Source organism: Pinus tabuliformis, chromosome 6 (genome assembly GCF_031772625.1).
Source record: "Pinus tabuliformis cultivar Carrire ecotype Pingquan chromosome 6, CPIR1, whole genome shotgun sequence".
In the NCBI taxonomy this organism is placed as follows: Eukaryota; Viridiplantae; Streptophyta; class Pinopsida; order Pinales; family Pinaceae; genus Pinus; species Pinus tabuliformis.
The window spans coordinates 1,496,643,462-1,496,715,550 of NC_142292.1; the positions used below are offsets into that span (position 1 = coordinate 1,496,643,462).

At 38.2% G+C, this 72,089-nt stretch overlaps 1 pseudogene; it reads right to left on the reverse strand.

Annotated features, from left to right (window-relative positions):
- Nucleotides 1-4,247: 4,247 nt before the first annotated feature.
- On the reverse strand, nt 4,248-37,182 carry LOC149264331 (uncharacterized; annotated as a pseudogene).
- Nucleotides 37,183-72,089: the final 34,907 nt, after the last annotated feature.

Sequence of the window (72,089 nt, forward strand, 5' to 3'; positions counted from 1 at the left end):
TGCTTTCGATGAGAGTTTCAAGAGGTAAGTTTTGTTCTGATTAAGGTTTCAAGTCCTTCTGTTATTTGGTAACTAAGTACAATTTTATGTTTCCTTTATTCACCTGCTCGTGTCTCATATAACCTTAGGTTCTAAACATGTATGATTCAGTTCAGTCTACTTGCTTCTTTCTTTCGGCAGTTCATGCTCAAGGGTTTGGACGTTAACATCTTGGGGTTCTTCTCGTGTAACATGTTCTTCGATATTCTCACCTTCCTTGAGACAGTTTAAGAATTTTAAGTTACAACTAGGGTTCAATGCCTGGCAGAGATGTAAATGTAATATTTTTTTCCTTGGATTTACATTATTCCTCCAAGGAGGGTTTTCTATTCATTTTGAGGACTATTTAACGAGGTCGTTTAAGATTCAACTATGTAAAATGGTTTTGTTTTGTTTTCTATATTATTCTTTAAGAAGAGAAGGGTTTTCCCTTCTCAATAGAACTATATAATATCTTCTTTGTCCACCCAGTTACATGGGTTATTTTCATGCTCAAGAAATATTTATTATAATGGAAGTTCTATGAATGTTTTTTCACCTTATTTTCTTTACAATTGTGTCACTGGAATAATGATCGCTTATATATTATTGTGTCCTTAAATTTCTGGTACCATTACCAATATAGGTTGTCATTGCTATCAGCTTTGTTCATTCTTTAAGCACGTTGTATTGTAAAGTTTGGTTACACATTATTTTGTTCATGGTAGTTTTCAATAGTATGCGGTTCTGTTTATTTTTTCTGTTTGGGTACTTTAGGAATTATTGTTTTTGCTATACCTCTTATCCTTATAGTAATTGAAAGTGTGCCAGCAAGAAATGAAATCCGATCCTAGGTTCTGTTCAAATGCTCTCAGTACTAATATTTTGTTTAAACGAAGAGGATTTTTTTCTTGGGGCTCAAGCTCGAAAGAAAAACTAACCTGCTTCTAGAACTTTTCATTTCCATGAACCCTTCTTGTTCCTATTTCTTGGATTAATTCACAGTAGCCCTGTCAAAGAAATTTTGCTCATCGAGTCTCAGTTTTACCTATTCATTTCGCTCTTGGGATAGTTGGTGAGAGTTAGCCACACCTACCCAATTCTACTTTAAAATACAAAAATAGTCTTCTATCATACTCTGTTCACAGAACCATTTTATTTTTCGCATACAGCAGAATTGCATCTAACCCAACTAATGCAAGACAAATGTAACAACCATCTTTCCTTAACAATATGCATTCCCAATTTCCCCTTCACACTTCAATATCTGCTTACTTACTAGGAGTTTAAGCTAGAAGAATAAGAAATGAAAATCTCTGAGACATCTAATCAATTTTTCGAATTCAAAAGGAATTACCAAATATTTAGTTCTTTGTTTTTGTTTAAAGACAATAATCATCTAAAGAGCAAGTACCAATATTTAGTTATGTTCAAGAAATATCCATTTCCAGTTTGGTCTAAAGAAAAAACTACCAAACATTTCTTATCCATATTTGTTCAAGAAAATATCAATTTTTAGTTTCTTCTAAAGACCAAAGTACCAAACATTTCTTATCGAGTTTTGTTCAAGAAATTAATACTTATCTATTTCACTCAACTTTGCTAGAGAGATTGACCAAAAAAGATTCCTTTAACCACCCAACGTGTGAGATTGCCAATTATCTCTAGGTCTCCCCTCGAGCCTCCTAGCTTCCACAGTAGTTAAAGACAAGAGTCATTTTAAGACCTCAAGTCTCCCAATCCTGTCCAAAATGTTTTGTTTTAGGGTTTCCACTTGCTGTGACCAGCTTAAGAAAAACCTTCAACAGTGCAACTACTTTTCTAGACAATGTCTTGTCAGAAACTTGTTCTTTGTTCCACACTCACTTCCTTTCTCAGCCACTAGAGATTTTGTTTTAATCCTTCCAAGTAAGGAAGTAACTGCCTAACTACCTGAAAACTCAAGATTTTCCTTTTTAAGTTTTTCCCGTCATTTCTCTAACTAAGCATCATTTTTTTAGCAAATAAAATAATAACCTCAACATTTTATTTCGAAGTTCCTTTACGAGCCTCTAACGAAGCGAATTACCAAGGTTTGCATGGGTGTTACAATATATATCTTAAAATAGTTTGTGTTTTGTTAAGAATTTATCTGTTTTGAATTGTAAGGAAATATGTTAACGGTCCAAAACTCAGAGATATCTATTATGGTTTTCCTGTGATGGGTCAACTTGCATTTACAGATAGTAGCCAGTTATGACTATCCCCACTATATATATATATATATATATATATATATATATATATATATATATATATATATATATGATTTCATTAAAATTAAAAATTATGAAATAATAATAAAATGCATTATTTCAATCATTTTTTTTACATTTAAGAAACAAAAAAAACTAGCCACTACTGCAAAAAAAAATGAACATAAATGCATCTATTGACAATTGAATAAACTAGAAAACTACATCACACAACAAAACTACTAAAAATAAACATATATTATTGCAAATAGAACAAATAAATAGAATGTACTAGAATTCAAATTCCCTTTTTCATTAATATAGACAAAATTTACATAATATGCAACCCTCCCCTTTTTCATTAATATAAACAAAATTTACATAATATGCAACCCTCCTTACCATGGGGACAGGGAGGCTGCGTTGCCTCCCACACTCTTCTCTCACTCAAAGACTCTACATAACACTAAGAGAGACAGACCCAAAACTATCATTACCTTCTTTACAAAACTCCTAACCCTAATATTTTTTTTATTGCATAGAGGGAATATTTTAATATTTTAATAAAAATACCTCATAATTGTTTTTCAGTCCATCACAAATTTACATTTCAGGTCATTTTCATTTCATTACATTTGCATTTACATTCTATATTTAATTATGGTTACATTCAGCTTACAACAGACCCCCCGACACAAATCCTAGCTCGTCCTAAGCCAAGTACATTCGGTCATTCGTGCATGCTTGTGCTACTACTGTGTGATTCCAATCCACCTCTAAATGTTGAACTACAGGCTATGCACTAACAGGCTACTCTGCACTCCCTCTTGGCACACCTCTTCCTCTGTTTATGGGCTCCCAATCCTCATGGTCACAAGACCCCATCTCTCTTCTCCTTTCATGGGCATCCAAGCCTTTGGTCGTAAGATCCCACTCTCTTCTTCTCTACTCTATCTATTACAGCTTGCAATTATCTCTTTGTTTCTCTCCCTTCTTCCACTATCCGTGTTTGTTGTACCTGTGCGGACTCTTTGCTCTTTGTTACTTGCCATTGTTTTTGGAATTCTATGTTTTTGTTGGGTTGGAGTCTTCAACTGCCAATCTCTATCTCTCTTCTTGTACCTTCTGCTAGTCTGGGGAATCTGAAAAATGAAAGGTTCCAGCTCGTTTGCACAATACCAACTAGCGACACTGGTGGGGGTCTTAATAAAAACTGCCCATATTTAATTTCTATGATGCATGGGTTTTATATGAGATGAAAAAAATAAACAACAAAAATAACATGAAATAAAATGGTCTGCAACCAAAATTAAAATTATGGGCTCTTCACATTATGAGTTCTGGCTCCCCAAAAAATCGTCGCCAAATTTATGAATCATGTAATTAAGGTAAATAATCTAACAACGCTCTTCATTTTTCAAAAGAAATGTAGTCATATGTAGTAGCACTGGGCTGGTTCTACAGTTTTCTAAGAGCACTAATAAGTGACCAGATTTGGCGCATGTGTGACAATTGAAATCATTGAAACATTGGCTCACAACATGACCAAGCTCCCCATAATTTGAACACAATAATTTCATGGTGCACTCCACCGCAACATGCCCAAGAAGTCAGTGGACTATCCCCGTCCATACTGACCTGGTTTCAAACACCCCAAGCTTCTTCAACCACACTAACAAACTGGGGGTGGCTTTGTTGCATCCCCTAGCTTCTGATTTCAATTCTCCATGCAAGACTCGAAACTGAGCACGCAGAGGGCCTTGCGCCTACCCTCATGGCACTACACAACCATATCCCACTGCACAATGGTCAAACACTACATTGACTGTTAATTCCTAAAGAACACTGACCACCTGTCAAAATGATTGTTAAGAGGGAAAAACACATCAGACTAGTTTTCACTTCCTCTACTAGGTTGGTGTATATAAGATTAACAAACTTAGCTTGTGCGACTTTAAAAATTTGTTGCACGGTATCATATGAAAATATTTCACCTTACAATTGCCACCTTTTGTCTTGCATAATTGCATCACCACCATCATCTATCCCATGACACCGAGAATTGTTTCCTTAAGTGTCATGGAAGACATTAGGCACAATCTCTCAACTACTCTCCTGGCTTGAGGATGCTGGGATGTTGTTGTGGATGATCTTCAGGGCCAGATATGAGAAAAGTGTGACTTTCTACCTAAAGAAGAGGTGTCATTTCGACCTCAACTATGCATCAAATCATATTCTGGATCATATGTAGGCATCTCATATTGACATACCAGGAAAAAATTATACTGCACAAGCCATGGAAGAATGTAGTTGGTGTGATACATATTACTCTACAAGTCATCATTTTACATATAATTACAGAGCATCCACTTTGGTAAAATTTTATGTTTCTTTCCCAGAGGTGGCTTTATTACTACTCTCGATTTTGTTTAAAGGGCAGTCTCTGAAGAGGTGCCCATGTTCATGGAATTTGCGGCATCTGAAAGGAACATGCTCGTAGTCCACCGTCTACACCCATTCTTCATCATATACTTCTAGAATTATCTCATCCGGTAGAGCTCCAGAAAGGTCCATTTCTACGCAAATATGGGCAAAGGAGGTGTATTTTCCTCGCAATGTGGCCTCTGATATTTAAAAAAAGAACCCTAGTTTATTGCCTATGGCTTTTAATGATTCTAGCTGCCAATAATCTAGAGGTAGGGAATAGAGTCTTATCCATACTGGAACCAAAGTGAACGTCTCTCGTTCCGGAAAAAAATTTATCACCCGTGGCCGCATATAAAGGCTTGCATCAGCATAGAAGTATGGTCCTCCTTCAAACACCCTGTCTTTATCCTCTAGGTTTGTAAAAACAACTGTGAAGAAACCCTTGGATCCAAGGTGCAGATCTATTTCTCCCTTGGGTTTCCAGTGATTCTTTATCCATGCATTTAAAGCTTTCTTTGTAGGCCATAACCCCATGAATTTACATATCACAGCATAAGTTGCCATGTGTTCCCTATGCGCCTGTAGCGCTGGATCACTTAACACCACTCTGGGTGTGATGGTCGCCCTAGGTTTACATGGTCCTGTCTGACTTCTGTGAACAGCTTTTTGACTGTCTCCCTCTATTCGCTTCTCTTTTCTACCTTCTTCCTGCTTATCTTCTTGCTCCTATGAGCTTCTATTTTCCTGTTTCCCCTTTCCTGAAATCTCGTTTCAGCTTCCAGTGGCTTCTTGAAGCGATTAGAGACTGCCTGCCTATAGGAGGGAGTGGAACTCCCCCCGTCTCGTCCCTCCATGGTGCCCAACACTGATCTTCTTCTGCAAACCCTAGCTTTGCGCATATTTTCTCCAGCCTCCTTCCCTAAGTATTCCTACTTTCAAAGCGAAACTAAAGATATTTGTTCAAGACAATAATCATCTAAAGAGCAAGTACCAATATTTGGTTATGTTCAAGAAAATATCCATTTCCTATTTCGTCTAAAGAAAAAACTACCAAACATTTCTTATCCATATTTGTTCAAGAAAATATCAATTTTCAGTTTCTTCTAAAGACCAAAGTACCAAACATTTCTTATCCAGTTTTATTCAAGAAATTAATACTTATCTACTTCACTCAACTTTGTTAGAGAGATTGACCAAAAAAAGATTCCTTTAACCACCCAACCTGTGAGATTGCCAATTATGTCCAGGTCTCCCCTCCAGCCTCCTAGCTTCCAGAGTAGTTAAAGACAATAGTCATTTTAGGACCTCAAATCTCCCAATCGAGTCCATAATGTTTTGTTTTAGGGTTTCCACTGGCTGTGACCATCTCAAGAAGAACATTCAACAATGCAACTACTTTTCTAAACAGTGTCCTGTCAGAAACTTGTTCTTTGTTCCACACTCACTTCCTTTCTTAGCCACTCATGGCTTTTCCCAAGTGAGAGATTTTCTTTTAATCCCTCAAGGGAAGGAAGTAATTGCCTAAGTACCTGAAAACTCAAGATTTTCCTTTTTAAGTCTTTCTTGTCATTTCTCTAACTAAGCATCATTTTTTTAGCAAATAAAATAATAACCTCAACATTTTATTTCTAAGTTCTTTTACCAGCCTCTAACGAAGTGAATTACCAAGGTTTTCAGTAAAAAAATGCCAATTGTTTATATGCTTAGGGGTGTTACAATGTATATCTTAAAATAGTTTGTGTTTTGTTAAGAGTTTATCTGTTTTGAATTGTAAGGAAATATGTTAACATTCCAAAACTCAGAGGTATATATATATATATATATATATATATATATATATATATATATATATAGATGGTTTCATTAAAATTAAAAATTATAAAATAATAATAAAATGCATTATTTCAATAAAAAAATTTACATTTAAGAGACAAAAAAAAATCACCACTACTACAAAAACTAAGCATAAATGCATCTATTGACAGTTGAATAAACTAGAAAACTACATCACACAACAAAAATACTAAAAATAAACATATATTGTTGCAAATAGAACACATAACTAGAATGTACTAGAATTCAAATTCTCTTTTTTCATTAATACAAACAAAATTTACATAATATGCCACCCTCCTTGCCATAATATGCAACCCTCCCTGCCATGGCGACAAGGACGCTGAGTTGCCTCCCACACTCTTCTCTCACTCAAAGACTCCACATAGCACTAAGAGAGACAGACCCAAAACTCTCATTACCTTCTTTACAAAACTCCTAACTGTAATATTTTTTTATTGCATGGAGGGAATATTTTAATATTTTAATAAAAATACCTCATAATTGTTTTTCCCTCCATCACAAATTTAAATTTTAGGTCATTTTCATTTCATTACATTTGCATTTACATTCTATGTTTAATTATGGTTACATTCAACCTCCAACAAACCCCGACACAAATCGTGGCTCGCCCTAAGCCAGGTGTAGTCGGGCATTCATGCATGCTTGTGTTTCTAATGTGTGATTCCAATCCACCTCTAAATGTTGAACTGTAGGCTATGCACTAACAAGCTACTCTATACTCCTTGGCACACCTCTTCCTATGTTTATGGGCTCCCAAGCCTCATGCTCACAAGACCCCATCTCTCTTCTCCTTTCGTGGGCATCTAAGCCTTTGGTCACAAGATCCCACTCTCTTCTTCTCTACTCTATCTATTACAGCATGCAATTAGCTCTTTGTTTCTATCCCTTCTTCCACTCCCCATGTCTGTTGTACCTGTGCGAACTCTTTTCTCTTTGTTACTTGCGAGTTTTTTTTGGAGTTCTCTATTTTTTTTGGGTTAGAGTCTTCAACTACCAATATTTGTCTCTCTTCTTGTACCTTCTCTTAGTATGGGGAATCTGAAAAATGCAAGGTTCCAAATCGTTTGCACAATACCAACTAGCTCTTTGTTTCTCTCCCTTCTTCCACTCCCCGTGTCTGTTGTACCTGTGTGAACTCTTTTCTCTTTGTTACTTGCGAGTTTTTTTTGGAGTTCTCTGTTTTTGTTGGGTTAGAGTCTTCAACCGCCAATCTTTGTCTCTCTTCTTGTACCTTCTCCTAGTATGGGGAATCTGAAAAATGCAAGATTCCAAATCGTTTGCACAATACCAACTAGCGACACTGGTGGGGGTCTTAATAAAAACTTCCCATATGTTTTGCCCATATTTTATTTCTGTGATGCATGGGTTTTATATGAGTTGAAAAAAATAAACAACAAAAATAACATGAAATAAAATTGTCTGCAACCAAAATTAAAATTATGGGCTCTTCACATTATGAGTTGTGGCTCCCTCGGAAAAAGTTCGGAGCCAAATTTCTGAATCATGCAATTAAGGTAAATGCTCTAACAACACTTCATTTTTCAAAACAAATGTAGTCATATGTAGTAGCATTGGGTTGGTTCTACAATTTTCTAAGAGCACTAATAAGTTACCAGATTTTGCGCATGTGTGACAATTGAAATCATTGAAAAATTGGCTCACGACATGACCAGGCTCCCCATAATTTCAACACAATAATTTCATGGTGCACTCCACCGCAACATGCCCAAGAAGTCAGTGGCTATCCCCGTCCACACTGACCTGGTTTCAAACACCCCAAGCTTCTTCAACCACATTAACAAATTGCGAGTGGCTTCGTCACATCCCCTAGCTTTTGATCTCAATTCTCCACGCAAGACTTGAAATTGAGCATGCAGAGGGCCTTGCGCCTACCCTCCTGACACTACGCAACCATATCCCACTGCGCAATGGTCAAACACTGCATTTACTGTTAATTCCTAAAGAACACTGACCACCTATCAAAATGATTGTTGAGAGGGAAAAAACACATCAGACTAGTTTTCACTTCCTCTACTAGGCTAGTGTATATAATATTAACAAACTTAGCTTGTGCAACTATAAAAATTTGTTGCACGGTATAATATGAAAATAGTTCACCTTAAAATTGCCCCCTTTTGTCTTACATAAGTGCATCACCACCATCATCTATCCCAGGACACCGAGAAGTGTCATGGAAGACATTAGGCACAATCTCTCAACTACTCTCCTGGCCTGAGCACGCTGGGATGTTGTCGTGGATGATCTTCAGGGCCAGATATGAGAAAAGTGTGACTTTCTACCTAAAGAAGAGGTGTCATTTCGACCTCGACCGTGCATCAAATCATATTTTGGATCATATGTAGGCATTTCATATTGACATATCGGGCAAAAATTATATTGCGCAAACCATGGAAGAATGTAATTGGTGCGATACATATTACTCTGCAAGTCGGCGTGATACATATAATTACAGGGCATCCACTTTGCATATTTCTCCAGTTCAAACTCATCCTCACAAACAATGCACTATGTCGCCACATCGTTGTTGCTGACCTCCACCTCCTCTAGAGCTTCCACTAATGCTTTCGACGTCAAAAGCGGGCCCCTTCTCCTAGGTTCCAATGCTGCAACAACTGCTCTAGCCCGTGACCCTGAGGAGATTGATGTGAGGGAATCTGGGGGATTTTATCCCTGCAAATGAGCAAAAACTTTCGCAAGCACAAAAGTAGCCAAGGAGCCAACCACCATTAAGAGTTCAGGAAGCCACAAAGAGCCCAAAAGAAACCCAAAAAATTTTGAGCGAAGAAATTGTTGATTTTTCACTTTTTGAAGTTGCAGACTAGCTAGGACCATATCCTCCATCTGACCACAAGTTCAACCACTTGGGCTTCTCTCGACCATTTCTTCCACCCGACTGAAGAAGTGAACTAGGATTTTTTTGGCTGTTGTAATTTTTTGGTGGCCCTCTGGCTTGGAGGGTCGACAAAAAGAAAATAAAAACAAAAAAACTCATTATTTCTACAAAAACTGAACATAAATGCATCTATTGAAAGCTAAATAAACCACAAAACTACATTACACAAAAAAATACTAAAAATCAACGTATACTGCTACAAATAGCACACATAAAACTAGAATTCACTAGAATTCGAATTCCCTTTTTCATTAACATAGACATAATTTACATAATATGCAACCCTGTCTTCCATGCCGAAAGGGAGGTTGCGTTATGTCCCACACTCTCCTCTCACTCAGACTCTTTTCAACATGAAAAAAGCTATATTTTCTATTATGAAAAACATATAGAGATGATAGTACATAATAAAGATGATGGAGATATACATGTTTGCACCTGTTTATCTGAATACAGGCCAAAATCTGGGGAGAACAAAAAAGCAGAACAATAGGAAACAACTGATTGTTCATCATGTTCAGAGAATATAGATAAGATATGAGGACTGTATAGTCAAAATGTAGGATATAGATAATAACAGAGGTCATCCATGATGGAAAAGCAAAAAGAAAGGTCAAAGGTACATACCGGATCTGAGGTCATGAGAAAGGAGAGTTATATACCCGGCATGAGAAAATCCTGAATCTGGTAGGAAATGTTTTCCACTGTGATGCACATCGACCATATGCCATGCTGAGAAAGGAGACCTTTCTTCGATAAAGCATCCGTAACTGAGTTTTTACCCCTATCAATATGATCAACGGAGAAGTCCGGCCTATTGTTCCATATTGTTTCAATCCTTTCCAGCCATCCTGATAAATTATAGTTCCTAATGACATGTTTGGATCGAACATGGTCAATGATCATCTTAGAGTCTCCATATATTTTCAGCCCTTGCAAATTGAGAAAATCACATAAGGAAAGAAGTCCAGCAAGAGCCATAATCTCCGCCTTATTGTTAGTACCAGTCCCTCCATTCCAATAAATTTCAAATTGTTGCCCAACAGTAGGGATGATAAATACACCGCAGGCACAAATACCCTATTGTGTTGCCCCATCAAAGTAGGCACGTGGGAATCCCGATGGATCCATGGAAGAAACCTTCCTCAAATCTCTGAAACGGGATTGTTTTTGGCATGCATAGGGAATAGTGCATATGCAAAATAGAATCAAAAACTGATAGATGGCATTCCATTTTAGATTCAAAAATACATGCATTCTGCCACTTCCAGATTGCCCAAATGACCAGTAATGGAATGGGTCTCATGTCACTATTCATGTCACTCCACCAACCAAATGCATCAGCAATAGAGGGGAAGGAGATTCTGTTTAGCCCAAAATGTGCTACCACAAGCTGCCAAATCGACTGAGATTTCCGACAGAGAATGAACAAATGGAGATTGTTTTCAATGTTTTCCCTACATAGGGGACACATGGCCAGCCCACACCACTGTCTCTTCTAGAGATTTTCCCAAGTAAGGTTCCTGTTATGAAAAACCAACCAAGCAAATAGAATGATCTTAAGGGAACATCCTGATTTCCAGAAAGAAACAGGGAAGATGGGATTCCACTGATCAGTTCCTGATTGTATAAGAAGCTGGTATATGTGCTTAACATATATATTAGTACTGCCGCCAAGCCCCTTCCATATTAAGAAATCCTCTTCCATAGCTCGATAGATGCCTCTATCCCGCATGTTTAATATGATCATGTTCCATTGATGAGCCAATGTATTTCTAAGTCCCAAGTCATCAGCAGATTTCCAAATTGGAATGGCTCCCTCCCATCTGTGTATGACCTTATCCCAAAAAACGATTCCCCTATTGTGCAAAGCCCCAATCAGTTGTGGGGAGAAATGGATCCTATCATCCCCCCCCAACAAAATCATCCAAACCAATAATAATGTTTTTTCCAGATTGAAATTTCCAGATCAGATTTTTTAAGAAAAATTGTTGAATTTTCCTGAAACTCCTCCATATGGCCGAACCACGAGGGGATCCAATGTAACCCATTCGGAACCAAAATGAAATTTCTTTGTTCTCCATATACTTCGATCTAATAGTATTACTCCATATAGAGTCCCCCATGACAACTTTCCACATGGATTTACATAACAGTGCCTTTCGAAACAGATTTAAGTCCATTATGCCCCATCCCCCCATCTTTTTTGGGCGTGCCAGCATCTCAAGTTTTACTAAATGGTATTTTTTTTGGTCTTTGAGGCCACCCCAAATAAAGTTGGCAGTCATCCTGTTGAGCCTGCTGATAATGGATGATGGAATGAGGAAGAGATGTGCCCAATATACCATAATCTGAACCAGCACCGCCTGGGTCAATATCACCCGACCACCAATGGACAGGCATTTGAATTGCCATCCTGAAATTTTCTTATAAAAGCGCTCAGGTAACCAAGACCAATCATTAGCTGAATATCCAACAAATTTCAAGCTAAAGCCAAGGTATTTCAATCCTTGATTGATAGGATAAACTTTAATCTTGAAAAGTTGAGAAAGAAAATTAATAATTTCCCCGTGTATATTCTCAACATGAAATGATGATTTATCTTCATTTACAGACATCCCGGAAGCATTTTGAAACTGTTCCAAAATTTCATGTATGCAAATCCATGTCGCCCTACAAAGCATAGCCGAGAAAAGTATGTCATCAACAAAAAAGCTATGGGAAATGGAAATACCTCTGCAAATAGGGAGAGGCCTTCATCTATTTTGTTGAATCGCTCCTTTTATATGAAGGCTCAATGAATCCATGACTAGAATAAAGAGAAGAGGAGACAAAGAGCATCCTTGCCGCAAGCCCCTAGCCGCCTTGAAAAAAGGAGAGGGTATGCCATTAACGAGGACAACAAAATTTACGTCAACCACACATGCCATAATCCAATTTGTACATTGGCCATCAAGACCGATCTTATATAGAAGGCATCTTAAGAAGCCCCAGTCGACACAATCATAAGCTTTTTTAAGGTCGATTTTTAATAATGTTGCCTCAGTCTTTTTTATATGCATGGAATGAAGGCATTCTTGTGTGAGAGCCACCGCCTCCAATATGTTGTGATCTTTTAGGAATCCATGTTGCTCAGGGGATAAGTGAATGGATAAAGTATTCCTCAGCCTAACAGCAATAATCTTGGAGATGATCTTATACAGAACATTGCACTGTTGGAAATAATACTGAGAGGGGGGGGGTGAATCAGTATTATCAGAACTATAAAACTTTTTCAATGCTCAGAAATATATACGCTACTTCAGTTAAGCTAACCCGCGTGTACACGCTACTGTGTCTAAAGAAACTTGCGTATATCCAGAAATCTTATGATTCAGTTAGCTTAGTCTTCAGTAAATACATCAGATCATTATTAAGCATATTAACAGTAACCAGGTGCAGAATAACAGAACAGAGCATCACACAAGAGCCACACACATGAACACAAAGATATAAGGTGGAAACCCAATGTGGGTGAAAACCACCTGCTGCAAGTCATCTCAATCTTCTTCTTAATAAGAAAATCCTTTTACAATATTTGTACTGGTGCAGTCTTATACCAGTACGGGAGCTACAACCCCCTTTGCTCTTGTACTAGCCGATCCATTTACTAGTATGCAGGCTACTACCTGCTATAATGCTCCAAAGATCTCCCTTAGCTTTTGTACTAGCTTAGATACTAGTACGTAGGTGCTTGCCTACAATCTTCTCACCTTCAGGTACCACGTTTCATCAATTTTCAGAATGGATACACTGAAGCAGAACACATAATCTGTAAGGCCACTTTTCATCCAATTTTCATACTGGACCCATAACTATCATTGAAGCTCAAAACAATCATCAAACCCTGAATCACTGAAACCCTGTTAACAACAGTCACCAGAACACAGAGCAGACACAGAACTCTGTAATAACCATCAGATCCATCTGCAACTTCAAATATCAAGCTTTACAATGTATACGCTACTTCGATGAATCAAACCCGCGTGTATACGCGCTTTTTACAAAGACAACCCGCGTACAGATCTAAAAATAATTTCTCATAACTTGCAGCTGTACCAAACATCAGTCATACTCATAACACTTATAGAATAATACATGCGTCAGTATGTAGATCTAGAATAAGCATCATAAAGATAGTTCATTTCAAACCATTTGATCCCGATCTCTCCTTAGATCTAGTTCTCCATCAACCGGTGAGATCTCTCCTTAGCTCAGATCAAGCAATGCATCATCAACCCATAACCCTGCATACTGGATCTAATGCTTCATCATATATTCAAGACATTTCAGATACGTTTGCCTAATGATTTCCTTCTCCTTATATAGCCTTAGGCCTTGTTCAATACCAAGGGCCACAACCATAGAAATCCAATACCATCAACTTCAAAACTAGGGATCAACACGTCCGTCGAGACACCAAGGTCCAAAACCATAGGCACAACTTCCAAGGAATAACCGCCGTGGACCAAAGATAAGTTTTCCATATACACGCTCTTTTACTGAAGCCAACCTGCGTGTACACGCGACTTGGGCTTAATGAACCTGCGTGTATGAACTTTCTCTTCTTCTTATAGTCTGATCATCAATTCCTTGTTGTTGTCCTTCTGCACTAAGATTTCTCATCAGTGTGGTTTGCCATCAAGGACAACACTTGTCTCATAATGCCAACAATCTCCCCCTTTGGACTTGATGGCAAAGCTAACTTGTCACACTTATAACTATCATCTGATTCCTTTGAGCTGTCCTCCATCAGTCACATCTGATATCTCTTCTGAAGATTCATCCAGTTATACATAAGTGAGATATTCTTCTATGAGAGGGTTGCCATCAAGTATAACACATGCATCATAATGCCAACAATCTCCCCCTTTGGACTTGATGGCAACAACACCAAATCACTTTCCCCCTTTGACATCAAGGGCAAAGGGTGGACCAAGATATTCTCTTCCTTTGCTGAATCATTCCACTGTCCATACTCCCCCTGAGTACCTGCTGAAATCTCTGAATAATCTCCCCCTTTGTATATGCCAAGGTGTACCAATCTATCCATGCTCCCTCTGAGTACATGCTGAATCTCTGTACCGCTGAAGTGTGCTGTTCATGCTCTTCCTGACTGTAGGCAAGATCTGCAAAAGATGTTCTTCAAGAAGAACATGACTCTATACATCATAAAAGACCTTCCTATCATCAAAGACTCATACATACATCCATCTCTCAACTAAGTGAGGATATACAAAAATTGACTCATCCACCCAACCAAGTGGGGATACATCAAAAGTTTACATATGACAACCAATCATATTGCATCAATCATCCCAGGCATAGTGGGGAAACCAAAATAGGTCGTTACATGACCTTGACACCATGAAAGAGATACCACAAAAGAGATATATGACATAGAAACGAAAGAACTAGACCAAGACTTATGAAAGTCACCAATAATCGCCAGCATCTTGTCAATCACCATTCAGATCAGCAACCAAGAGATCCTTTTGTTCTCCCTCTGACTTTGTTTCACCTGAAATCAACAACAAATGTGAACCAGAACCAAAGGCTTTAAGATAATGCCAACAATGCATCATTGGAAGATTATCTGCTCCCCCTGAACCTGTGCCAGATGATCTCTGTCAGACCCATATCAGACTTTCTGCAACCAACATCTGTCCCTGCTGATTTCCTTCAAAAATCAATATACGCGTCTGTATCCACATAAACAAGCGTATATACGCGGATAGGCCTTATGCAACTCGCGTATACCAATTTCCATATCAGCAACCTGTAAATGTCCTGTAGAGAATAAGTCATCAACCTATAACAAGGTATGTCTGCATCAATTCATCCCTTTGAACAGGATTCAGAGTCATTCACTTGTGTGAAACCACCATAGCCATTTCATCAAGCTCTACATGATCCAAGTATCAATACTTGGGAACATCTGCATCAACATATGTAAGTATCAACCTATCATCATATAGATATGAACTCATCATCATGTCTCCAACAAAGCAACTTTGAGTAGTCATCCATGTATCAGCACTATGTATCTTGAGCTCAAGCTCATTTGAAGCAACAATTCTTATCCACAAGAGTGCCTGCATCATAACTGTGTGATCTTTATGCATATGACAACAGCAGTATATAAGTGACTCATCATCAAGTGAGGAAGATGTGTATTCAAGCTTTGTACTTCTCCTTGTCCTTATGAAGATCACCATGTAAGCACCATATATGCATTATCAAGCAATCAACCATAAATCTGATCTGATCATTAACTATGTAGCCCCAAGAGTCACATCATAGCAAGATATATCATTTGGCCATATAAGAATCATCACCAAGGATTATTAACCATAATGCCAACAATGAATTACTAAAGGCATATGCTCCCCCACAACCAGTGCCATCTGTTAGATCTGATCATGCATATATCAGCAATAAGCATCAAAACATCATCATCCTCAAGTTAGGATCAAAACACTTCTAGACATCTTACAAGTATCAAAGCATTTTCACACATCCTCAGCCGACTGTAATTAATAGAGCAAATAACAGACTGAATCATATCAGATCCTTTTTCTGATCCTGTCCCCACTGCTTTTCCTCAGACTGACATATACGCGACTTTGCAGTGTCTAACTCGCGTATATACGCGACTTCCCTTTAAGTAACTTGCGTATGAGATTCAGAACACTGAAGTTTTACACTTTCAGCTCCCCCTGAGTCTGATATGTCTGTGTTGTGCTGTGTCTCAGTACATTGTGCTGACTGTACTTCCTTCTTCCTCCATATCTTCAAGTGTGATGAGGTTTTCTCCTTTCGGTGTGATGTCCATCCTTTGTTCCTGCATTCCTTTGCTATATGTCCAAGCTTGTTACATGCATAACATCTAACTTGTTTCATGTTCCTCCTGTAGCAATCAGCAGCTTTGTGACCATACATATTGCAAGAAAAGCAATATCCATTAAAGTACCTTGATTGAGATGACCTGTCCGCATAATAGTCTTGAACTCTTCTTCTTCTACATCTAGCTGCAACATGTCCAAGATTATGACATACATAACATTCAATATTATTCATAGGAGGAGTAAAAGATTTTCTTTGAAGACTTTCTTTCCTTGGTTGATGATGAGATTGACCTTTCATCTCCTTGTTGATCATTTTGGATTTCTCTTTAGAGTTCCTTGCCTCACCTTGTGAACTAGATTCACCTTCAACAGATTCATGGAAACCAAGACCAGTCTTGATAGCAGGAGACCTTTGACTACTAAGAATATCATCCAAAGCTTTAGTACTATCTTGAAATCTCAAAAGTTTATCCTTTTCTTCTAATTTACCTTTCAAGATATTTACCTCAACTTGAAGTTGTTCCTCCTTTTCCAGACATTGCTTCTTCATGTCTTCTCCATCTTTCCTTCCTTCTTCCAACTGATGCCTTAGTTTGAGAATCTCCTTTTCTTGTTCTTCATTCAGATCCTGCTGCATTTGACGAACTTGGAAGGCACATTCTAGTTGAGATTTTAAGCTGGTGACTTCGTTTTCTTGTTTTGCAATAGCTTGGAGTAGATCTGTATTCTGCTTCTTTGATTCTTCAAGATCTCCTTTTAGTGAGGGGATTGTAGCTTCAAGATTTTCATAGTAGCTGGATCTATCTTTGAGTTTCTTGATGGTTGTGCTTCTTTCGCTGACTTCTTTTCTTAATGATGTCACTTCATGCTGCAATTTTTGACATTGGTCTTCCTTGTCCTTGAGTAGCTATCTTACCTTGTTTCCTTCTTCTAGTTGGGCCTTTAGTTTGGTAACTTCTTCTTTGAAAGCACATTCCCTTTTGTTCAATAGATCTTGTTGATCTTTAACTTTGTCTGCAAGCCTTCTAAATACTGCCTCTGTTTGACACTTTTCTTGCTCACCCATACAAGCATGTTCAGTAGTTTCACTATCACTTCCATCTCTTTCACAAGGAAATATAGCTGGAACATCAGAGGATAACACATTCATACCTGATAATGATTCTGAATCTGAAGAGCTTCTTATACCTAATCCCCAATCGACTCTCCCACTGTCATAGATCTTCTGAGATGTCTTCTTCTTCTTATGAGCTTTCCTCTTAAGCTTCTTTCCCATTGTTCCACGGATCTCCTTCAAGCGATCAAGCTTCTACCAAAGGACCTGGCTCTGATACCAATTGTTGGAAATAATACTGAGAGGGGGGGGTGAATCAGTGTTATCAGAACTATAAAACTTTTTCAATGCTCAGAAATATATACGCTACTTCAGTTAAGTAACCCGTGTGTACACGCTACTGTGTCTAAAGAAACTTGCGTATATCCAGAAATCTTATGATTCAGTTAGCTTAGTCTTCAGTAAATACATCAGATCATTATTAAGCATATTAACAGTAACCAGGTGCAGAATAACAGAACAGAGCATCACACAAGAGCCACACACATGAACACAAAGATATAAGGTGGAAACCCAATGTGGGTGAAAACCACCTGCTGCAAGTCATCTCAATCTTCTTCTTAATAAGAAAATCCTTTTACAATATTTGTACTGGTGCAGTCTTATACCAGTACGGGAGCTACAACCCCCTTTGCTCTTGTACTAGCCGATCCATTTACTAGTACGCAGGCTACTACCTGCTATAATGCTCCAAAGATCTCCCTTAGCTTTTGTACTAGCTTAGATACTAGTACGTAGGTGCTTGCCTACAATCTTCTCACCTTCAGGTACCACGTTTCATCAATTTTCAGACTGGATACACTGAAGCACAACACATAATCTGTAAGGCCACTTTTCATCCAATTTTCATACTGGACCCATAACTATCATTGAAGCTCAAAACAATCATCAAACCCTGAATCACTGAAACCTTGTTAACAACAGTCACCAGAACACAGAGCAGACACAGAACTCTGTAATAACCATCAGATCCATCTGCAACTTCAAATATCAAGCTTTACAATGTATACGCTACTTCAATGAATCAAACTCGCGTGTATACGCGCTTTTTACAAAGACAACCCGCGTACAGATCTAAAAATAATTTCTCATAACTTGCAGCTGTACCAAACATCAGTCATACTCATAACACTTATAGAATAATACATGCGTCAGTATGTAGATCTAGAATAAGCATCATAAAGATAGTTCATTTCAAACCATTTGATCCCGATCTCTCCTTAGATCTAGTTCTCCATCAACCGGTGAGATCTCTCCTTAGCTCAGATCAAACAATGCATCATCAACCCATAACCCTGCATACTGGATCTAATGCTTCATCAGATATTCAAGACATTTCAGATACGTTTGCCTAATGATTTCCTTCTCCTTATATAGCCTTAGGCCTTGTTCAATACCAAGGGCCACAACCATAGAAATCCAATACCATCAACTTCAAAACTAGGGATCAACACGTCCGTCGAGACACCAAGGTCCAAAACCATAGGCACAACTTCCAAGGAATAACTGCCGTGGACCAAAGATAAGTTTTCCATATACACGCTCTTTTACTGAAGCCAACCTGCGTGTACACGCGACTTGGGCTTAATGAACCTGCGTGTATGAACTTTCTCTTCTTCTTATAGTCTGATCATCAATTCCTTGTTGCTGTCCTTCTGCACTATGATTTCTCATCAGTGTGGTTTGCCATCAAGGACAACACTTGTCTCATAATGCCAACAATCTCCCCCTTTGGACTTGATGGCAAAGCTAACTTGTCACACTTATAACTATCATCTGATTCCTTTGAGCTGTCCTCCATCAGTCACATCTGATATCTCTTCTGAAGATTCATCCAGTTATACATAAGTGAGATATTCTTCTATGAGAGGGTTGCCATCAAGTACAACACATGCATCATAATGCCAACAATCTCCCCCTTTGGACTTGATGGCAACAACACCAAATCACTTTCCCCCTTTGACATCAAGGGCAAAGGGTGGACCAAGATATTCTCTTCCTTTGCTGAATCATTCCACTGTCCATACTCCCCCTGAGTACCTGCTGAAATCTCTGAATAATCTCCCCCTTTGTATATGCCAAGGTGTACCAATCTGTCCATGCTCCCTCTGAGTACATGCTGAATCTCTGTACCGCTGAAGTGTGCTGTTCATGCTCTTCATGACTGTAGGCAAGATCTGCAAAAGATGTTCTTCAAGAAGAACATGACTCTATACATCATAAAAGACCTTCCTATCATCAAAGACTCATACATACATCCATCTCTCAACTAAGTGAGGATATACAAAAATTGACTCATCCACCCAACCAAGTGGGGATACATCAAAAGTTTACATATGACAACCAATCATATTGCATCAATCATCCCAGGCATAGTGGGGAAACCAAAATAGGCCGTTACATGACCTTGACACCATGAAAGAGATACCACAAAAGAGATATATGACATAGAAACGAAAGAACTAGACCAAGACTTATGAAAGTCACCAATAATCGCCAGCATCTTGTCAATCACCATTCAGATCAGCAACCAAGAGATCCTTTTGTTCTCCCTCTGACTTTGTTTCACCTGAAATCAACAACAAATGTGAACCAGAACCAAAGGCTTTAAGATAATGCCAACAATGCATCATTGGAAGATTATCTGCTCCCCCTGAACCTGTGCCAGATGATCTCTGTCAGACCCATATCAGACTTTCTGCAACCAACATCTGTCCCTGCTGATTTCCTTCAAAAATCAATATACGCGTCTGTATCCACATAAACAAGCGTATATACGCGGATAGGCCTTATGCAACTCGCGTATACCAATTTCCATATCAGCAACCTGTAAATGTCCTGTAGAGAATAAGTCATCAACCTATAACAAGGTATGTCTGCATCAATTCATCCCTTTGAACAGGATTCAGAGTCATTCACTTGTGTGAAACCACCATAGCCATTTCATCAAGCTCTACATGATCCAAGTATCAATACTTGGGAACATCTGCATCAACATATGTAAGTATCAACCTATCATCATATAGATATGAACTCATCATCATGTCTCCAACAAAGCAACTTTGAGTAGTCATCCATGTATCAGCACTATGTATCTTGAGCTCAAGCTCATTTGAAGCAACAATCCTTATCCACAAGAGTGCCTGCATCATAACTGTATGATCTTTATGCATATGACAACAGCAGTATATAAGTGACTCATCATCAAGTGAGGAAGATGTGTATTCAAGCTTTGTACTTCTCCTTGTCCTTATGAAGATCACCATGTAAGCACCATATATGCATTATCAAAGAATCAACCATAAATCTGATCTGAACATTAACTATGTAGCCCCAAGAGTCACATCATAGCAAGATATATCATTTGGCCATATAAGAATCATCACCAAGGATTATTAACCATAATGCCAACAATGAATTACTAAAGGCATATGCTCCCCCTCAACCAGTGCCATCTGTTAGATCTGATCATGCATATATCAGCAATAAGCATCAAAACATCATCATCCTCAAGTTAGGATCAAAACACTTCTAGACATCTTACAAGTATCAAAGCATTTTCACACATCCTCAGCCGACTGTAATTAATAGAGCAAATAACAGACTGAATCATATCAGATCCTTTTTATGATCATGTCCCCACTGCTTTTCCTCAGACTGACATATACGCGACTTTTCAGTGTCTAACTCGCGTATATACGCGACTTCCCTTTAAGTAACTTGCGTATGAGATTCAGAACACTGAAGTTTTACACTTTCAGCTCCCCCTGAGTCTGATATGTCTGTGCTGTGCTGTGTCTCAGTACATTGTGCTGATTGTACTTCCTTCTTCCTCCATATCTTCAAGTGTGATGAGGTTTTCTCCTTTCGGTGTGATGTCCATCCTTTGTTCCTGCATTCCTTTGCTATATGTCCAAGCTTGTTACATGCATAACATCTAACTTGTTTCATGTTCCTCCTGTAGCAATCAGCAGCTTTGTGACCATACATATTGCAAGAAAAGTAATATCCATTAAAGTACCTTGATTGAGATGACCTGTCCGCATAATAGTCTTGAACTCTTCTTCTTCTACATCTAGCTGCAACATGTCCAAGATTATGACATACATAACATTCAATATTATTCATAGGAGGAGTAAAAGATTTTCTTTGAAGACTTTCTTTCCTTGGTTGATGATGAGATTGACCTTTCATCTCCTTGTTGATCATTTTGGATTTCTCTTTAGAGTTCCTTGCCTCACCTTGTGAACTAGATTCACCTTCAACAGATTCATGGAAACCAAGACCAGTCTTGATAGCAGGAGACCTTTGACTACTAAGAATATCATCCAAAGCTTTAGTACTATCTTGAAATCTCAAAAGTTTATCCTTTTCTTCTAATTTACCTTTCAAGATATTTACCTCAACTTGAAGTTGTTCCTCCTTTTCCAGACATTGCTTCTTCATGTCTTCTCCATCTTTCCTTCCTTCTTCCAACTGATGCCTTAGTTTGAGAATCTCCTTTTCTTGTTCTTCATTCAGATCCTGCTGCATTTGACGAACTTGGAAGGCACATTCTAGTTGAGATTTTAAGCTGGTGACTTCGTTTTCTTGTTTTGCAATAGCTTGGAGTAGATCTGTATTCTGCTTCTTTGATTCTTCAAGATCTCCTTTTAGTGAGGGGATTGTAGCTTCAAGATTTTCATAGTAGCTGGATCTATCTTTGAGTTTCTTGATGGTTGTGCTTCTTTCGCTGACTTCTTTTCTTAATGATGTCACTTCATGCTGCAATTTTTGACATTGGTCTTCCTTGTCCTTGAGTAGCTTTCTTACCTTGTTTCCTTCTTCTAGTTGGGCCTTTAGTTTGGTAACTTCTTCTTTGAAAGCACATTCCCTTTTGTTCAATAGATCTTGTTGATCTTTAACTTTGTCTGCAAGCCTTCTAAATACTGCCTCTATTTGACAATTTTCTTGCTCACCCATACAAGCATGTTCAGTAGTTTCACTATCACTTCCATCTCTTTCACAAGGAAATATAGCTGGAACATCAGAGGATAACACATTCATACCTGATAATGATTCTGAATCTGAAGAGCTTCTTATACCTAATCCCCAATCGACTCTCCCACTGTCATAGATCTTCTGAGATGTCTTCTTCTTCTTATGAGCTTTCCTCTTAAGCTTCTTTCCCATTGTTCCACGGATCTCCTTCAAGCGATCAAGCTTCTACCAAAGGACCTGGCTCTGATACCAATTGTTGGAAATAATACTGAGAGGGGGGGGGTGAATCAGTATTATCAGAACTATAAAACTTTTTCAATGCTCAGAAATATATACGCTACTTCAGTTAAGTGAACCCGCGTGTACACGCTACTGTGTCTAAAGAAACTTGCGTATATCCAGAAATCTTATGATTCAGTTAGCTTAGTCTTCAGTAAATACATCAGATCATTATTAAGCATATTAACAGTAAACAGGTGCAGAATAACAGAACAGAGCATCACACAAGAGCCACACACATGAACACAAAGATATAAGGTGGAAACCCAATGTGGGTGAAAACCACCTGCTGCAAGTCATCTCAATCTTCTTCTTAATAAGAAAATCCTTTTACAATATTTGTACTGGTGCAGTCTTATACCAGTACGGGAGCTACAACCCCCTTTGCTCTTGTACTAGCCGATCCATTTACTAGTACGCAGGCTGCAACCTGCTACAATGCTCCAAAGATCTCCTTAGCTTTTGTACTAGCTTAGATACTAGTACGTAGGTGCTTGCCTACAATCTTCTCACCTCCAGGTACCACGTTTCATCAATTTTCAGACTGGATACACTGAAGCACAACACATAATCTGTAAGGCCACTTTTCATCCAATTTTCATACTGGACCCATAACTATCATTGAAGCTCAAAACAATCATCAAACCCTGAATCACTGAAACCCTGTTAACAACAGTCACCAGAACACAGAGCAGACACAGAACTCTGTAATAACCATCAGATCCATCTGCAACTTCAAATATCAAGCTTTACAATGTATACGCTACTTCGATGAATCAAACCTGCGTGTATACGCGCTTTTTACAAAGACAACCCGCGTACAGATCTAAAAATAATTTCTCATAACTTGCAGCTGTACCAAACATCAGTCATACTCATAACACTTATAGAATAATACATGCGTCAGTATGTAGATCTAGAATAAGCATCATAAAGATAGTTCATTTCAAACCATTTGATCCCGATCTCTCCTTAGATCTAGTTCTCCATCAACCGGTGAGATCTCTCCTTAGCTCAGATCAAGCAATGCATCATCAACCCATAACCCTGCATACTGGATCTAATGCTTCATCAGATATTCAAGACATTTCAGATACGTTTGCCTAATGATTTCCTTCTCCTTATATAGCCTTAGGCCTTGTTCAATACCAAGGGCCACAACCATAGAAATCCAATACCATCAACTTCAAAACTAGGGATCAACACGTCCGTCGAGACACCAAGGTCCAAAACCATAGGCACAACTTCCAAGGAATAACCGCCGTGGACCAAAGATAAGTTTTCCATATACACGCTCTTTTACTGAAGCCAACCTGCGTGTACACGCGACTTGGGCTTAATGAACCTGCGTGTATGAACTTTCTCTTCTTCTTATAGTCTGATCATCAATTCCTTGCTGCTGTCCTTCTGCACTATGATTTCTCATCAGTGTGGTTTGCCATCAAGGACAACACTTGTCTCATAATGCCAACAATCTCCCCCTTTGGACTTGATGGCAAAGCTAACTTGTCACACTTAGAACTATCATCTGATTCCTTTGAGCTGTCCTCCATCAGTCACATCTGATATCTCTTCTGAAGATTCATCCAGTTATACATAAGTGAGATATTCTTCTATGAGAGGGTTGCCATCAAGTACAACACATGCATCATAATGCCAACAATCTCCCCCTTTGGACTTGATGGCAACAACACCAAATCACTCTCCCCCTTTGACATCAAGGGCAAAGGGTGGACCAAGATATTCTCTTCCTTTGCTGAATCATTCCACTGTCCATACTCCCCCTGAGTACCTGCTGAAATCTCTGAATAATCTCCCCCTTTGTATATGCCAAGGTGTACCAATCTGTCCATGCTCCCTCTGAGTACATGCTGAATCTCTGTACCGCTGAAGTGTGCTGTTCATGCTCTTCCTGACTGTAGGCAAGATCTGCAAAAGATGTTCTTCAAGAAGAACATGACTCTATACATCATAAAAGACCTTCCTATCATCAAAGACTCATACATACATCCATCTCTCAACTAAGTGAGGATATACAAAAATTGACTCATCCACCCAACCAAGTGGGGATACATCAAAAGTTTACATATGACAACCAATCATATTGCATCAATCATCCCAGGCATAGTGGGGAAACCAAAATAGGTCGTTACATGACCTTGACACCATGAAAGAGATACCACAAAAGAGATATATGACATAGAACGAAAGAACTAGACCAAGACTTATGAAAGTCACCAATAATCGCCAGCATCTTGTCAATCACCATTCAGATCAGCAACCAAGAGATCATTTTGTTCTCCCTCTGACTTTGTTTCACCTGAAATCAACAACAAATGTGAACTAGAACCAAAGGCTTTAAGATAATGCCAACAATGCATCATTGGAAGATTATCTGCTCCCCCTGAACCTGTGCCAGATGATCTCTGTCAGACCCATATCAGACTTTCTGCAACCAACATCTGTCCCTGCTGATTTCCTTCAAAAATCAATATACGCGTCTGTATCCACATAAACAAGCGTATATACGCGGATAGTCCTTATCCAACTCGCGTATACCAATTTCCATATCAGCAACCTGTAAATGTCCTGTAGAGAATAAGTCATCAACCTATAACAAGGTATGTCTGCATCAATTCATCCCTTTGAACAGGATTCAGAGTCATTCACATGTGTGAAACCACCATAGCCATTTCATCAAGCTCTACATGATCCAAGTATCAATACTTGGGAACATCTGCATCAACATATGTAAGTATCAACCTATCATCATATAGATATGAACTCATCATCATGTCTCCAACAAAGCAACTTTGAGTAGTCATCCATGTATCAGCACTATGTATCTTGAGCTCAAGCTCATTTGAAGCAACAATCCTTATCCACAAGAGTGCCTGCATCATAACTGTATGATCTTTATGCATATGACAACAGCAGTATATAAGTGACTCATCATCAAGTGAGGAAGATGTGTATTCAAGCTTTGTACTTCTCCTTGTCCTTATGAAGATCACCATGTAAGCACCATATATGCATCATCAAGAAATCAACCATAAATCTGATCTGATCATTAACTATGTAGCCCCAAGAGTCACATCATAGCAAGATATATCATTTGCCATATAAGAATCATCACCAAGGATTATTAACCATAATGCCAACAATGAATTACTAAAGGCATATGCTCCCCCTCAACCAGTGCCATCTGTTAGATCTGATCATGCATATATCAGCAATAAGCATCAAAACATCATCATCCTCAAGTTAGGATCAAAACACTTCTAGACATCTTACAAGTATCAAAACATTTTCACACATCCTCAGCAGACTGTAATTAATAGAGCAAATAACAGACTGAATCATATCAGATCCTTTTTCTGATCCTGTCCCCACTGCTTTTCCTCAGACTGACATATACGCGACTTTGCAGTGTCTAACTCGCGTATATACGCGACTTCCCTTTAAGGAACTTGCGTATGAGATTCAGAACACTGAAGTTTTACACTTTCAGCTCCCCCTGAGTCTGATATGTCTGTGCTGTGCTGTGTCTCAGTACATTGTGCTGACTGTACTTCCTTCTTCCTCCATATCTTCAAGTGTGATGAGGTTTTCTCCTTTCGGTGTGATGTCCATCCTTTGTTCCTGCATTCCTTTGCTATATGTCCAAGCTTGTTACATGCATAACATCTAACATGTTTCATGTTCCTCCTGTAGCAATCAGCAGCTTTGTGACCATACATATTGCAAGAAAAGCAATATCCATTAAAGTACCTTGATTGAGATGACCTGTCCGCATAATAGTCTTGAACTCTTCTTCTTCTACATCTAGCTGCAACATGTCCAAGATTATGACATACATAACATTCAATATTATTCATAGGAGGAGTAAAAGATTTTCTTTGAAGACTTTCTTTCCTTGGTTGATGATGAGATTGACCTTTCATCTCCTTGTTGATCATTTTGGATTTCTCTTTAGAGTTCCTTGCCTCACCTTGTGAACTAGATTCACCTTCAACAGATTCATGGAAACCAAGACCAGTCTTGATAGCAGGAGACCTTTGACTACTAAGAATATCATCCAAAGCTTTAGTACTATCTTGAAATCTCAAAAGTTTATCCTTTTCTTCTAATTTACCTTTCAAGATATTTACCTCAACTTGAAGTTGTTCCTCCTTTTCCAGACATTGCTTCTTCATGTCTTCTCCATCTTTCCTTCCTTCTTCCAACTGATGCCTTAGTTTGAGAATCTCCTTTTCTTGTTCTTCATTCAGATCCTGCTGCATTTGACGAACTTGGAAGGCACATTCTAGTTGAGATTTTAAGCTGGTGACTTCGTTTTCTTGTTTTGCAATAGCTTGGAGTAGATCTGTATTCTGCTTCTTTGATTCTTCAAGATCTCCTTTTAGTGAGGGGATTGTAGCTTCAAGATTTTCATAGTAGCTGGATCTATCTTTGAGTTTCTTGATGGTTGTGCTTCTTTCGCTGACTTCTTTTCTTAATGATGTCACTTCATGCTGCAATTTTTGACATTGGTCTTCCTTGTCCTTGAGTAGCTTTCTTACCTTGTTTCCTTCTTCTAGTTGGGCCTTTAGTTTGGTAACTTCTTCTTTGAAAGCACATTCCCTTTTGTTCAATAGATCTTGTTGATCTTTAACTTTGTCTGCAAGCCTTCTAAATACTGCCTCTATTTGACACTTTTCTTGCTCACCCATACAAGCATGTTCAGTAGTTTCACTATCACTTCCATCTCTTTCACAAGGAAATATAGCTGGAACATCAGAGGATAACACATTCATACCTGATAATGATTCTGAATCTGAAGAGCTTCTTATACCTAATCCCCAATCGACTCTCCCACTGTCATAGATCTTCTGAGATGTCTTCTTCTTCTTATGAGCTTTCCTCTTAAGCTTCTTTCCCATTGTTCCACGGATCTCCTTCAAGCGATCAAGCTTCTACCAAAGGACCTGCTCTGATACCAATTGTTGGAAATAATACTGAGAGGGGGGGTGAATCAGTGTTATCAGAACTATAAAACTTTTTCAATGCTCAGAAATATATACGCTACTTCAGTTAAGTAACCCGCGTGTACACGCTACTGTGTCTAAAGAAACTTGCGTATATCCAGAAATCTTATGATTCAGTTAGCTTAGTCTTCAGTAAATACATCAGATCATTATTAAGCATATTAACAGTAACCAGGTGCAGAATAACAGAACAGAGCATCACACAAGAGCCACACACATGAACACAAAGATATAAGGTGGAAACCCAATGTGGGTGAAAACCACCTGCTGCAAGTCATCTCAATCTTCTTCTTAATAAGAAAATCCTTTTACAATATTTGTACTGGTGCAGTCTTATACCAGTACGGGAGCTACAACCCCCTTTGCTCTTGTACTAGCCGATCCATTTACTAGTACGCAGGCTACTACCTGCTACAATGCTCCAAAGATCTCCTTAGCTTTTGTACTAGCTTAGATACTAGTACGTAGGTGCTTGCCTACAATCTTCTCACCTTCAGGTACCACGTTTCATCAATTTTTACACTGGATACACTGAAGCACAACACATAATCTGTAAGGCCACTTTTCATCCAATTTTCATACTGGACCCATAACTATCATTGAAGCTCAAAACAATCATCAAACCTGAATCACTGAAACCCTGTTAACAACAGTCACCAGAACACAGAGCAGACACAGAACTCTGTAATAACCATCAGATCCATCTGCAACTTCAAATATCAAGCTTTACAATGTATACGCTACTTCGATGAATCAAACCCGCGTGTATACGCGCTTTTTACAAAGACAACCCGCGTACAGATCTAAAAATAATTTCTCATAACTTGCAGCTGTACCAAACATCAGTCATACTCATAACACTTATAGAATAATACATGCGTCAGTATGTAGATCTAGAATAAGCATCATAAAGATAGTTCATTTCAAACCATTTGATCCCGATCTCTCCTTAGATCTAGTTCTCCATCAACCGGTGAGATCTCTCCTTAGCTCAGATCAAAATGCATCATCAACCCATAACCCTGCATACTGGATCTAATGCTTCATCAGATATTCAAGACATTTCAGATACCTTTGCCTAATGATTTCCTTCTCCTTATATAGCCTTAGGCCTTGTTCAATACCAAGGGCCACAACCATAGAAATCCAATACCATCAACTTCAAAACTAGGGATCAACACGTCCATCGAGACACCAAGGTCCAAAACCATAGGCACAACTTCCAAGGAATAACCGCCGTGGACCAAAGATAAGTTTTCCATATACACGCTCTTTTACTGAAGCCAACCTGCGTGTACACGCGACTTGGGCTTAATGAACCTGCGTGTATGAACTTTCTCTTCTTCTTATAGTCTGATCATCAATTCCTTGCTGCTGTCCTTCTGCACTAAGATTTCTCATCAGTGTGGTTTGCCATCAAGGACAACACTTGTCTCATAATGCCAACAATCTCCCCCTTTGGACTTGATGGCAAAGCTAACTTGTCACACTTATAACTATCATCTGATTCCTTTGAGCTGTCCTCCATCAGTCACATCTGATATCTCTTCTGAAGATTCATCCAGTTATACATAAGTGAGATATTCTTCTATGAGAGGGTTGCCATCAAGTACAACACATGCATCATAATGCCAACAATCTCCCCCTTTGGACTTGATGGCAACAACACCAAATCACTTTCCCCCTTTGACATCAAGGGCAAAGGGTGGACCAAGATATTCTCTTCCTTTGCTGAATCATTCCACTGTCCATACTCCCCCTGAGTACCTGCTGAAATCTCTGAATAATCTCCCCCTTTGTATATGCCAAGGTGTACCAATCTGTCCATGCTCCCTCTGAGTACATGCTGAATCTCTGTACCGCTGAAGTGTGCTGTTCATGCTCTTCCTGACTGTAGGCAAGATCTGCAAAAGATGTTCTTCAAGAAGAACATGACTCTATACATCATAAAAGACCTTCCTATCATCAAAGACTCATACATACATCCATCTCTCAACTAAGTGAGGATATACAAAAATTGACTCATCCACCCAACCAAGTGGGGATACATCAAAAGTTTACATATGACAACCAATCATATTGCATCAATCATCCCAGGCATAGTGGGGAAACCAAAATAGGCCGTTACATGACCTTGACACCATGAAAGAGATACCACAAAAGAGATATATGACATAGAAACGAAAGAACTAGACCAAGACTTATGAAAGTCACCAATAATCGCCAGCATCTTGTCAATCACCATTCAGATCAGCAACCAAGAGATCCTTTTGTTCTCCCTCTGACTTTGTTTCACCTGAAATCAACAACAAATGTGAACCAGAACCAAAGGCTTTAAGATAATGCCAACAATGCATCATTGGAAGATTATCTGCTCCCCCTGAACCTGTGCCAGATGATCTCTGTCAGACCCATATCAGACTTTCTGCAACCAACATCTGTCCCTGCTGATTTCCTTCAAAAATCAATATACGCGTCTGTATCCACATAAACAAGCGTATATACGCGGATAGGCCTTATGCAACTCGCGTATACCAATTTCCATATCAGCAACCTGTAAATGTCCTGTAGAGAATAAGTCATCAACCTATAACAAGGTATGTCTGCATCAATTCATCCCTTTGAACAGGATTCAGAGTCATTCACTTGTGTGAAACCACCATAGCCATTTCATCAAGCTCTACATGATCCAAGTATCAATACTTGGGAACATCTGCATCAACATATGTAAGTATCAACCTATCATCATATAGATATGAACTCATCATCATGTCTCCAACAAAGCAACTTTGAGTAGTCATCCATGTATCAGCACTATGTATCTTGAGCTCAAGCTCATTTGAAGCAACAATCCTTATCCACAAGAGTGCCTGCATCATAACTGTATGATCTTTATGCATATGACAACAGCAGCATATAAGTGACTCATCATCAAGTGAGGAAGATGTGTATTCAAGCTTTGTACTTCTCCTTGTCCTTATGAAGATCACCATGTAAGCACCATATATGCATTATCAAGCAATCAACCATAAATCTGATCTGATCATTAACTATGTAGCCCCAAGAGTCACATCATAGCAAGATATATCATTTGGCCATATAAGAATCATCACCAAGGATTATTAACCATAATGCCAACAATGAATTACTAAAGGCATATGCTCCCCCTCAACCAGTGCCATCTGTTAGATCTGATCATGCATATATCAGCAATAAGCATCAAAACATCATCATCCTCAAGTTAGGATCAAAACACTTCTAGACATCTTACAAGTATCAAAGCATTTTCACACATCCTCAGCCGACTGTAATTAATAGAGCAAATAACAGACTGAATCATATCAGATCCTTTTTCTGATCTTGTCCCCACTGCTTTTCCTCAGACTGACATATACGCGACTTTGCAGTGTCTAACTCGCGTATATATGCGACTTCCCTTTAAGTAACTTGCATATGAGATTCAGGACACTGAAGTTTTACACTTTCAGCTCCCCCTGAGTCTGATATGTCTGTGCTGTGCTGTGTCTCAGTACATTGTGCTGACTGTACTTCCTTCTTCCTCCATATCTTCAAGTGTGATGAGGTTTTCTCCTTTCGGTGTGATGTCCATCCTTTGTTCCTGCATTCCTTTGCTATATGTCCAAGCTTGTTACATGCATAACATCTAACTTGTTTCATGTTCCTCCTGTAGCAATCAGCAGCTTTGTGACCATACATATTGCAAGCAAAGCAATATCCATTAAAGTACCTTGATTGAGATGACCTGTCCGCATAATAGTCTTGAACTCTTCTTCTTCTACATCTAGCTGCAACATGTCCAAGATTATGACATACATAACATTCAATATTATTCATAGGAGGAGTAAAAGATTTTCTTTGAAGACTTTCTTTCCTTGGTTGATGATGAGATTGACCTTTCATCTCCTTGTTGATCATTTTGGATTTCTCTTTAGAGTTCCTTGCCTCACCTTGTGAACTAGATTCACCTTCAACAGATTCATGGAAACCAAGACCAGTCTTGATAGCAGGAGACCTTTGACTACTAAGAATATCATCCAAAGCTTTAGTACTATCTTGAAATCTCAAAAGTTTATCCTTTTCTTCTAATTTACCTTTCAAGATATTTACCTCAACTTGAAGTTGTTCCTCCTTTTCCAGACATTGCTTCTTCATGTCTTCTCCATCTTTCCTTCCTTCTTCCAACTGATGCCTTAGTTTGAGAATCTCCTTTTCTTGTTCTTCATTCAGATCCTGCTGCATTTGACGAACTTGGAAGGCACATTCTAGTTGAGATTTTAAGCTGGTGACTTCGTTTTCTTGTTTTGCAATAGCTTGGAGTAGATCTGTATTCTGCTTCTTTGATTCTTCAAGATCTCCTTTTAGTGAGGGGATTGTAGCTTCAAGATTTTCATAGTAGCTGGATCTATCTTTGAGTTTCTTGATGGTTGTGCTTCTTTCGCTGACTTCTTTTCTTAATGATGTCACTTCATGCTGCAATTTTTGACATTGGTCTTCCTTGTCCTTGAGTAGCTTTCTTACCTTGTTTCCTTCTTCTAGTTGGGCCTTTATTTTGGTAACTTCTTCTTTGAAAGCACATTCCCTTTTGTTCAATAGATCTTGTTGATCTTTAACTTTGTCTGCAAGCCTTCTAAATACTGCCTCTATTTGACACTTTTCTTGCTCACCCATACAAGCATGTTCAGTAGTTTCACTATCACTTCCATCTCTTTCACAAGGAAATATAGCTGGAACATCAGAGGATAACACATTCATACCTGATAATGATTCTGAATCTGAAGAGCTTCTTATACCTAATCCCCAATCGACTCTCCCACTGTCATAGATCTTCTGAGATGTCTTCTTCTTCTTATGAGCTTTCCTCTTAAGCTTCTTTCCCATTGTTCCACGGATCTCCTTCAAGCGATCAAGCTTCTACCAAAGGACCTGGCTCTGATACCAATTGTTGGAAATAATACTGAGAGGGGGGGGTGAATCAGTATTATCAGAACTATAAAACTTTTTCAATGCTCAGAAATATATACGCTACTTCAGTTAAGCTAACCCGCGTGTACACGCTACTGTGTCTAAAGAAACTTGCGTATATCCAGAAATCTTATGATTCAGTTAGCTTAGTCTTCAGTAAATACATCAGATCATTATTAAGCATATTAACAGTAACCAGGTGCAGAATAACAGAACAGAGCATCACACAAGAGCCACACACATGAACACAAAGATATAAGGTGGAAACCCAATGTGGGTGAAAACCACCTGCTGCAAGTCATCTCAATCTTCTTCTTAATAAGAAAATCCTTTTACAATATTTGTACTGGTGCAGTCTTATACCAGTACGGGAGCTACAACCCCCTTTGCTCTTGTACTAGCCGATCCATTTACTAGTACGCAGGCTACTACCTGCTATAATGCTCCAAAGATCTCCCTTAGCTTTTGTACTAGCTTAGATACTAGTACGTAGGTGCTTGCCTACAATCTTCTCACCTTCAGGTACCACGTTTCATCAATTTTCAGACTGGATACACTGAAGCAGAACACATAATCTGTAAGGCCACTTTTCATCCAATTTTCATACTGGACCCATAACTATCATTGAAGCTCAAAACAATCATCAAACCCTGAATCACTGAAACCCTGTTAACAACAGTCACCAGAACACAGAGCAGACACAGAACTCTGTAATAACCATCAGATCCATCTGCAACTTCAAATATCAAGCTTTACAATGTATACGCTACTTCGATGAATCAAACCCGCGTGTATACGCGCTTTTTACAAAGACAACCCGCGTACAGATCTAAAAATAATTTCTCATAACTTGCAGTTGTACCAGACATCAGTCATACTCATAACACTTATAGAATAATACATGCGTCAGTATGTAGATCTAGAATAAGCATCATAAAGATAGTTCATTTCAAACCATTTGATCCCGATCTCTCCTTAGATCTAGTTCTCCATCAACCGGTGAGATCTCTCCTTAGCTCAGATCAAGCAATGCATCATCAACCCATAACCCTGCATACTGGATCTAATGCTTCATCAGATATTCAAGACATTTCAGATACGTTTGCCTAATGATTTCCTTCTCCTTATATAGCCTTAGGCCTTGTTCAATACCAAGGGCCACAACCATAGAAATCCAATACCATCAACTTCAAAACTAGGGATCAACACGTCCGTCGAGACACCAAGGTCCAAAACCATAGGCACAACTTCCAAGGAATAACCGCCGTGGACCAAAGATAAGTTTTCCATATACACGCTCTTTTACTGAAGCCAACCTGCGTGTACACGCGACTTGGGCTTAATGAACCTGCGTGTATGAACTTTCTCTTCTTCTTATAGTCTGATCATCAATTCCTTGCTGCTGTCCTTCTGCACTAAGATTTCTCATCAGTGTGGTTTGCCATCAAGGACAACACTTGTCTCATAATGCCAACAATCTCCCCCTTTGGACTTGATGGCAAAGCTAACTTGTCACACTTATAACTATCATCTGATTCCTTTGAGCTGTCCTCCATCAGTCACATCTGATATCTCTTCTGAAGATTCATCCAGTTATACATAAGTGAGATATTCTTCTATGAGAGGGTTGCCATCAAGTACAACACATGCATCATAATGCCAACATGCACAAGGAAATAAGCCTAAAGTCCATGAAAGAGTTGGGCACCTTTTTTTTTTCAGAATCAATGCTATATATGTGGAGGTTAATTGTCGCCAGATATGTCCTTGTGTCCTGGATTCCTCCACCATGTTTAAGAGATCGCTTTTGAATAAATCAAAAAATGGATGAAGAAATCAATAGACCATCCGTCCGGGCCAGGACACTTATCTTTTTGGAAAGATTTCATTGTAGCCAGCAACTCCTCCTCAGAGACCGCTGAAAAAAGAGAGTTGTTCAGATTTGCATCAAACATAGTAGGATACGGATCTATACCCCACAATATATCCTCAATATTAGATCCGACGTCCCTACTATAAGCCTATCTGAAAAATTCCCGACACATATTAGCATATCTATGAAAAAACTTTGAATTTTTATCACCCTCCTTGAGCCATATAGCCCGACTTTTTAAGCGCCAGGTGGCTTCTTCCTTTGATAAAATTTTTTGTTTTTTTTTTTCCAATGTCCAAATTTGAGAGCAGATAGCCAGTGGGATAGTGGAAGCTTTTAAGTGGGCAGATAATATATCCAATTTCTTATGAATGTCCCGCAAAGTGACTCTATTGGAAATTACTTTTTCCTTTTGCCACTATTTTACCCCCGCCCTAAGAGTAGACAATCTATCCAAGAAGGATCGGGATTCAGCCTGATACGACAGAGATATGGAATGCCAAGTATCTTGAATGAATTTGTTGAAAAGGGCATCTTCAAGCCATGTGCGGTTGAATTTAAAGGGATAACCAAGTCTATGTCCAGATTGTTTCCAATGTATGGAAATAGGCCTATGATCCGATATGAATGATGGAATGATCTTAACCATTGGAATCCCAAATCTATCAATCAAAGATTCGTGCAAGAGAAATCTGTCCAGTCTCTTAGCAAGGAATGCCGCATTCAACCTACCATTATCCCAGGTAGGGCCGAAATTAGTAGGCAGAACATCCACATAGTTTTGTTGAATGATGGCATCCAACAAAGTCATTTTTCCTTCCATTTCCCCATATTTCATCGCTGCTAAGAGTACAATTGAGGTCCCCACCAATCAAGAGGGAGTTTAATTCAAGAAATTCTGAAGAAAGAAATTGATCCCAGAAGGGGATATGATCTTTGTAAGGAGCATATATATTCAAAATATGGACAGGCTTCGGAGAACCTCGAAAATGGGCAAGGAGAAAGATGCCTGCAAAACATTTGAAAGCCACGCTTTAATCCATTTTGGATCCCATAAGACTTCCAGGCCCCCCGATAATCCAACCGCATTTGTAGCAACCATATGCCAAGTTGGGAACATACGCCTGAAGTAAGTAATAGATTGTAGGCTATCGTGCATGGTCTCTTGAATGAGAAGCATCTTAGAGCTAGAAGACAAAAATAGATCTTTTAGAGCCAAATATTTTGGGTCTGCCCTAAGACCCCTGATGTTCATCGAAAGGATGTCAATCATTTTGAAACCATCCTGGGCCTATTTTCTCTAAGGGGCCTCAGGTCAGAGAAATCCTCGCCAGCTATATCAGTAATGGGAATATCAACAAGAGATAGATCCCGAATAGATACCTCCTATCTACTTCTTCTTCCTCTGAAGTGTCTACTTCCCCGATTATTTTTATGCTTGACAGTGATATTCCCAGTAGAGTTTGGGCTAATAACCGGAGAAGGGGAATGGGATGGTTTGTGGATAGTCAGCAGCTGTAATTTCAAGGACTCACGTTGGAGAAGGAGGTCGATATCACGATCAAATGAATTACGGGGCGATGACTTTGGAGAATTTAGAGGGGTTATCGATGTACATGGAGCTTTTCCTTTGTGATCATCCCGAGGAAGGAGTGAAGGAGGGGTGGGGATCCTATGGGAGGGGCAATGGTGAGTGGGGGGAGATTTTGGGGATGAGGAAATATAGTGAATGTGAGAGGAAGAAGGCAAATCCCGAGAGGGCTTGGGGATGGAAGGAAGAGGAGGAATAGCTGGGTCCGGATCCGGTTCTGAAGGGTAAGGGATAATAGTGAAGATCGGCTGTCGAATAGAAGGGGCCTTCTTAGACACCATCGGGGGTCGTTGAAAAGAGGCGAGCCTTGGAAGGGAACATTGGTCCTTGAATGGACTATTTTGTTGGACGGGATCCGCAGACAGAGATCGAGAGATTGGCCTGGATGAAGATCGATCTCGAGAATTTTCCTTAGGCGATGAAAATTGTGCTGAAGGGAAATCAGCGTCAAAGGAAAACTTTGAATGATTATTGTAGATCGGTTCATCACCTACAATCTTTGTGGAATCAGGAATCTTTTGAGAATGGCTCTTCAACTTATATCTTCCACCAAGACAGTGAGGGCATTGAGGAAGGAGATGACATGTTTTGTGACAAACAGAGCATCTAAATGGAACGCCCCAATAATCCAGTCGTTGTTGTATATTATACATATCCCAAGATAGATCTATAAGTTTAGGGAATCCACCCCTGTACTCCTTTTCTATAAGAATCCAAGCGACACGCTTGTCCTTGGCCCCAATGCACTTTAGATCTACATAGATGAAACGGCCAATAGCATTTCCAATTTTCGCCATAGATTCCTGAGTCCAGAGCTCGATTGGAAGGCCAGGCAACTTTAACCAAATATAGTTGTTTTGTGGGGTGCATCTAAGAGGATTGAATCCAATAAACCATCTGTGCAATGCAAGAAAACTCCGATCACGAACCCATGGCCTGGCCAGGATAAACTTTAAATCCCGAATCCTAAGAAAGTGGAAGTTGTACCAGTTGTTCATGAGACGAATAAGATCTACCTTCTCTCACTCAGACTCTATGCAAAACTAAGAGAAATCGACCCAAAACTCTGATTACCTACTCCTAAAATCCCTAACCCTAATATTTTTCTATTGCATGGAGCGAATATTTTAATATTTAAAAAAAAATCTCATAATTGTTTTTCCCTCTGTTACAAATTTACATTCCAGGTCATTTTCATTTCATTACATTTGCATTCACATTTTATATTTAATTATGGTCAGCTTCAACCTCTAATCCAAGCGTGAATTGGGGAGAGCAGATACGACAGAGAACAAACATTCTCCTTGCTTTACCTCCATCTGAATGATCACTCGGTTCAGAAATAGAGAGGGGTAGCAATTAATTATTCTTGTTTATGAACTAATTTTATGCGGAGGAGGTACATGAACGTCATGCAAGGAAAATTCATTTTTTTTTCATATATTTACGAGAGAAAATAAATGGGTGAAAAGGAAAGAACAAAAAAATTATAATTAAAGGTATTTTTTTTCCCATATCATAAGTATAAAAGTTGATTTAAATTCAACCATAAACTAGAAGATATTAATTATTTTTTTTACATTTATTTGTAAGTGCAAATGAAAATGAAAAGGTAAAAAGCTAGATACATAAGGGAAGATATTTTCAAAATGGTTTAAAAAGAGGATTAAATTCTAGATGATTATCTAGAATGATTCATGTATAATCTTCAAAGATATAGAGAAAATAAGCTCTGCCTAGACAATATTAGAACCATCCTTTTGAGGGGGGTTTGTGATGAATCAATTAAGCTTCTTAATCTGATGGGAGTAGGGAATGTGTCACAACTGACCTTTGATAAAATCAATGATATTTGTAAATTATATACTTAAGGGGAAAAACTTGATCTGGTAAGGGAGTTGAAGACACCTTTTTGAAATTTACCAAATTAATTGCAGGTAGTGTTACTAGAACTGCGTTAGGACATTTACTAGAGAATTTCAAAATTGATCTTCTTGGCACTTTGAGTATGCAATTATGGTTTACAACTTAAAAAGAAGCAATAAGGTGAAATATTTGCTTTCTTTATTTGTTGTTCTAAATATAGAAAAAAAACAATAACTAAGTGAGCAACTATGTGGATTAGCACCAAGGAAGCCTTGATAACTAAGAACTTCAAGTATAACCTCTCGGCCTATTCAAAAATTTCCTTCTTATTATCATCTGCAATATCAATCTTAGTTTTCTAATTCTAATGTTCACTTGGAAAGCATGCCCACAACAGCTAGTCCCACACTATATTTAGAAACAAGGGTGGAAAGTTCCTAACTTCTAGGGTATTCCTTCTTATCAGTATTATATGCAACCTCAACAACCTTATCCTACACAACCGCCTCCACCATTGTGTCAACATTGACACTTTACAACAACCCAACTAATGGAACAACTGTCACCAGCTCCACAAGCTCTATAACTATGATTGCCACCTACTCAATACCCAAATTCAACTTAGTTTCTTTCTCATCCATTACCCAATCTGAACAACAAAGTGGATCATCATGCTTTCAATGTTGAGCCACCTCCCTTTCCTACCTATTTAATTATCCCTGTAGAGTTGCAAGATGTACACCTTAGGTCGAAAAGGATTCTCAATGAAAACTCCCCTGTGATCATTGAAGAGAAATTTATGGAGGAGACCCCATTCAAAATAATAATAATAGAATACAATAGATTCCTTCAACATTGGAAACCCCATAATCATGTAGCTTTCCTCCTTAACCACAAAATATTAGCTCAAAATATCATATTGAATGTTGTGAAAATGAGTTGATAACATAACTAAGGAACATTTTCATCCAATTTCCCTTACTACAAGCCATTAGAAATATTCCCATTTACACCAAAACTATTAGGGAACTTTGTTTGAAAAATATATGAAGGAAAAGGGTTAAACCCAAAATATTCAATTTGAAGGAAAAATAATAGACTTAATGAAAAGCCATCCATTTATAAAGAAATATGTAGATCTTAGTAGTCCTTTTATGTCAAATCCATATTAATTGTAGTCTACATTTTGAATTTTTTTATAGATTTAGGGGTTTCCATTAACATAATTATTAAATGTACCATTGATTAATTACAATTACTTGATCCTTGTCCCACATCTATTGGTCTAGAACTAGCGGATAGGTCTAAAAACAAACCTGAAGTTGTATTGGATGATGTCATTGTTTCTTTTGATTCAATAGAGTACCATGTCGACTTTGTGGTATTACAACCTAAAGTTTCCATAGGAGGGCACCCTGTAGTTTTAGGAAGACCATGGTTAGCTACTGTGAATTCCTTTATTGGATGTCAGTCAAAAAATACGCTTATTTCATATGGGTAATATATTTTAAAAGTGACCTTATATCCACCCACAAAAACTAATGACAAAAATATCATAGGTCCTAAAAACACCATTAGTGATGAAGAAAACAATGAATCAATATTTATAGTGGATTACATTGTATAGCTTAAAGAAAAAACTAAAGAAAGATAGATCTAGGAATTTCTTGTCAATCGGGAACCTCTGCGAAAAAATGATCCCATTGATCATATTTTTAGTTCATATTTTCAAGAGAATTGTGATCCTCACAATCAACCATCATTACCAATACTTGCATTAGCGAATGACACTTCAAAACCTTGTACTATACCTTTATAGATTAGTCTAGGAAAAACATTGTATATAAACGCACAACTTGATCAATGGCAACAAGAAGAATTAATTAACATATTGCGAAAGCACGCCAGTGAATTTGCTTGGGATTACCAAAATATGAAATTAATTCATCTTAACACATGTACACATCACATCTATACTTGTGAGGATGCTCACCTATTAGACAACCACAGGGACAAATGAACCCAACCCTTAAAGAAATAGAAAATGAGGAGTTACAAAATCTATTGGGTGCCAATTTGATTTACCCTATCTCTCATAACCAATGAAATTCACCCTTGGTGATAGTTTCTAAAAATAATTAAAATTTGTGAATTTGCATAGATGATAGATATTTAAATAAGGTCACCTTCAAAGACTATTTTCCCCTTCCCTTCATTGACCAATTTTTGGACACTTCAGTTGGTAAGAAGAACTTCTCATTTCTTGATGGATTCTGTTGATATAACTAAATACATATAGATTTGGAAGACCGAGAAAGACGATTTTTACATTCCCTTGGGGAAATTACGCTTATAGAGTGTTACCCTTTGGGTTATGTAATGCTCCTACTACCTTTTAGAGAGTTTTATTAGCCATCTTTTTCAATGTCTTTATTCATGACTGATTCAAGATTTATATGGATGACTTTTCTATGTATGGTAGCTCTTTTCATGAATCCCTAAAAAATCTTGAGAAATATTTAATTAGGTGTTAAGAAGCTAACTTTCTTTTAAAATATAAAATGTTGAATAATGTAGACTATAGGGATTATTTTTGGGCATTATATACCTGATAAATGAATACAAGTTGACCTTGCAGCTATTGAAAAAATTACCAAGTTACTAGTACTAAAAACTCCAAAGGAGGTGAGACACTTCTTAGGACATGTTGGTTTCTATAGGATATTTATAGAAAAATTTACAAACATAGTTGCTCCTCTATCTAAGTTACTTGCTAAATATGCTAACTTCACTTGGGATGACCATTACCAAGTCGCTTTTCAAGTTCTCAAAGATAAGCTCACTAAAGAACTATTTTGAGGGGACCTAATTGGTCCCTCCCTTTTCACAATTCCGCAAATGCTGCTGATACAAACCTTGGATCATTATTCTGACAATAGGAAAAACAATCATTTTTTGCCATTTATTTTATTAGTAATAATTTATGACATGTTGAGATGTATTATACAACCATTGATAAAGAATTATTTACAGTATTACATGCAATAAATAAATTCAAACATTATGTCACTGGGAATGAGGTTTTTATCCGTATTGATCACTCAACCATAAAATATTTAATGAGTAAACCAATAATAAATGACAGAGTTACTAGGTGGCTTTTATTATTACATAAGTTTAGTGTTACTATTTTGCATAGGTCTAGAAAAACTAATTTAATAGCAAATTTCTTTCCAAGATCGATAATGAAATGTTAGATACCCCTGTAAATGATTATTTTCCTAACGAAATTTTGTTTTCTGTGTCCACTAACATTCCTTGTTTTGCAAAAATAGAAAATTATTTGGTGGCAAGAATATTACCACAACATTTGTCACCCAAATTAAAATAGAGGATCATTAAAGTGTTGAGAAGAATGACAATTGGTTTTCATTAATTTCAAGTCCAGTCATTGATGTCAGGTAGTTTTCGCATCAAGTGATGTGCTCTAAAGCATGTGAGAAATGTTTAGCTGGAGAGTTCTCTCAAATATATTTCCAATGGTATATGGGACTTGGTTTAAATCCTAAGAGATAATGATTTATCACATTTTAATGTTTATGTAGGGTTCCAAGGTTCATGGTTCTAGTGTGGTTCCTTCCTAACCAAATTCATGCCAAACTATAGAATGCACTGCGAGTGATAGGCAATACCGACAAGAAAAAAGACAACAAGGCTCTTGGTTATATCTCTGTTGACATGGATGAATGCACTACTTACAACCTTAAGGGGATCTCTCTCTTATGAGGCCCCAATTAGGCTTCACACTGTTTGGGATGAGAGTCCCATCAATTTTTTAGCCCGACTTCCATATTATGCTTTTATGAATGTCAAATGAAAGGGAAACATAAATTAAGTCCTTGATGGAATGCAATTAATATCAACTTCAATGTAAATACTTTAAATGAATCTATACAAGGAGCACTACCACAAATTTATAATAGACATGTATCTCAAAGAAAGAGTAATAGTGATCTATAATTAAGATACATGACAACTAAAAGTATACTGGCTATTAATTGTGAAGCAATTTACAATCAACAATCAACAACTAACATAAACATATGCAAATATCAACAAGAAATTTTAAGAATGATAATAGTTTACAACTAAAAAATTATTTTATTAACTTACCACAAATATACAATAAGGATATACTAATGAAGAAAAATAAACAAAAATCCTACAACATTCGATAACACATGACAAAACATTCCTTTCCGTGGTCGTTCCAACTTCTAAATATTATAGTGGAACACTCAATGCCAAATCATAAAGTCTCCTCAAAAATCCCAACAGTGGGAGTGAATAGATTTGAAAACTAGACCTTAAGGTGATTACAAGCTTTCCCTTTGAAAGTACTCTAAAATTCCAAAATCTAAGATCCTTTCCTCCTTACCAGCAGGCGATACTTATACAAAAGTGAGGTGACTCTTCACCTTGCATGACTTTTCACCTACCCTCATTTCTAATTTCTAATTCACTTTATCTTCTAATTTTGTGTTGCTTTTACATAATTACATCAAATTCCAGAATAATCTTTTGAATAAAATAGACATCTAACTTGGCCTCAACACCAAAATTGATGCTCGCACTAGGATTTGTAACTCTTGGGTCACATGAGCGTGCCAAGCCTTATAATATATTGCAACAAGTAGAACTTTTCTCAAAATTAAGTTTTCATTTATGACTTTGCATTCACATGTATTTGGTACTATTTTTTCCAAGTTAGCTTGGATATAGTGAAATAATGAAGTTAACATGGTATGCAGGTTAGAGAGCTCTTAGATTAGATGTTGCGTCAATGCTTCTTTGGTCAGATTTATGCCCTTGCTAAAGGTATTGATTAAATACCTGCCGACACACCAGAGATTTTGGAAAACTTCGTTAGAGAAGGCAAACAAACGAGGGATAGTACATGAAAATATGAATATATGAGTATCATTGGCGCCATCAATCACAACTGAAGTCCTTATGTTGCATGTATCATCATATGTGTACAAAGGTTCTTATCAACCAGAGTGGGTTCTTGAAATTAATAACAATATGAATATATACAAATAACTTTGAGAAATATGGTGTTCCTTTTCTTGCTTTAGGAAATGAGATGCGATTGAATTGATTTGATGAATTATTACACAACTATAATTTGTACATTGAGTCAGGAGTTAATATTTAGAGTATTCCTTAGATATGCAATAGTTTAATGAGGTGATTTCCCTATGATTTCTTTTTTCTTTCTTTTATTTATTTTAGAGTTTTAAGTCAATTTTAAAACAAAAAATTATAATTTTAAGTCCTAAAATTGTATTATATTTTTAAGAATGAAATTTATAATAATAATAATAATAATAGATTATTAAAAAAAAAATTTGCTAAAGTTTATGCAAAAACGATGTAGTGACAACTGCAATAGAAGACCCTCAAGGCGGTTAGGGTTTTGGCCTAATCGGTTGTCGTAACATGGCCCTCCCCGTCTAGTTGTGATATTTGTAATCCATATTGGTGAGTACCTATGTGTCAATGGAGAAATTATAGAATCTTGATTAAATGAAAATTGGTTTTGCAAGTCCTTCTTAGGTAGATCAAGCTAGGGTTTCTTATAGTATCATGTTGAAATATGGAAATTACCTTCTGATTGTTCATGAATCACCTGATTTTAATGTCCCTATGGGGAATGAAGCTGTCAATAATGCGAAGATTTTTCCGGATCTCGTATTGGTATGTAGAATTAATGGGTTTTGGCCATAGTTGACAAATCTACATAAGGGGATTTCTGACACATGGAAGCCCACTTTGTCTCATGATTTGAATATTTTCCCCATGGAATGGGATTTTTTGTTGTTTTCTTTTCCAATCACATGGATAAGAGGATCATATGGGATTTTGGGCCCTAGTTCTGGATTAATGTTGGCTTCTTTATGCAACCTTGGTCCCATTCTTTTGATCCAATTACAACGACAATCTCCTCGAATCCAACATGGGTAAGGCTTCTAAAACATCCCCTGCATCTTTGGAATTTCTCTATGTTCACTAATATTGGAAATGCATTAGGAAAATATTGCATCTATAGCCCCGACTCTAAGAATTTCCTTAAATCTACTTATACTCGAATATGCATGGAAATGGATTTCAACAAGGGTTTTCCTACCAAGATCAAATTAACGACACCAAATTATGTATGGATCTAAAAGATTGATTATGAAAATGTTTCATTTCGATGTCGAGCATGTTATGATACATGACATGTAATCAAGAATTGTCCCATGATGATGCAGAATAATAAAGCTCGGAAAAATAGTTGGAGGCCCAAATGGTGGGAAGATGTGCAAATAAAACATTATTTTGTACACAAGGAGGAAAAAAGTCAAGGCATGGAGGAAGTAAAAGAAACTTAGGAAGAAGATAAAGAAGATTCAATAGAGGAAGAAAAATACAATCAAGAAGAAATGCAAGTCAAAGAGGATCCATTGAATTCAAAAAAAGAGGAGGACTGAATCCATCAAACCCTAATGAATTTAGGATATTCGATTGAATTCCCAGGAAATAAGCCTACGAAGAAATTTCTTAGGCTGATTAGGCATATGAACAAAGTAGCAAAGACAACAAAGACCACTTTCAACAAAGAAACATTATGGATCCATCAGAAAACACTGATTGGATCCAATTTGGAAAAGAGGGAAAAAATATATCGACAAGGAAAATGAGAAGTCAATCAAAATCCAAACAATAAATTGTAATGGAATGTAAGTACATTTGGGTTCTTAGAATTTTTTGGAAAAAAATCATTTGGAATGGGAATAAAATTATTGTATCACTAGATCTCACTTGAGGGTTTGGATTGAGTCACCATGCTCAATTTCAAACCCGTAAGGGATACAAATAATTCTGAAGAAATGTAATGGTTTTGGGTCCGATCGCAACTTTCTCATTCTTTAATAAAACATTCCTATTTGTGTCCTGACGATGAACCACACTAGTTGGTTCGAAACGCGTCGACAAATGATCAATTATGTGATTTCGCCAAAGATTTTTCTAAACAAACGTTATGGATCACACAAGTCTAAATTCCTTGATAAATTCCTATTTGTTTCTTTGAAAAAAAATAATATAATAATGAAATTTGAATAAATGTTATAATTATTTTAAAATGTTAAAACTTTCCATTAAATTAAATTTTCAAATTTTCATATTATTTTTTATATTAAATTTTATAATATTTATTATAAAAGTAGAAAAGCTCTATGAAAGAAGGTGAACAAATTAGGAATAATTGTTTTTCCTTAGACTGAACCTAAATTCCATGGATGTAAGGATCACTTGAGTTAGATGGCTTTAGATATCTCTATGCCCATGAAGAAAATTGATTTAAATCATATGGACAAGCTTAGAAAGAGATATCCAAGCTTACAAACTAACACCCGGAAGAGATACTACCTCTCTAAGAACATGTTTAATCAAAGTTCTTTGAAATTGACCAAGAACATCAATAAATAATGGTTTAACAAGATAGCTATTTAGTTTTTTCAAACAATTGTCATGGGGATATTGCAAGTGATTGGTGTATAGCTTTGGAGTATCATGTTTATTTTTATGTGATACATGAAATAAATGATTTTTGTTTTTGTTTTTTCTTTTTCTTTTTCTTTTTATAAATATTATATATATAAATTATAAAAATATAGAAGTCTATATTTTATTAAAAATTTAGCTTTAATAGTTCAATATTTGTTTTTTCATCTCATCAAATATTATTAGCCAATGTAAATAGCCTTATAGAATGCTATTGGATTGAGATTTAACGCAGAATAAAATCTTACAAAAGAACATCTCCATAAAAAATGTTTTATTATTTTTAATCCTAGAAATAACATAGATCATCCATGAAACGTCTTTTGATTAATAAATTTTTTATTTCTTCTCTGCCTAATAAATCAAGGATCAATGCCTCTTCAATTTAATATAGAAACAAAAGTTATTTCCTCTTGAGTATCTTTCACTTTATAATAGAAACAAGAAACATTTTCTCTTAGGTATCTTTCCTTTCTAGGATTGGTAAGAAGCCATATTGAAAAAAACACGTAGATGAACATGATCACTCAATCATGTTTACCACCAAGACATTGGTTTTATACGCATCTTATAAAATCAGAAAGATGGCTTAATGAGATGGCTATGTAGTCTTTTCAAACCATTGTAATGAGTATATGCCAAACGATTGTGTATAATTTTGTACTATCCCATTTATTTTTGTTTGGGGCATGAAATAAATGTTTTTTTGTTTTCTTAAAATATTGTATATATAATAATTATAAAAAAATAATAAAAGACATATATTTTAATAATAAGAATTTAGTTTTAATAGTTTGATAATTTTACTTAATAATGTTTTTTTGTCTTATCAAGTTATAAATCACAAAAGTACCAAAAAAAAATAACACAAGCCAATGGAAATAGCTTTAGCTAATACTATTGAATTGAAATTCAATGAGCCCAGAACAAGATCTTGCAAAGGAACACTCCCATAAAATATACTTTATTGTTTATAATTCCATAAATAACATAGTCTATTAATAAATCCTCTTTTGATCAATAAAATTTTGAAAGATAAAGCATGATAATGTATATTTATCTCTCTTCCTTATAAATCAAGGATTCATGCATCTTCCTTGCTTTCTGATTTAATTTAAAATAGAAAAAGAGTTATCTTCTCTCGAGTACCTTTCCTTCCCGGATATATTAAGAGATATGTGGATGAACATGATCACTTTTTAAACATTGTTTACCACAAAGACTGTAATTTTATAAACATCTTATAAAATCAGAAAAGGTGGTTTATTGAGATGGCTACTTAGTTTGTTTTAGTTTTTTCAAGTGGGATCAAATCTCTGGAGATGATAACCTTTCCTCAAGTTTTACACTCAAGAAATAAGTTTGCACCTTGAGATATTTGATCTCTCTTTTCCCTTGATAAATCCAAGGTTAAGATGGATCTACAATGGTAATATTATATACATATTTTTCTAAATATTTATGCTTTTCTTAAAAAATTATTGATAAAAGAAAATAATAAATGATAGTTTATAAATATATATAAAATGTAAAATAACACTAAAAATTTAAAACCATTATAAAAAATTATTTAATAAAATGAGAGTATTTGAATTTTCAAACTATTAAAAATATTTAAATTCACAATATATTATATTTGCTTTAAACAAGTCAGTGGGCAATTCTTGTGAAAATGAAGTCTTGTGAGTAAAATATTGAAAGTTCAATTTGCCCAGAGATAACTTCGCTTATGAAGATGAAGTTATAGTGATAAAAATCAATGTGAATCGACCTCATACCACTGAAATGACCTAATTATTGATTCCTCTGAATACTAAAAAATAAAGAAAAAAATATCGTACTGTGAATTACATTAAATTTAAATAAATAATAAAATATTTATTTAATAATATTATATATAAATTTTCTAGATTTCTATGTTTCTCTTAAAAAAATTATAAATATATATAAAATGTAAAAAAAATACTGAAAACTTATAATCATTATAAAATTTATTTAATAAAGTAAAAATATTTGAATCCTCAAACCTATTAAAAATAATTGTATTCCTATGTGAAAGTTGTTTAAAACAACATTTTTTATTTATTTATTGATTTCATAAATCACACATATGCAATGTGAATATAGTTGGAAAAACAAAACAATAAAACTTTTATTTATTTGATTTATAAATCACATACATAAATTGTGAATTGAATAATTATATATTTTTATTTTTATTTAATAATATTATATATAAATTGTTTTAGATATTTAATTTTCTCTTAAAAAAGAATGATAATTATTAAATTTATATAAAATGTAAAATAAAATTTACTAAAAACTTATAACTATCTCGATTGGTGGGTCTATGTATGGAGTTGATTTATAATTTTTAGCAAAGTGAGGAAGCATTTTGATGAAAAAATGAAGCTTGATCGAGCGATTTGAAGTGATCGATTGAGAAATATTTAAGCACTAGATCGAGCAATTTAGAAGCCCCCTATCTCCTTCATTTCCCTTCATTCCTATAAATTTCCCAAATCCCCTATTTTGCCTACACTAAACCCTAATTTCATATCCCATTGAGCGAGGGTTTGCTATGGAATAAGAGACATATGAGAAGAGGAGGCATAAGGGAGGTCATTTAAGCAAGTATGAGGCCATTCCAACTCATAAACATCATGTCTCCATCATTTTTCAAGAAGTCATTCCAAGGGACAAATCATTTGCAACACATAGGGCCAGGTTTTCTTCAAACTATGTTTCTGACCAAACAGAGATGAATTTGACAAAAGTGAGAGAGGTTTTTGTCCACCATAGGCAAAGGACGAAAAACCTCCTTCCCATTTTACACAGGTGTCATGGTTTTGGAGAAATGTCAAAAATACAATTGCTACAAAAGGTTTTCTACATTTCTAGAGTGACCTTGGGAAAATCATTTTTTCTCCTAGCTGGAGTGTCAAAATGACTTGATTGATGAGTCAAATGATAACTACACAGAACGATATTTCCAATGAGCTATCATGCGCTCAATTTGGAGTTGAGGAAGACCTCAAAAAGTTTCCTGCAAGATCACACTTCATTTTTTCACCCTCATTCTCCACTTTTCGACCAGTCTTGGGAGAATTGATTTTTGAGGGGCTATACTTGATCATTTTTAGTGCTTGATAGGTCCATTGTGTACCCAAGAGATATATATTTCCAACGACCTATCATGAGTTAAATTTGGACATCGGGAACCCCTTCAAAACTCAGTTGGGAGATGGCACTGCGCACTTGCTTCTTGCGTTGTGCACTTACTTTTGGCTCTACGCACTTCCTTCTGGCGCTGCGCACTTCCTTTTGGCGCTACACACTTGCCAAAGAGATGGTGCTGCTCACTTGCCCAGAAAATCTAGAAACGCTTCCAGACTTCACCAAATTGCCTCCAAAGCTTCAGCAACATTGTCTTTAACCTCCAGCAAGTGAGTAAAAGATAAAGATAGCATTCTCCTTCCTCCAACAACCATTTCTTATGGTGTTTTGAAATTTTATTAAATATTTGGTGTTTTTCTCATATCAAAACCCTAGTATCTCCCTTAAAAACACCATTGCACTCTCAATTTCCAAATTTCACTACCCTACACTTTCATAACCTTCCCTCATTACAATTCCCTTTCCCTTTCCCTAACCCTTTATCTCAATACTCTAAATCCTTTATCCCAATACCCTAAGCCCTAGGTGCTACAACTACCTAGGCTCCCAAACCCCCAACATTGTAAACAATTTCCTATCCTAAATTCCATCATATTATTATTCCCTATCCCCTCCCCCATTTCATAAATCGCTAACCCCATCTCCTTCAATTTCCTTTTCCCATTCCTTATTCCCAAAAACCACATTCCACCAACATCATATCTCCCTAGGGTTTTGACATTAAAACACCATGGAAAAAGAAGAAAACAAACCATACAGTGAGGGAGAAGAAACAGAGGTGAAGAGACCACTCAAAGGGAGGTAGAAAAAGCCATGGTTTTGTTAGAAGAGACACTTGAGAAGCATGGTTTGCTTGAAGAGAAAGATGAACAAGCACCAAGAGGTAGGCCTAGAACTAGAGGTTTGAAAAGAGCCTTGGAACTTGAAAGGCAAAGGCAAAGAGAGATAGTTGATGAGGCTATTCTTGATGATCAATTCTTGGATATGATCAAAGAAGACAAGGAAGGTTGGCTTCAGGCCATCAATGATCACTTGGAGAAGTCATTGAAGAAATCTAAAAAGGACAACAACATTCAAAGGATAATGACCAGACACTATTCCAAAAGAGAAAGAAATGCAACGGCAAAGCTCAAGGTAGCAAATGCAAATATTGAAGCCCTAACTCACCAAGACGAGAAAAAGAAACTCGATATACTTGCAGAGGCTTCACTCCAAGCCTAGCCACACCAACATCAGCCACTTCACCAATTTCGAAGCATTTTGGCTCATTTTTGCAATTTTTGTCTTTTCTGTGTGTTTTTGGACAATGTTATATCAACAACATGGTCAAACGCGCAGCGCAGTAGGCGTTACGCACTTTTTTGGGGCACTTTTTGAGCAAATGGAGACCACCACTGGATGCAAAATGACAAATACATCTAAGAAAACCACGTTGTGAGCCTTAGTTTGCAAAACTACTAGGTGAAAAGGGAAAAAAATAAGCAAAACATCATGTATCTGCCTCAATTTTGGCCTAGGCACTGCGCACAACCCAGTCTTGGGAGAATCAACTTTTGGAGGGTCAAATCAAGTCCATTTTGGAAACTGAAGGAAGATTTGGAAACTAGACAGGACAAGCTTTCCAATGAGCTATCTTGGGCTCAATTTGTAAACCGACAAGGTAGTCAAAAGCAACTTGAAATATGGAGGGAGCACTTGACACTCTGAGGGCGCACTTGATAGAAAGATGGTGCACTTGACCATTTGCTTGATTTTTCACTGTTTTTCTCCATATTTGATTTTCATCCTTGGAAATCAACTTTTTACTGATGTAATTGATGTTTTCAATGTAATAATGACGTGGATAAGTTACCTAGGGGTAGATTCATCAGGTAAAATTTATCATCAAGTCAAATGAATCAATTTCAATGTAATTAGGGAGGAGTCACTCAGAGCTCCCTACACTCTAGGTATCAGTGCAGATTTTTGTGGATCTCTTCCTCAACTCAGGGAATCGACCCCTGAGGATGAGAGAAGGTTGTTTTGATGTCTATATCTTCCATTTCTTCACTCTTTTCAGAGGACGGACTCAGTTGGATGCTGTTAGATTGACCAGAGACACTATTGTATCAAAATTTGGCCAGTTTTAATAGATGAGTTGCAATTATTTCCTTGGGATACATGGTATGAATTGTTAGCATTGTTTCTTCTCTGTTATCATTTGTATGAAATATTTGTAAGTTCATAAACCATTTCACGTCTGTTATATGATAATTTTCAAGTTGATAGGTAGAATACATGTTTGCTCATGCTCCGTTTTAAGAAAGTTATCATAATTTGTCTATTTTTTCTTTAGTTTAGGAAGAATACATCTCCTATGCTCTTCCTAACTCCTCATCAGTCTTAAACCATCTCACCAAATCACCTTTTAAGTGTTAAGCCTTCTGCTTACCTTGCCCCTTTGAATGTCTGCAATCATATCTTATTTTCCCTGACCTAGCTTCTTTGACCTAATGCTAATCCAATAACCCACTCAAATCAAATGAAAACAACCCTCTGCACTTTATACCTAGCCTAAAATCCTAATCCATCTAGCACTCTTGGCTGTGATTCTTTGGAGAGAGCCCTCTCCGGCCTGGTAGGGCTAGCTACCAAGTCAAAAGGTTGGTCTATGGTTACCTCAGCTAGACTCTTCCTCAGCCTGGGAGATCCGGAGGAGTGCTAACATACTAGCGTCGTTGTCGGGGAAACAAAAGATCATATCTTCCCTGGGAAAGAATGACAAAGATCAGATCTTATTGCTAATGGTGAACAATAGTTGGACACATAAGAAGGCTGAAATCATTCACCTTGCGACTCCAATGTTGACGAAATTATGTTATTACTACAGATAATTACTGTATAATAAAGTATTGATACACTGATTAAAGATCAACACATGATGAATTAACTAAATCATAAGTTCTTTGGTATACACTGGTTTCCTTAATCACAGTTGCATGCACACACAAGTTCACTTCACTGAGGTAGCGTATATAAATCTAATTGGGAATTGAAAATTTGTTGAACTAATAATACTGATTCACCACCCCTCTCGGTATTATTTCCAACAATTGGTATCAGAGCAGGTCCTTCAGAAGAAGCTTGATCACTTGAAGGGAGATATTTCAAGATGAACAATCATGAAGGAATGGAATCTATTAGACCACCAATCTTCAATAGGAACAACTTGGTATATTGGAAAATAAGAACCAAAGCCTATCTTCAGTCGCTTGGAGCCGATGTTTGGGAAATTGTGGAAGGAGAATACCAATTTCCAGCAGTAATACCTACAGATACAACAGGTAAGAAGTTATATGAAACCAATGCCAAAGCAGTCAATACTTTATTGGGAAGTCTGTCAGAATCAAAATTCGTAAAATTCATGCAGCTCAAGACAGCCAAAGAGATATAGGACAAAATCATTCAGAGCTACGAAGGAGACTCCCAGATAAAAAGTGTTAAGCTCCAAACTCTCAAAATTCAGTATGAAACTCTTAAGATGCATAGTGATGAAAGTATTGCTAGTTACTTTTTACATGTAGATGAGATTGTTAATTGTATGAAGAATCTGGGTGAAGAGATAAAGGAGGCTACTTTGGTAGAGAAAATTTTGAGATATTTGTCTTCTAAATTTAAGTCAAAAGTATCTTCCATAGAAGAAAAGTAGGATCTTGAATCTATTATTGTTGTTCAACTTCATGGAGTTCTAACTTCCTTTGAAATGAGGAAAGGAGGTCCATCACATATGAGAGAAGACACTTTCAAAGATTCAACAAGGGGAAAAGAAAAGGAAGAGCATATTGAATCAGGATATATTTCAAAAGAAGAAGATGAGGTAAAATTTGTCAAGAAGATTCAACGGGGTTACGAAATATTCAGAGGTAAGCTACCATTCAAATTCTTTTCTTGTGGTAGAGTTGGCCATTATCTGCAAAATGTCCTCATAAAGATAATCATGAAAAAGGAAAGGAATCTACAAAAGGCAATAGAAAACAGGTTGTTAATGGAAGAAGTTACTATACTCATGAAGATAGTGATGGATTATCAAATAGTGATGAAGATGAAACTGAACAAGAATAAAAACTACTCATGGCTTATGACAATGATGATTTTTTGGATGCCTTAGAAGAGGAAGAATTTCTTGAAGAAATCACTAAACACAAAATCTGTTTGGAAGAAAATAATATGATCATAGACACGTTGACACATCAACTCACTGAAAGAGAAAAGCATAATGAAAAACTACAATGTGAAGTTGTGGGTCTAAGAAAATAACTTGGCAAGACAAAATCTCTTAATCTTATATTTACTAAAGGATCAGAAAATTTAAATGAAATAATCAAGGTTTCACATTCTCCTCTTATAAATACAGGTCTTTGATATACTGAAGAATCATCCCAGTCGCAAAAGCCTTCAACCTCCACCAGAAGCTATCTTGATGCAGCAAAGACCAATGAACAATATGTCAATCATTAGCAAAAGCCGAAAAGTACTCATCAGGTAAATCATGCTCAATTTACTCTAAGGATGAACATCAATAGAAGCATCTACCAAAAGGTAAACAATACCAAAATATTCTATGATCACAGAAACTTCTTTAATGGACAATTCTTTTCATGCCATAACTTTGGCCATAAGGTTGCTCAATGTGTTTCTTACAAAACTATCATGACTAGAGAAGCATGAAATCAAAGGAGTGTAACAGGAATCAAGAAAAGTTCTTATAATAACTTTTATACTCTTGAAGATGAAATTGAATGTTTGTTTTGTAATAACTTTGGTCATGAAGAATCTAAATGAAGGAGCAAATTTAAGCCAACACTTGAAAAGGCGAAAACATCATCAAATTTCAAGGTATGGAGAAAGAAGGAATTTCAATAAGAAATATGTGGCATAGCTTTGTTTGCAGAAGGACAAGAAAATTAGTGGTACAGTGACAACGGATGCTCTAAACACATGAAAGGTGATAAAGAGAAACTTCATTCATATAATGCTTTAGAAAAGGAAAAGAATGTCTCCTTTGGAAATGACACACGAGCTGTCATTAAAGGTAAAGGTTTTGTTTTTTGAAAGAAAAGGTTAAAGTTGGAAATGTCATGTATGTTGAGGTTTAAAACATAACTTGTTGAGTGTGAGTCAAATGTATGATCAAGGAAATGAAGTTTTATTTCGATCAAACGAATGTGTGGTTCGTGAGCTTGATACAAGAAATACTGTAATCAAAGGTACAAGAACTCCAAGGAATCTATACATACTGAAAGGAGGACAACAACAATGCTATCTAAGAAAAACAGATGAAATCTAGTTATGGTACAAAAGATTTGGGCATCTAAGCTTTTCTCAAATAATAAAAGCATGCAGGCTCAAGGTGGTTCATGATCTTCGAGATATCAACATTCAAGAAAATACCATTTGCAAACCATGTCAAGTCAGTAAGAAAACCAGAGTTCATTTTTATGAAAAAGAAGGATCAGTAAGTAAGCCTCTTGAACTCATCCATATTGATTTGTGTGGACCAAGAAGGAAAAAGTCACCTCGTGGAGAAGAATACTTTATTTTATTCATTGATGATTACTCTAGAATGTGTTGGATAGGTCTACTGAAGCATAAAGATGAAGCATTTGAAAATTTTAAAGCCTTCAAAGCTTTAGTTGAAAATGAATCAAATCGAAAGATCAAATGTCTCAGATTTGATCGAGGGGGAGAATTCGTATCAGATGAATTCTTTGATTTTTGTGAACAACATGGAATAAAAAGGTAGTTCTCTGTTGCCAGAACTCCTCAACAAAATGGCATAGTGGAAAGAATGAACAAAATAGTTCAACAAATGGATCGAGCTATGCTTGATGAATCTGGAACTCCTGCCACCTTCTGAGGTGAAGCTGTATTTACTGCTGTGACTATTCTCAACAAAGCTAATGTTCGGGTAAATAGTGATCAAACTCCATATGAACTTTGGTATGGAAAGCCTCCTACTGTAAAACACTTTACAATTTTTGGAAGCAAATGTTTCATAAAAAAAACTGATGAAAAACTTGGTAAGTTTGAATCCAGAGAAGATGAAGGAATTCTTCTTAGTTATTCAACTAGAAGTAAAGGATATAAATGTTATAACAAGAGAGTTTGGAAAATTGTTGAATGCATTGATGTAGTAATTGATGAAGCATGCAGAAATCTAAAACCGATGAAGTCAACAAAGGATGATAACGATGAGGAAGACGGTGAATTCTTTCCTGTATCAAATCAAAATGATATATAGGAAGAAACCAATGAAGCATCAGAAGAAGATACAACTGACAGGGAAAAGACTCCATCCAGGTATGTTCAAAAGAATCATCAAGAATCTCAAATTCTAGGAGAAAAAGGGTTTGGAGTACAAACAAAAAGAAGTCTTGCAGGAAATTCTAGTTATCTAGCATTACTATCCTCCATAGAACCACAAAATGTTAATGAATCTAACAAATATGAAAATTGGGTTAAGGCAAGGAATGAAGAACTTGACCAAATTGAAAAGAATGATACGTGGGAACTAGTTCCTAAACCTCTTGATGAAAATGTTATAGGAACAAAATGGATATTCAAGAATAAATTGAATGAAAATGGAGAGGTTATTAGAAACAAAGCAAGACTTGTCTGTAAAGGGTATGCTCAACAAGAAGGTATATACTTTGAAGAAACATTTGCACCTGTTGCCAGACTTGAAGCCATAAGAATGATTCTTTCTCTTTCAAGTTTTCGGAAATTTAAAGCGTATCAAATGGATGTAAAATCTGCATTTCTTAATGGAGAGTTAGAAGAATAAGTTTATATTGAACAACCAGAAGGATTCTGTCACACGGAATCTGTCAAGGGTGCGGACACGACTGACCTTCCTAGAAGTCTAAGACATTCTAATGACAAACAAGACAAAATGGAGTGATCTTTCTCTAAATACACCTTTTACAACATGAAAACTACAAGTGTTTAGGCTTACCTTATTCCAAAACGCTGTTGTTGAAGTCCGTTCTTGACGATCCGGATGAGCTCCTCCTTCAAGTCAATTCCTGCAACCACAAACAATCAAACAATTACCAAGCACTTGCATTTCATATAATAAAAAATATATTCAACATGCAGACCAAGGAACACATGAAATAACTCATTAACACAAGCTATCGAGAAAAATAAACCAGTTTGTATTAATAACGAAACAAAGAAACTCTTACAACCTGGCCTTGGTGTTGTGCAAGTTCCTCCCAGGGTCCATCAAGGGTTTTCCTCTACTTTGACAAAGCTCACCCTCTCCCAAGTAGAATCAAGTGAAGACAATCTCTCCTCACAAAGGCTCTAATGGAAGACCTAAATCCTGCAGCATTTACCCAAAGAAAATGTATAGCTCCAACCTCTCTTCCTTTTGGCTCAATGCCTTTATTTATAGTGCTGTAAAGAGGTTATTCAGGTCCACTATCAATGGGATCATCCCCCTCTATGGGTGGGATAGCTCCCTTATTGATGGGATAAGTTCCCCCTTAATAGAGATACATGAACCAACTGGAGGCGCATCCATTTCATCAAACCGACCTCTAGAATGTTCTAGAAGTAACCACAAGTAACTTTTTCAAGATAAAACTCGCGCATTTTGCCTTTTACAGAGGGACGCACCTGTCCCTTAACATACAGAGCGTCCATGGACGCAGATTTTGTGAACATGGTCAGCGTCCCCGCAGGTAAGGCTAGAGAGAACCTGCGACCCCAGAGATAAACATGATTTTTACAAGACTTTCTCTCTTCTTTGAGTTTGAGATGGATAACAGAGGCATGAGACTTGCCTAAGAGGGTAGCATGACTGTTGATTTGAGCCATACTAACTGTAAGTAGTCAAGGTGACATTTTTTAGTGTAACAGATTGCCCCCTAAAGTGCGAAGCCTGGAATAGAATAGGGTTTTGTAATTCTAGGAAGGGTGAAGCGCTTTATCATTTCAAGGATTGCCTTGTGGATGGCCTGGTTGGAACCTGCAATTTTCAACACAAAATACATGGATAAGATTATATCATCACTGAGGTAGGCATTCCCATACTCAGATTCAAAACTTTAACTAATGGACTAACTATTCTGATACAGGAATGATCTTGCAGTACATCATTTTTATAGACTTTTGTAGACACAGTATGGACGCAGCCATCTGTTTATGATAAGTCTACATAGACAATGAATACAAAACTCCTCGCAGCCTGGATGGTAGAAACTAGATCCAGGGTCTTCACTTCTACTTCCCGAATTGGTACGATTCTAGCCATGTGATTAAATGATTCGATGTCGAACATGGTAGAAACCACTTGATTACCAGTCAATGATGTAAACTGTTAACAAGCGTGAGAGAAACCACCAGTAATGTCAATGGTCCTCAAAGTACCAAGCACAACCCGTGAAATGTGAATAGATGTTTTGATGTCGAACACTTCACGGAATCCTCTGATCGAAAGTCAATGATGTAAACTGACGTCAAAGGCGAGAAACCTGCCATTGATGCATGCAGACTTCAAGGTACTGTCGATTCCTAAGTCATCTTTCTAGATAATGTGTCGATGTCGATAGAAAGCGACCCGTTGCAGGCAAGCCCGCAACACGAAATCATTGTTCAAGTTGAAGAAATGTTGCTGTAAGGACTGACTCAGGGATGGTCAAATGGATGACAAGTATTTTGCAGATGAAAGTTTTGCTTGCAGACCTCTTGAACACATAACGACACAACAGATGGTTTGGTGACGAATAACTCAAAGTTGATCCCTGAACCCGGTTAAAGATTTTCAAAGTGATTTGGTCAACTGTGAGGTAAAAGATTTCCCAACCCAGGTGAATGAAAAAGTGTCGTGTTCAAGAGTGGTAATAAAGTTTCGTTTGAGACAAAAGGTGACAAACAGGTTCATTCTTCTCTTTTTTCCCCCACCATTTCTGGCAAGTACCTCTTTATTTTTAACAAGCTTGAGGAGGATAACATATGCTTGATTATAAGCTCATCCTTCGGACGAGTCCAACCTAGTTTAAATTCGAACCCTAGGAAGGAGTGGTTCGTTCCTGTTTGTAATTGAACAGGTCCTTTACTGTAAAAGTTTAACGAGCCCAGTATAGGAGAAACTCGGCGTTTTTCATTTTTAGAGAGTCTGAAAAAACTAAAGGAGACTCCACGTTGAACTTTTTCGTATATTTGTGTCCCTCAAGCCCGAAAAAGTATAAAATAATACCTGGGGGAACCGCTTGATCTTGCGACCAAGGAGTACTTTCATAATAGTGTCGTTGACCTGAAAAGTAAAAAGCGATCAAAGACACGTCGTTTTATTTCCTTATCGAGTTTGAAACGACAAAAACCCGGCAATCTTTTCCTGATTTTGCGGTCAGAAAAGAGCTAAAAGGGGACCGTCTTTTAATTCCGTTTTAACGAGTGAAAAAGAAACACTCGGCGATCTTTTCATGTTTTAGGAGTCAGAAAAGGGCTTAAAAGATGACTCTGAAATTTTGTTTGTGAAAAATTACAATTTCCCTCGAAATCCCTTCGTCCTGCACAAAAGCGACACATTACTCATACCTGTTTAAAATAGGCAAAAATACATTTGAAAACATCTTTTCATGGTAAAAAATGAACTAATTCATCCAAAAAACCTATAAAAAGACCTTTTACCATGTCATTTTTACCGTTTCACTGTTGAGGTTGAAAAAGGAGCTTTTGACAAGAAACTTCCCGTGGTTGCTGCGGAAAATCTGACCGTCGGAATCGAACGCCGCTTCACCGAGGTATTTTACACATCCCACTCTTCATTTTTATCCGTTTAGTTTTTTGTTTTTGGTCTCTGTTTCATTTTTTGGGGGGGTTTTGGGTTCAAAATGCGCCCCTCGGCGGACGCAGGTGCCCTTCGGGTGACCTGCGTCCCCCGACTTTTTCTCACACGGGAAAAAGGTCGGGGGACGCAGTCCGCCTTCAGGCGAGCTGCGTCCGGACGCCCTGTGCTACAAAGCCGGGGTGCGTCTTCCGCAAAGGGCGCATTTCAAAACCCTAACTCTCTCAAAAAACCACCAAATTTTCTCAAATTAATTTCTAATTGACTCTTTTGATGTGCAGGACCTAAAACATGTTAGACTGGAGAGAGAGAGAGCACGTAGAGGACGATGAAGCTGCGATTAACCACCAACCCTCTCTGGATGCCTTAAGAACATGTGGATTGTACAAATATTGGACCATACCGGGCATGAGGGGCCAGGTAAGATTTTTGGAATGGCTGGTTGAGCGATGGAACGTTCAAGATCAATGTTTTTACATTGGAGGGCACCAGCTCGAGATAGAGCCCTCGGATGTATACTTTCTCACTGGCTTGCCAAACAGAGGTGAGCAACTCAACCTTGCGGGGACCAGGCCGGGTGGCCAATCCCTTGATGATCTCCGCGAGGAGTGGTGCAGACCAGGGACTCGCCATAAAAAAGGCGTGGAGATAAAGCACATCGCTCTGGCGGAACTTAGAGTTATTGCATTTACGGTCACTAGGATTTGTGGCGCGGCCGCCTTGCACATTGCTCCGGATCCCAAATGCGGATGGCAGTTGACTGTTACCAAGGCACCATCTTCAACTGGTGCGAAGCTGTGTCGGCTCATATGAAGAGCCAACTAACCAAGGCAAAGAACGGACGACTAAAAACTTTTGGATATGGGCCTATAGTCGTGAGCTTTGCCTTGGAGAGAGTTCCTATGCTGATCCCTCAGCAACTCACTGTTGATGACTTGGGTCCTCGGGAGCCAAAGCTTGTTCGATGGGTTGCGGTGATGGCCCGGCATCCTGACGAGGGTGCTGCAGTGGTTCGATTCTCAGACAGTTACTTCGACTGGCTAGAGGGCCAGCTTTTTGTGATACAAGACTTTCCATATGCCGGAATGGATTTCAGAGGTGATCCGGACATGGTTCTTCCACAGGGAGAACAATGGGATGACAGAGGTACTTTCATTTTCACAAGTTTTCTAATTATGTATTTTTTATTTTTCATATATATCGTCTCAAAGTAACAGTAAAATTTTAAAAATGCAGATGTTGGACCACAGCGTCCAGCCAATCTCCGGCCTTACGACAGACGACATCCAGCTGCACCGGCACCGGCCCCACAGGACGCGACAGCAGAAGTACTAGCTGATTTGGAGCATGATCTAGAGCGTCTCACGGCAGATATACCTGAGACTACTATGGACGATATTCCTATGAGGCTTCAGCGCTTCGTAGTCGCGGTCCCTGGACCGTTTAGGAGATTTTTGCGTAAGGTAGCCCGCGCAGTGGTGTCGTACAGAGAGCACCACCAGTGATTGACTAGTCACTTTTGTAGTCACATGTGACATTTTTGACTTTTTGTACTATCATTTTGCCGATCATAAGGTGTGTTAAACCTATGATCGAAGACGATGTATATTTTTTGGACACACTTCTATCTATATCTATATATCACTATTACCGGCTTATCTTGTTTAACATGTATGATGAAATGTCTTTAAATTTACTTGCATGATTATTATAAATGTCTGTCCAACACTCGAGAAGCAATTGCATCTGCTAATGTATTCAAAGACCTTGGAATATGTTGATATTCAATGTAATCAAATTCACGTTCCAAGAGACGCACTCTCAAAAACAACCTTAATAACACAGGATTTCTAATGGCATAAACTCTATTAAGCTGTAATACAACAAGTTCAGAATCTAACCTCACTATCAAACGTCGAATTCCAAATGAAATAGATTCGGATAATAATTCAACCACTGCACTGTATTCTGCAATGTTATTCGTTGTTTGACCGAGGCTTACCCCATGCATAGAAACTAACTCGTCAGAGGGCGAATAGATAACCCAAGCTGCGGAAGAGATATTCCGTGTACTACGACAAGCACCATCAGCAAATCCAATGTATGTTTGGAGAGGCGTCGACATCTACAATATCAAGAGTAAAACCAAGATGAGCCAAAATAATGACGAAAAACCACACTTGCTAAGCTAAGCACACTGACTAAACTAACACACTTGCTAGCTAGAAAGGAAATCTAACCTATCTAAAAATTTCTCCATCCATCATTTTAAGCATAATACCTCTTTAGGTAAAGTCCATTTCTGGGTTTGCCCAAAGAGTCCCCATCAAAATCAACTAACTCATAAGCCCCTTTTGCTAGCTTTCGCTTTACAATGTAGGGCCCATGCCACATGGGAACGAATTTTCCAGCACCTAGCTTATCGTTCGCTTGATCATATAATAGTACTAGGTCTCCTTCCGAAAAACTTCGAGGGGTTACATTTTTATCGTACTGAGCTTTCATTCGTTTCGCGTGAGTCTCGATAGCTAAAGTAGCGTCACGTCGAGTCTCATCTAATTTAGCCAAGTATAACAACCGTTTCTCCTCTTCGGAAGTAGCTGGAAGTAATTCGACAGCCATTTGAAGTGATGGGATTTCGCACTCAATAGGTAACACAGCTTCTAAGCCATAAACTAGCTGAAAAGGGGTGAAACCTGTTGAATTTTTCACTGAAGTTCGATATGCCCATAGCGCCGAAAATAACATGTTATGCCAATTCGTTCGATGGATACCAATGATCCGTCGAATCATGACGACTAGAACTTTGTTGATTGACTCAACCAAACCGTTGGCTTGCGGATAATAAGGTGTAGAGCTATCGTGGCGCAAACCAAGCTGGCTTGTAAGCTCAGTCATCATGACATTTCGAAAATGGCTTCCATGGTCCGTAATGATTGCTTGTGGGACACCAAACCTAGTTATGATATGATTGAATACGAAAAGTGCAGCTGTCTTGCCGCTTGCGTCGAATGTAGGCATCGCCTCGGCCCACTTAGTAAAATAATCAACCGCAAGGATGATATACGCATGCCCCCCGGCCGAGTGAGGGTTACAAGTAATAAAGTCAATGCCCCATTTGGCGAATGGACCAGCGGCAATTATAGGGTGGAGAGGAGCAGGTGGAGCGCGCATCTTGCGATCAAACACTTGACAGTTGTGGCATTTTCTGACGGCAAGGATACAATCTTTAAACATAGACGGCCAGAAATAGCCAGCGCGCAACACCTTCTGAGCTGTGGCATACCCAGACATATGACCGCCACATGCTCCAGAGTGACAATCATTCAAAACTCTCTCAGCCTCATCGTGAGTTAAACAACGTCGAAAAACTAAGTCTGCCCCCAGGCGATAAAGTGTATCTCCAATAATTCTGTATTGCTGGGATTGAAACCGAATTTTTCGACGGTTTTCCTTGGAAGCTTCAGGCCGAAAGGTTTGGGTTTGGAGATAGATGATTATATCCCCATACCACGGATCTACAGTGCTAATAAGAAACAAAGATTCGTCCGCAATGGACTCCTCTGCCACAGTCTCTGTGTCAGCACTCGGGAAATCACACATCAATTCCGCAAGAACTAAAGATTTCTTAGACTTGGACTTCTCGAACTCCAAGTCGAACTCTTGCAGGATAACAATCCATTTAGAGTACTTGCCCCCTAGCAGTTGTTTTGTCAAGATATAAATCATAGGGTTGCAATCCGAAATAACAGTAGTTTTGCGGAGAAGAATGTAGTGACGAAAACGCTGGACAGCTTGAACGGCTGCCAGGGCCAATTTCTCCACATGCGAATATTTTAACTCAGTTGGATTTAAGGTTCTGCTAAGGTAATATATCACATGCTCTGCCTTGAATTCATCTTCTTGAACTAACACCATTCCAATGGTGGAATGCGAAGCTGCGAGGTATAAGAAGTAGTCCTGGTTGTAGTTGGGAGGATGCAATAACGGTGCATGGGTCAACGCGTGTTTTAATGCATCAAAAGATTGTTGAGCAATCTCGTCCCAAAAGAATTGTACGTTCTGTTTCAACAACCGTGTAAAACCTTTAGTGACCTCGGCGTAGTTAGGGATGAATCGGCGTAAAAAGTTCGCTTTCCCTTGCAAACTTTGGAGTTGGCGCAAACTCGAAGGAGGAGGCAATTGGATGATAGCCTCGACTTTCGAGGGATCGACGCGAATGCCGGTTTTGGAAACAACAAATCCCAGCAATCGACCTGTTTCTATACAGAAAACACACTTGTGGGGATTCAACCGAATTCGATAATGCCTACACCTCATAAAGATTGCTCGTAAATGGACAAGGTGATCAGCTCGGTGTAAAGAATGAGCAGGCAAATCATCGAGATAGGGTTGCACAATGTGCTTGATGTCATGAAATGCATAAGACATGGCCCGTTGAAAAGTAGCACCGGCATTCTTAAGGCCAAAAGGTAATTTGCAATAAGCAAATGTCCCCCATGGACAAATGAATGCCGTTTTTGGTTGATCGGCAGGTAGAATATTGATTTGATTATAACCTGAGAAACCATCCATGAAGGAAAACATCTCACTTCCGGCACAATCATCAATAATTTGATCGATATAAGGCGTAGGATAGTTGTCTTTTGGACAAGCTCGATTGATATCCCTATAATCGATACAGATTCTTATTGTTCCTTGTTTTTTATTGACGGGAACAATATTCGATACCCAATCCGTTAACGGGATCGGATAAATGAAACCTGCTTTCAACAGCTTTTCGACTTCTGCTTTGATTGCAGCTGCTTTTCGAGGGTGAATCTGACGCAACCGTTGCCGAATGGGTTTAGCATCCGGGTAGGTTTTGATTTCATGAACAACAATGGCAGGATCAATTCCCGGCATTTCCTCGTAAGACCAGGCAAACACGTCGCGGAATTCTTGGAATAGGGCCTTGTAAGTTTGGATTTCTTCTTCAGTACATGCGGCACCTATATGAATGTTCTCCTCGATTCCGGGCTTCACTGAAATATCAATGGGAATAGTACGAGAAATATTCCCTAAATTCAGCTCTGAATCAGAATGTTTCGTTGGATCCTGAGCGTCTTTGACATATTCAGCGGTAAAGATAGATGAAAAATCATTTTCAAATGCATCATCCTTAGGTAAAAACGAAGATCTGTGATGGAGATCTTCCCATGGTAGATCATCTACACTTAGGATTTCGCGAAGTTGTTCGTCAGATGACACTTCTTCGGGAAACGTTATCCGTTCTAAGGGTGAGGTGAAAAGTGACTCTTCACTGACCACATTCATTTGGTCGGTTGAATGAAAGTCGGTAAAAGACATAAGAGCTTCATAAGCAATCTCATACGGACTCAACGGCATAACATCACCGAGTGAGTCTAGCTCAGAGTCAGAGGGAACATACCAAGGATCATCATAAATAATGTTTTCTGACGTGATCATATGAATTGTTGCAAACGAAGGGTCTGCATTGAGTGGAGGGAGAGGAAAAGTTCCCAGTAAACCGGAATCCTTAACTAAACCTACACCAATGTCCCTATAAGGGATTGTCGTTTTACCAACATGCTGGATAGTTTCTAAAGAGGTTGGGTCGGATGAAAAGTATGTCAGCTGATCAATAGTCACGATCTTACCGTTATGTGGAAACTTAATGACTCTGAAGACCGATGAAACGACCGCTGTCATAGCATATGACCAACTTCGACCCAAAAGAAGGTTGTAGTCTAGAGGGGCATCAACCACTTCCACATCCAGACTAACGGTTTTACCTTCGACCCCTATAGGCAATTCTTGTAGAATACCAAACGGACGGAACCCACGGCCATCAAAGGCCTTAAGGATGGTGGGGGATTGGTTCAACGAAGGAGAACCAAGCGATCTCCAACATTGAATCGACATAATACACGTAGAAGCTCCCTCATCAATCACAGTCCGATGAATAGGCCTGTTTTTGACTATCACTGGAATTTGGAAAGCCATTTGATGGGGGAGACGCGGTGTACTACTTTCTAGATCAAAGATCATTAGGTTCGGGTCCTGAACATCGACAGCTCCAATAGCCGACAAAAGCAATTTTCGTTGCGCTGGACATGATTGCAGCACTTCGAGTGCCGACATTGCTGAAGGTGAAACAGCTAAGTCTTCAACAATGTTGTAATTCTGGGCTGCTCTCGCATGTGGATTGAAAGCAGACCTTCGAAGTACACCCTTGGCGGGCGGCTTAATCACTAAGTCTGGGTTAGGTTTTTCGATCTGTAGTGGATCGGAACCAGGAGCTGAGGTTGATGGGTTAGAGTGAGAAGATTCTGCTTCTTTACCATCAACAGGAGCCTTACTACCATAATCTTGCGATCGAGTCGCAATCCTGACATGAGACATCATCAAAATGGGTTCTTCACTGGCATTCGAAGAAGAACCTATCATCTTATTTTCCTGCTCGGGAAATGGATTCTTTAACACAGCAGGAGTGGGAGAACCTTTAACTATTTTCACTACCTCGGCCCGATGAGGGCAGTCTCTCGTAAAATGATCTTCTTCACAAATGAGACAAGGATAACGAGGTTTGCGCTTTTCGTCATTGGTTTCCGACTTTTCCGTTTTCTCCTTTGGAGCCTTGTCTGCTTTAGCCTTCTTCTTTCCTTTCTTCTTTCCACCGTTTTTGGATTTGGCCGTAGATGACTCTACAGCGTGAATGTCGGCGGTAAGTTCAGGAGGAGAAGACTCTCCTGTCGGAGAATCAGGCAAAGTGATAATTGGAGTATTGGAGGTCTTGGAAGACTTCTTCTTACTCTTCGTAGTCACGATACCGATCATACCATCAGCGGCATGAGATCCCGAAGGAGCAGCAGCGATTTGGTTTGACTTTGGAAGATCCGGAATTTTCTCGTGTAACGTACCCGACTGAGTGTAAACTAAGTCAAGGTATTGTGCCTGAGCAATGACTTGCTCCTCAGTAACTACTCCGGCCTTAGCTACATCTTCAGTAATTCTTGGTAATAATGATTTGACAAACCATTCAGCTAAGATTTGGTCCGGGATAAAAACTTTCACTAATCTTCTTCGACGTCTCCACTCATGGATGTGATCAGAAATGTACGTGGATGTCGATTGTTTTAGCGAAGTTAATAATTCTGTACCATTATCGTATCTGACTGGTAACTGAAAATGAGTTAAGAATGAAGTAGCTAACTGGCTAAAGTTGTAAAAAGAAGCCCGTGGCAACTCAATGTACCACTTGGCTGCGAGACCAATGAGTGTACGCTGGAAAAGACGTAAGCGGATAGAATCATCTGAGATGGAATTTGATGCACACCAGAGGTGGTAAGTCATCACGTGATTAGACGGATCCTCTCCAGACTTACCTTCGAACTTGGGTATATCGCTGGGCAACTTATTTGGCATTGGCGGCCAGAACGGAAGATATTGAATTGGATCGTTCGTTAGGCGCGTCAAGTCGGGTAAATCTAAAGTCGCAATAAATGGTAACTGCCGGTTAGGATCTCTGAAACTCTGAGTCACAATACCAGCCCCAGGAGGAGGATATCCAGGATAACTAGGAACAGGATTCGCATTGGGGATATTATATCCTCCTGGAAAACCAGGATTAACCGGACCGTACTGGGGTTGTTGAGGTGGTTGATAAGTGTACCCAGGATACGGTTGATACTGGTAAACCGGTTGTTGGGCAGCTTGCCCAGGTTGATACTGTCCCTGGTACGGAGGTTGAACAAATTGAGGTTGAGTAGTAACAACCGTACTTGTACCAGGTTGACCTGCAGGCATCTGGACTGTGGTTTGAACCGTGGGTCCAGACAACGGTACAGATGTCTGAGGAGTGGTTACAGGGACAGTAGAAACCGGAGCTGCCGATACTCCAGAAGTAAGCATGGTAGATGAAGCGGTAGTTGCTGCAGCCGTGTGAGGTGGAGTACCTGGTGCAATTGGCGGCTGAGTAACTACAGAAGTTACAGGGGTCTGAACACTTGACTGGACAGGTTGCGGTTGCTGGGGTGGACCAGGAACTGCAGGTTGTCCTGCTTGAGGTACCGACTGTATACTTGGTTGCGACATCTGTTGACCCTGTGACGGATCCCATGTTAACATTCCAGGGTATTGACTCGTAACAGGTTGAGGATACTGAGATCCATAGCCGTATTGAGGATAGGGTTGATAACTGTAAGGTGTAGTCCCATATGATTGCCCTTGAGGTGGTTGATAACCTTGACCAGGGTATTGACCCGTAGGTTGATAACCTTGAGGTAAATACGAATACTGGGGTTGACCTTGACCTTGAGGTTGGTATCCTTGAGGTTGATACCCTTGGGGTTGATACCCTTGGGGTTGCCATCCTTGAGGTTGCCATCCTTGAGGTTGATACTGATACTGAGGTTGACTTTGGGGTACATATTGAGGCTGGGGTTGATACCCTTGGGGTTGATACCCTTGAGGTTGCCCCCCAGTCACAAATGAAGTACCTTGAGGTTGCCCCCCAGGCATTAACGAAGGTTGCCCCCCAGGCGGTAATTGGCCACCTTGAGGTTGGTTAATGGGAGTTGAACCTGACATCATATAAACTTCACCTATACTCAATGGTACATTACCACTGTTTCCAACTAATAACCCATGATCAATGGGTTGAGGAGATGCTCCCGCAAAGGTACCAGAAAGTGATTGATACCCAGTAGGAACAGAAGGACCGCCATGTAAAAATGATTCAGGACTTTGTGAAAACACAGATGACTGACCAGACATATTTACAGGAGAATGAATTCCTCTAGGTGGAACCGGAGTACGAGGTGTAGAAAAACCTACTGAGTTGTCTAAAAAATTGGTTAATGCAAGGTACCAAGATTCACTTCTAGGAGGACTGTAAAAGATGGATTCACGCTCCCTTAGATCAAGGGTAATTAGATCTTCAGAATCAGAAACGCCTATTTCTTCCTCTGGAACAAGTTCTTCTATAGCAATTAATCCAACAGGAAGATTTTCGGTGATAATTCTTTCTATTCTTGGTGAATCAGGAACACTAGGAGTTGGAGTAACAGGTTCTGAAATTTCAGGTTCTTCGCCTGTTTCACTGGCAGATGAAAAACTACCAGCAAGCTCGGAAACTGTAACAGCTTCGGGATTGTAACCTGTTTCTAATCTTTGGTAATCTGGATGGACTACCAAGGAAGATTCTCCTTCTTCAGGTGATCCTACTCTACTGCCACTAGGAGTTACAAGGACCTTTAAACCCTCTAAATTACTGGGGTCGTCTCGAGGAGGTGAACCCCTAAGTTCACGGGATCTTCTCAACAATTCGGCCACAGAAACAACTTCAGGAGACTGGCCCGCAATGCGACGGGACCTTCTCGGTAATTCCGCCACAATTAAAGATTTTAACTACAACACACGAAATCAAAGTAAAAAATTTCAAATCAAACCACCTAAAGTCTTCTAAAGAACCAATCAAATTTGAAGCACACGCCTAAATAATCTAGAGCGTCAAACCACACACAAACAGTAGTCTTCCGGACCAAAAGCGCTAGTTGGTGATTAGGCCCAACCTCGCAGGATTCAGTACAGAAATAGTGGGTGGAACAGTTACCCCGGCAACCTGCTTAATGAATAGACTGGACCAAGTTCCTCCACTTTAACCGTCTCGAAGTGAAGCGAACCCCCCAGAAAATCCAAGTGAGTATAACCGACGTCTGCTCCAGGTACAGTGGGACCTTCCCTCCACCGTCACCTTGGGTAGAATCCTAGATATTATGGCCACTAAGGTTACCAATCACAACAATTACACCTGGGGGAACAGTCTAAACTCCGACAGCACGCAAGGGCAGAGTAGCAAGCTCCAATCCCCTTACCGGCTCCTTGACAACAATCCAAGGTTTACCGATAAGTGACCCCTGGCTCCTCGACAATGGTTAATCCGAGGTTTACCGTTTGTAATACGTACTGCCTGGCGTCGTTCCCAACGAGGGAGGAATGATCCCCTCACTGGTTCGGACACGAGCTCGTGTTTCTCCTTTAAGAGGAGCTTTCCCAGAATGTAACTGAAACAATTGGATTTGTTCTACTCAAGATAGACTATCTGTTTGGTTTTGTAGTCTTGGAGAGTTAAGTACTCACCTACTCCAAGACCCTAGCCTAAGCTATGTTGGTGCTTCAGAGCCCTAGAAAAATAAAGATTACTAGATTGATTTTAATTTAAGCGTTACTTTTAAGGTTGTTTCTTAAGTCAAAAGGTGATGGAAGTGAAACTAGTGGTGTGTTGACTCGACTCGAAACCACTACAAAATGCACCTAAAATGATTTATCCACTACTTTACTTTTTCGATGAATTGCTTAACTAAAAAGTTGAGAGAATGCAATCTTTATAAAAGCAACTTCTTAATTGAAGACAATCAAAGAAACAATTCGTTTTTCTTTTCCAAGCATAAAAACATAACTTCTCTTTACATGCACGAAAAAACTCTTTTCTTCTTTTGAAAACAAAAAGCTACTTGAAACAAGACTTTTTAAGAAGATGTTTTTGTATTTTTCTTTTAATAAAGCAAGTAAATCTAATATAACCAAAAATCAATCTTAACAACTCTTAAAATCTATGAAAATGCACTCATAAGCAAACTAAAGGCAAATTTACTCTAAGCAATCTTAACGAGGCCAAAACTAACAATGATTATTTCTAAGGTGTTTTACTTGATCACAATCAAATCAAGGACTAGCTTATTGCAGAATCAAAAACTAGCCAAAACAAAACTCTAATCTTTTTGTTCTTTTTGTAAAATGGAAATCAATACTTTATAAACAAGTAATTCGAAATTTGACCCAAAACAACTCAAATGACAAGTTGCTCAAACAAGGAGACTTTACGACAGGCTCAACTTCTAAGAAGGTTGACTAACCAGAGATATCTAAGGCTGGACAACTTTCTAAGCTCAAAGTTACTACAAAGCCTTTCCAAAAATCAAACCCTAGGTCTAAACTTCGTTGAAAACCACTAAAACACTCAAAGCTCACAAAACTAGTTCAGGTGAGAATTCTTGACAGGGTACTAAAGGATCTGGGCAGAAAACACTAAGAAAAAACAAAATCTAAAAGTAATTTAAAGCAAAAATGGAATTTTCTTAACTTTTACAGGAAGACGCAGGCCACCCGTTGTCACAGGTGCGGCCCCGCACTGTGCAGTCGACAACAGCGCGTCCAAGGACGCACTGTGCAGCACACAGAGACTGCGTCCTTCTGGAAAAAGGAAGAAAAACTAAAGCCAACTAAATCTACAGCTAAGCCACCCAAATACTAATTCTCACAGTCAAAAACCAGAAAATAAAAATGATTTTCTCAAAGCAAAGTTCATATAAAGGAAAAGACTCTCTCATTAATGGATTCCCCAGTGGAGTCGCCAATTTGTCACACGGAATCTGTCAAGGGTGCGGACACGACTGACCTTCCTAGAAGTCTAAGACATTCTAATGACAAACAAGACAAAATGGAGTGATCTTTCTCTAAATACACCTTTTACAACATGAAAACTACAAGTGTTTAGGCTTACCTTATTCCAAAACGCTGTTGTTGAAGTCCGTTCTTGACGATCCGGATGAGCTCCTCCTTCAAGTCAATTCCTGCAACCACAAACAATCAAACAATTACCAAGCACTTGCATTTCATATAATAAAAAATATATTCAACATGCAGACCAAGGAACACATGAAATAACTCATTAACACAAGCTATTGAGAAAAATAAACCAGTTTGTATTAATAACGAAACAAAGAAACTCTTACAACCTGGCCTTGGTGTTGTGCAAGTTCCTCCCAGGGTCCATCAAGGGTTTTCCTCTACTTTGACAAAGCTCACCCTCTCCCAAGTAGAATCAAGTGAAGACAATCTCTCCTCACAAAGGCTCTAATGGAAGACCTAAATCCTGCAGCATTTACCCAAAGAAAATGTATAGCTCCAACCTCTCTTCCTTTTGGCTCAATGCCTTTATTTATAGTGCTGTAAAGAGGTTATTCAGGTCCACTATCAATGGGATCATCCCCCTCTATGGGTGGGATAGCTCCCTTATTGATGGGATAAGTTCCCCCTTAATAGAGATACATGAACCAACTGGAGGCGCATCCATTTCATCAAACCGACCTCTAGAATGTTCTAGAAGTAACCACAAGTAACTTTTTCAAGATAAAACTCGCGCATTTTGCCTTTTACAGAGGGACGCACCTGTCCCTTAACATACAGAGCGTCCATGGACGCAGATTTTGTGAACATGGTCAGCGTCCCCGCAGGTAAGGCTAGAGAGAACCTGCGACCCCAGAGATAAACATGATTTTTACAAGACTTTCTCTCTTCTTTGAGTTTGAGATGGATAACAGAGGCATGAGACTTGCCTAAGAGGGTAGCATGACTGTTGATTTGAGCCATACTAACTGTAAGTAGTCAAGGTGACATTTTTTAGTGTAACAGATTCATTATAGGAAATTATGCAAAACTTGTATGCAAGCTCAAAAAGGCTCTTTATGGACTGAAACAAGCTCCAAGGGCTTGGTATTATCGCCTTGACAAATATCTACATCAATAAGGGTTCACAAAAGGATCTACAGACATCAACTTATACACCAAGATTGAGAATGATAAACTTCTAATTATTTTTGTTTACGTTGACGATATCATCTTTGGCAGCAATGAAGAATCTATGAGTTAGAACTTTGTTTCGGTTATGCAACAAGAATTTGAAATTTCCTTACTTGGTGAACTAACTTATTTTCTTGGTCTACAAGTACAACAAACAAAAGATGGAATTTTTCTTTCACAAACCAAATATCTTAAGCAGATTCTGAAGAAATATGGAATGGAAGATTCTAAACCAGTATGTACTCCAATGGTAACATGATTTAGTCTCAGCTCTAATGATGAATCACCCATAGTGAATCAATCAGCATACAGATCTATGATTGGAAGTCTACTTTATCTAACAAGTACCAGACCTGATATCATGCATGCAGTAGGAATTGTTGGAGGGTTCCAAGAAAACCCAAAGGAATCACATCTTCAGGCTATAAAAAGAATTTTCAAATATCTTCAAGGAACTCAAGACTTTGGTTTATGGTATCCTAAATATACAGATCTTACTCTTCGTGCATATACAGATGCAGATTGGGCAAGAAATGTTGATGATCGAAAAAATACTAGTGGAGGTGCATTCTACATGGGATCACGGTTAGTATCTTGGTTTAGCAGGAAAAAAAGTTCGATTTCCTTTTCTACAGCTGTAGAGGAATATGTGGTTGTTGCATCTTGCTTCACACAACTACTCTAGATGATGCAAACATTGCAAGATATTCAAATCACATGTACTCCACCCATCTCCATTCTATGTGATAATACAAGTGGCATTAGCATTTC